This window comes from Toxorhynchites rutilus, chromosome 2, assembly GCF_029784135.1.
Source record: "Toxorhynchites rutilus septentrionalis strain SRP chromosome 2, ASM2978413v1, whole genome shotgun sequence".
Taxonomy (NCBI): domain Eukaryota; kingdom Metazoa; phylum Arthropoda; class Insecta; order Diptera; family Culicidae; genus Toxorhynchites; species Toxorhynchites rutilus.
In genome coordinates, this window is record NC_073745.1 from 104,954,087 (window position 1) to 105,021,983 (window position 67,897).

Genomic DNA, 67,897 nt, shown 5'->3' on the forward strand with positions numbered 1-67,897 from the left:
AATTATATAGAAAATAAGTTATATTTTAAGGTGAGCTTTGACTCTGTAAACGTTAGATAATAAGTAATTGAGTCTGATTAATAAACGTTTTTGGAAAAAAAAACCGATTAATAGAATTAGCATAGAAATAATCTATCAGAACCTGTTCTTATTCTAAGCACATGGTTTCATCCCAATTTAATGTCCCTTTTTCATTCGTTACCATTTATCCAGCATGTTACATTTCAATTCGTTAGAAGCGTTGCATTTTTATGTGTGCTCAAGAATGTGTTATAATAAGGGTATTTATGTAGCGCAATGCAATTGCGCCTTAATGAAGCATTGTGTTTTTACTACAATGTATATGTTTACTGGCGCTCCGTGGATACTTTCAACATCGTATAACAACTATGCCAAACAATGATAAATATTATACTTATAAATTCAATACAGATATCCATACAGTTTTTCTGAAAAAGAACCATGATACTAAGATACAAAGATTTTTTCAGGTAGAAAACATAGAATCTATTATGACAAACCTGCAAATACAGCACCGCTAAAACCTCGTCGAAAGCATCGCAAAATTAATGTTATATTTATCGAGGCCAGAGAAGGTTACATTGACTACTAAATATTTGTTTTGATTGGTTTTTGTTTATTTTTTGACGTAGGATTACGTCTTTCGGGAATATATTAGGGTACAAATTGAAAATCGAAAATCGAGCACATCGTGAAAATTCTCCAATTTCAAACGCTTATTGCTCAGTCATTTCAAGATGGATTGATGAAATTTTTGCGTCAATCGATTTCAGTACTTCATAACCATTTTTTATATGGAAGAAAATAATATATGTCATGAAATTAACTACCGAACAATTGAAAAATCTCAACCCCTATCCTAACGGAAATATCCACTTCTGATTGGTCGACCTGGCCAAGCCTGGAGGAAATCGGCATTGCAAATATATGAAAGTAGGGGTAGTTTTGTGTTCTCACCGAAGTGTGTTCCCTAACAGAGACATCAGAACCAAGCTGCCTGTGGGAAATCGACATTGCAAATACATGAAAGTAGGGGGAACTTTTGTTCCTACCGAAATGTGTCCCCTAACAGAAACATCGGAACCAAGCTGCCTGGGGGAGATCGGCATTGCAAATATTGTAAGTCGGGGGCATTTTTATATTGCAAGTAAGGTGAGTGATACGATTAATTGCACCAAATAACATTTAAATTTGAAACTTTAATGTTGGTTGTTTTGTGAACTTTCATATCAATGACCGATCGTGTATTGTGAAATATTTAGCACAAGTGTAAGTGTAAAATTGTATATTGTAGCAGTTGTGTTAAAAATAACTATATATGAGACGATTTATTTCGATTTTCATAAATAAAAACCAAGGTTTGTTCCCGCTCGAGAACGGATCGTTTGGTTTAAGCTGTCTGTTTTGTTGTGGTCATTTTCACCTAAAGAAACCTCACACGGCGAGAAAAAATGAAAAAGTGAAGAAATATTCGAAAAAGTTATTTCCCATATAGTTTCAGGTGTTTGTTGGTTCAATTAAAATTTGCAGTGGGTTCAAAAAAACACTCAAAAAGTAAAAATTATAAAAGAAAATTAACTTTTCCATTTCCATTTCCATTTCCTCTATATTAAAGTAACATGTTTTTACTGATGAGAAAAAATGATAATTGTGTTCGGTATTGATAATTGTCTTATATTACATTGATGAGCTTTTTTTTCTTTATTTCATCTATACATAACGCAAGAGGTATTTAGTCTAGGGTCACAGGGGGGGGGGGGTTTCATCATATCATATCTGATATGCACCATCCAACGACTGTTTACTATCTTTCTGTCAACATCATCCGGTAAACACTGGTGAAGAGAACAAAGAATACCCAACAACCATACGCTCTTGATTTGGCTCTACCCTAAAGTATTCCGGTTCTCCGAGGGAAAACAACTCATTGATAATTAATCGAGTTCGGAGTGCAATAAAACAGGTGTGACTTGTTTGGGAGTCGAAGTCGGAAAGAAAAACTTTATTCCATCTAATTACTTTGTCAGCAGTTTGTTTATCCCGAATGTTGAATATACGAATAAATGAAGTTATCTGAAATGCCTATACAATATACTCATTTGATAGATGTTCGAAAACACTCTAAAATTCAACTAATCTTAATTATAATGCAATATACATTAGCTCTTCCCCTTACGAAAATTCATAAATATGAACAATAATTCTGAAATATTAATATTCACTATCTTTTCTATTCTTGGCTTCTTCTCTCTCTCTTCGAATGCCTTGGTAGACCAGTTAGCACTACCGATTCAGGCGGATACTTCCTCTTTTTGTTTCCATTTACTGTTGATTGATTCTCGTTTCGAACCGGCGTTTGCCGAACATCATTTCTTTCCTCCACGGTTGGCATCTCGGTTTAGGAGGTAGTCGGTATTGGCCGACCAGTTTCGACCAATCGCAATGACGGCCTTGGCTGACCCGATGTTCCTTGTCCATGAACAATGACTCTGACCTGCGTTGAACGGTAGTCGTCGCCTCGTTTCCAACTGTGATCTGTAATATTTTATGAGAATCGTTTTGACGTCTTTCGGGAACATATTGAGGTACAAATCGAAAATTGAAAATCAAGCACATCGTGAAAATTGCCCAATTTCAAACGCTTATTGCTCAGTCATTTCATGATGGATTGATGAAATTTTTGCGTCAATCGATTTCGGTACTTTTTATATTTTTTATATTGAAGAAAATAATATATGTCATTAAACTAACTATCAAACAATTCAAAAATCTCAACCCATATCCTAACGGAAATACCCTGATTGGTCGAAATTGACGACACATGCGGCGGGTCCCTAACAGAGACATCAAAACCGAGCTGCCAGGGGGAAATTGGCATTGCAAATACATGAAAGTCGGAAGCATTTTTATATTGCAAGTAAGGTGAGTGATACGATTCATTCTAGCAAATTAAATTTGAATTTGGAACTTTAATGTTGGTTGCCTCGTAAAATTTCATATCAATGACCGATCGTATATTGTGAAAAATTTAGCACAAGTGTAAGCGATAAATTATATATGGTAGCAGTTGTGTTAAAAATGACTTCATATATGAAACGATTTATTTCAATTTTCATGAATAAATACCAAGCGCTCGAGAACGGGTCGTTTGGTTTAAGCTGTCTGTTTTGTTGTGTTCATTTTCACTCAAGAAAAGTTTTTACGTCGAGAAAAATTAGAAAAGTGAAGAAACATTAGAAAAAGTGATTTTCCATATACTCTACATATAGTATTAGTTGTTGTTAGTCCAATTGAAATTCGCATTGGGAATAAACACTTAGAAAGTAAAAAATTATAAAAGAAAATTACCTTTTCCATTTCAGATGTGTTTTCTCTATATTAAAGTAACATGTTTTTACTAATGAGAAAAATTGATAATTGTGTTCGGTATTGGTAATTATCTTATATTAAATTGGTGAGTTTTTTTTTATTTATTTCATCCATACATAACACAGGAGGCATCTCGTCTAGGATCACAGAGGGCGATTTTCATCATATCTCGTTTCCCTTCGGTATCTTTTATCTGATACGCACTATTCAACGCTTGTTTACCATCCTTCTGTCATCATCACTCGGTAAACACTGGTGGAGTGAACAAACAATACCCAACAACTAGACAAAACGGCCCTTTTCAGAGCGACCAAATCATTATCAAAGAGTTTGACGATGTAATTCTTCAAACATATCCAAAATCAACAGATAGTCTAACGGAATCCTACGTCAACTATGCGGTCGTGTCTCGGACACAACCCTCCTGTGACTTTTATAAATGATGCTTTAATGCATTTTTCACGTAAATGCGGAATGTTATGCTTGTACCACAGGATATCCCCAGACATCTGCGTGTCTAAAGGATCATGATGATGGTTCTTATTAGATTTAGAAGCATCATCTAGCGAATGTGGTACCAGTGTTTGCTTATAATTCTTCTCTGAGTTGATCAAATCGATCAACATCTTATATAGCTGAATATTCTTTCAGAAGGGAAACTACCCTCTAATGTCATGTTATTATTTCTATAATTAAATAGGAAGGGGTCAATTGAACATCTGAGCTTAAATCCAGCATACCAGGCTCTAGCAAAAACCTCAAACTACTGAAATGTGTATTTATTCTACTGAATGGTCTCGTGATAGGGATCCACTTTGAAGTAGTGCTTTGCTTCGGAACAATTGCCATACTTGCACAAACACCACAAGCAGCAACAAGATTTTTAATGTCATGCAAAACCTGGTCTATTACTTGCTGGAAGATAGATACACTAGAGGAAGCGGCCTGTAGCAGTCTATCATATGTAAAAAGTCCTTTAGTCGTATTAACTACCATAAACTTAGTGATCAATGATAGCTATGTGTGCGCTCCATCTAAATCCAACGCACGGAAAACGCTACATCTAGCTAATCTAGTAAAAATACACTGAGCAATTGGTAATGGATGGGTATTCGGTATAACTACCTTGTTAATAGAAACTCAATTAAAAAGCTTATATCATTGTTTTTCTTCGTAACTACAACCACAGGTGATGCCCACTCACTAGTTTGAATATGAATTATAACGTTATCTTTCTTTAATTTATCTAAACTATTTAAAACCTTCTTTCCTAAACGATAGGGATCGTCATTTGCCTTCTTTAAAATTGGATTGTCCCTTTTTAAAACCAAATCAGCTCCAAAATGTCTTACAGGAGTAGAAAAATTATTGACGAAAACGCCAGAAAACTTTAATTTTATTTCAGCAGTTAGTGCGTTATTTTGTTCTTCTGTAATATTATTCATTAGCATTGAATCACCAAAAACATTTCTCCAGTTGGGAAAAAAATCATCCAACCATGGTCTACCCAGCAAAGGAACGAACTGGTAATCACATTCAATAACCAGAAGATTTATTTTTACCTTCTTCCTATTGTATTCAACCATAACTCCAATTTCTCCAGAAACATTCAACCTGGAACCGTTAATTACAACTAATTTTTTTGAATTCTTCACTAAGGGATGGTTGAATTTTGAAACAAACAAATTTTTACCCATCACTGCATATCTACATCTGTACAGGATTATTTTCAATAGAAACTGTCGGTTACCTGGCCTTCTCCGATAGCCAGTCTTTAGGAACCAACATCACAAATTCCAAATCTGAACGAACAATTCCATGGGCAAGTCTGTGGCCCGAAATGCACTTCGCAATCAATGAATTAGATCCGACGGTAAACTACGCAATTTCCATTCAATATATTCCCGTTTTGCAATGCACTGCAAGCAAGCGCCGAAAGAAATTAACAAAACACTGTTTGGTAGCTATCAGTTTATTGTAATCACATAACATCATTTAACAAGACGGATATTTTTGGTTCACAATATTCAATTTGCATTACAACACAGTATTTATGGCACATTAAATTTAACATTTATAAACATTTAATACAAATTTCAACAGTTTTATTTTACTCCTCACAAGATAATCTGGCACAATCTTCACATTTCTTCCAATGTATCCTGCGGTGGTCTAAGTTGGAATGATCTGCTCCGCAGATCAGCATTTTTCCCATCCGCAGCTCTTAACCGAATTATCTTCGGCTGTGGTGAATTTCGCCCTCTGCTTTGATGTCTGTTCCGAAATCCTGCAGCGGGAGCGAGATGTCCTGTTTCACGTACAAGTCCCTTAATTACTTACAAAGCACTTACTATAGTGCTTTGCAGCTTTGTTTGATGTTGCTGTCTGGTCGAATATTATTGTTGCGCACGGGTTATTGTCCGCACCAGACAGCAGCTGATTGACTCCAGGGTTGTAGTGAAGAGTGTTCATTCAAGACGCAAACAGAAACATTTGACACTCCTATACACGCGCATTGGTCTGTCAGACCGAGAAATCAATAATCCGTTCATTTCTCAGAAAGTATCAACACTACGACTTTGCGATTCTCTCTAGCTTCGTTATTCGTCGTTCGTCAACGTTTAGCGTATCGCATGTGTTGGTACAAAGGGGACGTGTGTCACTTTTTTAACACTTTCGGTCTGACACACCGACGCGAGTATATGAGTATCTTTTTCGGACAAGTGCCTTTTTTCATATTCCAGAATATTGTTGAATGAAATGTATAAATTAATGTTAGTGGCGTGGAATATTTATTAAATACAATGCATAAGATCATTACCGGACTATTCTCAATTGATTTCAGTCCCTTTTGTAACTGGATTGAACGGACCCATATATTAACTATTCGTCGATATATTCGTCGTTAGATTCATACGTTCAAAAGCAAAACATAAATGTTTGACTTTCGCATAGCTATTCGCTCAATATAATGATCATACATATAAACCCTTGTGAAAGAATTTCACTTGTGGAAGAATTGGAAACAGTAAACTATAAACTAATCGTTAACTTATGGTAATTTTTAACAGTTACAGTTTCGGGGATATTTTTTTTTATAATGGACAATATCGACAAGAAAACAAGAATAAGAAAATGAAGTTCCTAGAAATCCTTTTATGTCGTCTTTTTATGCCCCATCTAAAAAAAGCATTAATTATTAGTTTAGCAAGAAAAAAGAGACAAAGAATCTTAGAAATCTTCAAATTTTATATTCCAGAACCTTTATCATTTATTAATTATCTAGAAGGTCGTTATACATTCTTCTCTTCGATGAAAGACCCGTAAACCACGCAACAACTGCATGAAATGTAAAAAATATGTTTCGAGCATGCAGTTATGCTATGTTCTGATTCTTACTCCAATGAAACCACGATCGATTAATACGTTTTTGTGTTATATCATAGTTCTTTTTTACTTCCATGAATTATATTCAGTTGCTTACTTATAATTAATAACAATGAAAAATTCGAATTTCGTTATTTGTGTTGGAGTATCAAAATTACTCAATTTTGAGGAGGCTGAATTAGATCACTATTAAAACATAATAAAGACGAAGAAGATATATGTTTTGGAGTTTTTTCATTCAATCATACACTCTTCTTCAAATAAATGCCAATAAAGCCTGAAAAATACACAATGGCAACATTACAGAGAAGTTCAATTTTCGGTCTGTGACACCGTGCGCGAGTATACTTGTTATGATGTTGCACGCGAGTGCAGGAGGGTTGACAAGCAGTGATCACTAATCTTATCTATAGAATGAACATGCATACACTCTAAGTCACCTCAACTTGTCCAGTCGATCAGCCAAACAAATAGCATTAATGGTAGCTTCCTGAGTGCCAACATGGTTTACTTATCCATTTCTGTCGTTCCTTAGTTTGTAACACTTCCTTTTCGCGTGTCCTCCACGACCACAGTACTCACAAAAACGTTGATTTACTGGCCACTGTCTGTTGTCCGATCTGTAACGACGTGGACTGAGAGTAGGAGCAGGATTGTGTTTCTTGCTGGGGACTATACCAATACTTTCATCGAACCGAACGCCCAATCTGCTCTTCGCCGAATCGCGTAAACCTTGATAGGCATCTTTCATTCTCTGTATAACTGCTCCCCTACCTCCAGTCAACGGATGTCTGGTTTCTAGTGAAGCTACCAGGTGTATGGCACGATTCTCGCTATCTCACTCTACCTGCCGTCACCGCCTATCTCATCATCACTCTGCTGCAGAAGTTCATCATCGACATCACGATATGTCAGATGGTGGTAAATTGGTAATTCGCGATGACAGTGGCATGGTGTCGACGTCTGGTGGCGACTTCAAGTTAGGGCCATAATTTGGGTCCCAAACTCGTTAGTGTAATCTCTATCGGATTAGAAGACACGAAGCTGGTTTTTAAATTTTCAAATTTGAATGAAAATTTTCACATCATGTTATTTAATTACTTGAAACACGTGTTTCTGACTTTAGTTCAGAATACTTATTTGATATGGAAAAGCTAATTTTCATTCATAATTTTAATTTTGAAAACGTTCATTCCGACTGAAAATCAGCTATACTTTGACGCTCCCTAAACTAGTAAACGAAGCACAATGCCATCAACGCGGATCGCTATTTTGAAGAAAACAAATACTTTTGACGTTTGAGATGTTGGCACCAAAAACATGGCGGGTGCCATACAGCTGGAAGCTACCAAACCAGCATCTTCTTTGTTCGCAAGATCCTTTGTGTGTGTCGTTGCCGTTTCCCATGTTGCAATTGTTTTCTCGGCCTTCTCAAGTGTCGATTTAGACTTCAGTAAATAAACGATGCTTCAGTGAGCCATCTGACAAACCAACAAGAATGCGATCAAGGATGAGACGATCCTTCTGATCTCCAAATTCATAGTGCTCTGCCTGAAGCTTAAGTGAAAAAATGAAATCGCCGAACTAAAATTATATCTCTGGAGCAAAACGGAATCCGCCCCGTCAAGCTATTCTTTAAGCTTCTGGACTAGAGTCTCATAGCTCACTCCAGCCATCAATGTCTTTGTGGGAAAAAGCTTGTCGACCATACTGAACAGAAAATCTCCACCCAAAATGAACACCTGATCCTTCCTTTCTTCGTCCTTGACCTTGTTCACACGAAAATGGACCGAAAGACGTCTGATCCAGGTAGTAAAAGACTCACCGGACCAGCTGCCACTCTAACCCGATTCAGCAGACAGAATATCCTCTGCGATGTCAATGGCATACACCAACACCAGCCGATAATTTTTTTTCAGTTGTCGAATGAGCGATTCTATATATATATATAGAATCGCTGTCCTTTGTTATCCGTTTATTTATTTATTTATTCACACACAACAGTCTTTAGAATTTGTTATTAGGGGAAAACAGGGTAAAATTGACACCCTAGGGATTTCAACAGATTCCCAAGGTATACCATGAGTCTTCGACTTCAAATCGTTACAGAACCTCTCTTCAACTGTCCATTAACCATTCTACAGTTTCTGTTGATCCATTTTTGAATAGAACTAAAATTTTAATAGAGTACGAAAATCGATGTTTTTCAGGTGAAATAAATGGGAGTGCGGGTGAGATCGACATCCTGTCGGGTAGAACACTTTTGAATAAAAATAAAGAGGTTATCTATATACTATGTGGACACTTTAAGATTCCAACTTTGGTGAACATCCACGTGAAATATACCAATGAACGTTGAACGAAGGGATACCATGAGCTCTGCCAGGATTTTTTTGTTGACATGCCCGATTCAACGATGGTTTTAGCTGTTTTATCAGTTCAGCTCAGCCGTTTTGTTTGTCGAATATAAACACGAGGCGTCTACAAAAAGGAAGAACGCATCTTCCTGTCTGTGACACACAAACCAGGGGTGACATTGCGCATTTAAAACTCTTTTTAACTTTTTAACGATAGTGATAGTGAAGAACGCTTATTCCACCGAAGCGGGAGTTGAGGGATAAAAATGGCTCTTTTTCACTAAGTGAAAATCAGTGAGTTTGTCTTATAAACGTTTCCGATATAAATGATAATAAGTATTCTTTTGTTTCAAGGTTTCGGCAGCATATCACACTTAGTCGAGAAGCATTTAAAAATATTTCAGATACAACTTTCAGAAGCACTACTACTTCTGCAGTTTTGAAATTAGCGGCCGTTTTAATCTTCTGGTCGTACCAAATTAATGTAATGAAGGAGAAAACTTTTTACTTGGTATGGCTCAACCAACAGTTTCATCAGTATTCAATGAAATGATGCCACTTCTGGAAAGAAGCTTATGCGAAAAATGGATCGAATCGGATACGACATCCTATAGTGAAACAAAGCAATATTACTTCGACAAATTCAAAATACCCGGTGTATTGATGATACTCATATACCCATTCTAAGGCCTAATGAAAATGAACAAAAGTACTGCAAATATTATGCTTATTGTATTTTTTTTTGTGATTCCATAGTGCTGAAATAAAAGTATTGTATTTAAACTCACATACAAATAGACGTCGAAACCAAAGGAAATGCAATTGAAATTTTCTTTGATGTAAGGTTTAATATTAAAATCAATGTTTCACTAGCATTTTCCTATACGAAGATCAACCATTTCTTGTCGAGACATTTGTTCTCGTTTCGAGTTAAAAAATGCCCGAACACAATGTTACGTAATGACGGCGCCAGTGGTTGTGTGTTTAGCGTAACAGCCTCACAATCCGATCGGCCTGGGTTCAATCCCAGCTGGCGTCGTTGGGATTTTCTGTGGCGAAAAATCTCTGGTTACGTCTTCCTTCGAAGGGGGGGGGGGGTATTCTTTAAAAGAAGTTGGCCCGGCTCATGAGTTGTTGAATCTGATAGGTAGGAACAGGTGGTCCCTAATGTCGGTAATTGGCACTGAAGTTGCGGAAATAGGCCGACGAAAAATAAGCGAAGATAAAAAAAAATGTTACGTAATGTCATACTTTACTCGAAACTCTACTACTGCCTTATTCATTTCGCTCGCTTCGAGATTCATAATGTTAAAAGTGGTCGAAACGAACAAAAATCACTCAGTTCAAAATGCGAAATGCCACCCCAGGTGTCGGTGTAACCCCAATATGGTACATGTGAGGTGGATCAGTAGGCAGAGTACATAGTACAAAATTGGTGTTTTCATAATTTGCATTCAATATGGAATGTATATGGAATGTATATGGATGAGATGAAGCAATATTTAAATAACTCACAATTTGATGATGTCATGAGCCAAAATGCTCATGAAATCTTGTAACTGATTGTTTTTCAATAGATGATAGTTGCATTGTGGCTTACTTCCATCATTTAAGGAGTAAAAACGTCCAGAGAACAGTCTTATTTGTAGTCCTCGAAAATAGCAGAATTTTCAATGAAAAGTTATTTAATTGTAAATTATTTTTCTCAAATCATATACACCGGTACTGGGAGCCTTCAAAATATCATCATATCATCGCCAAAATAACGAAAATTTGTTTGTTGCTATCATGCACACTACGCTCGCAAAATCTACCATCTGTTCCACCTAATAATCCTTCTCATGAGTGTTACCCCGAATGGGCTCGAAATTTAAAACCAATATTTTCGAGCATTGATAAGCAACAACACCATCTATCGTCTCACAAACTACACTGAATAATGATCTACGATGAATTAAGCTCATAAAAGTATCGAATTTTCCAAAATTTTCCGACTTAAACATTTAAATTCCACGAGCGAAATTTTACATCAGGGATGTCCAAACGGTAGACCGCGGTCTACCGGTCGCCCGCGTAGGTATTCTAAGGTGCCCGCTAGCTGGTCTATGATAGTGTCACCTCCAGAATTAATTGTAAGAATAAGGTTTAATGAAGTATTGTTATTTTTATTTGAGAAATTAGATGAGTAATGTAAATTAATTGTGCGAATTTCCTTTAAGAAACATAGTCATGAATAGAACAACATGAGAAACTAAGAATTTCTTAAATTACGTATTGGGCCCTATTATAGAGTCTAGTTGAACAGAATTTTGCTCGTAAGCTCTATTTTGGTGTTATAGATACAGTCGGGTGAAAGCTGTCGGCATAATTGTGCTTGTTACATTCTTAATATTTTGTTTTGGAAAACATTTCGACAACATTTCGAAATATGCTTTTGGAGAACTCGATTCGATTAGATTCTATCGATTTATAAAATACGAAAATTAGCTTGGTTTGATAGTTATAGGGATCGAATTGACCGTTCGATTCAATTCACATAATGACGGTCAATATTTCTGATAGATAGTTCTTATTAGTAATGAAACGAATAGTCGTTTGACCGGATACCGGATACCCGACAAGCTTCGAGGCCGGATTTTTATTTGCAAATACGAAACTTGAAAAACCTGCATGTGAGCATGAAGCAAATAAAGATTTGTATTGCAGAAAGTAATAAACGCATTTTTACATAAAAATGAGGAACTATGATTGAATTTTCCGTATAGAATGAATACTTCCTAATAGAGTATCATGTTTTCAAACAAGTGTGAAAAACCTATTTTACGAAAAAGTACTACGAATTACCAGAACCGAATTCCATCATGAGACATATTGAACGACGCAAAGACGCATAATTTGATCAACTTCACCTCGATGCTACATTTTGAAATTATCCTCTAAAAAATTTCCAAATTAACGCTTAAGGATTTTTTTGAACAAAACTTTCCATATAATTTTGTGGTTTTAGCACCAGTACTAATTTTAAAAATAATTGGGTATAAATCTAACAAAGTAATTTGAAACTATACACATTTTTCGGAAAATAGTGATCAATTTGTCCCCGGTTTACGGTACGGTCAATTCGCAAGGCTCGCTACAGTTTATCTTTCAGTCCCTTGCAGTAGTGTTTACAGTGAAAGACTGTTCTCTGAACGCACAGAGCAAAGCATAATCGATCATTGTAAAAACATTATAGTAAATGTAAGAGCGTTGATGAATTAATGTTATGAGTTAATATTAACCCAATTGAAAAAATATATTTAAAAAAAAGATTGTGTTAATGAAAAATCATTGATTTTTTTGACGTAGGATTACGTCTTTCGGGAACATATTAGGGCACAAATTGAAAATCTAAAATCGAGTACATCGTAAAAATTGTCCAATTTCAATCGCTTATTGCTTAGTCATTTCATGATAGATTGATGAAATTTTTGCGTCAATCGATTTCGGCACTCCATAACAATTTTTCATATTGAAGAAAATACTATGTGTGATGAAACTAACTGTCGAACAACTGAAAAACCTCAACCTCTTTACTAAAGGAAATACCCACTTCTGATTGGTAGAAATTGACGACACATGCGGCGGGTTCCTAACAGAGACAACAGGCTGCCTGAGGGAAATCGGCATGGCAAATACATAAAAGTAGGGGGAGCTTTTGTTCCTACCGAAATGTGTTCCCTAACAGAGATATCAAAACCAAGCTGCCTGGGGGAAATCGGCATTGCAAATATTTGCAAGTCGGGGGCATTTTTGTTTTGCAAGTAAGGTGGGTGATACGATTAATTCCAGCAATTTAAATTTATAAATTTGAAACTTTAATGTTAGGTGCTTCGTGAAATCTCATACAGTGTTAGACATTCGTTTAGCCGCACCCTATTTTATTTCAATATTTTAAAAAAATAAGTCAATTATTTGTACAGTTTTGTTCATAAGAGACTATTATTGTTTATTTTCATCGAATTCATTCTGAAAAAAGTATAAATTATAAGTTTTCTAAGTAATTGAAATCTGTGGAATCAGGGTGGACATTCGTTTAGCCGCATCCTAAAATTTCAATAAATGAAAATTTGTGCGTCAAATTTCGAGTCCAATCGGTAGCTAATATTTAGTATGTCCACCTCCATTTCGGATCACTTTGAAAACTCGTTTTGGCATCGAGTCAGACAGCTTTTCAAGTGTTGCCATATTGATTATAGCCCAACACTCCTGAATTACTGCCTTGAGGCTGGAAATGTTGTCAAATTGTCATCCGTTTGTATAGACCATCCAAGATTCTCCATAGATTCTCTATGAGATTGCAATCGACTGCAAGCAGATCATTCAAGAAGCGGCATGTCCTTCTCAACAAACCATGCCTTCGATTGCTTGGAAACGTGGATCTATGCATTATCCTGCTGAAGAAAACGATATCCTCGGTAGCGTTATTCTCAATATGGCCAATCAAAACGTCCTCCAGTAATTGAAGATACTTTTCGGAGTTCATTCGGGTGAAAATGAAACAAATGGGAAGTTTGCTGTGATAAGAAACGGCTTCCCACACTGTCAAACCCCAAAGTTTCGCTTCGATTTCACGACATTCAGTTGACTTAAATTGTACCAATAGCAACTGTAACAGACCGGACCATCCAAATTGAATTTTTTTCGCCAGAAAATACAACATTCCTCCATTCCATGTATTGCCGGGCGAAAATGAGATGGTTCTGCTTATGGGTGGCGGTCAGCTTCGGCTTCCCTTGAGGTTTCTTCCACATGATGATTGGTGATTCATTCAAGATGCGCGCAATATGCCTCTTCGTTACTGGAACAACCGATTCTGCCTTAATGTATGAGTAGGACATCGTTTCTTGGTTGCTTCGTGACTTATTCGACCTTCAAGATGCAAAGTAACTTTGGTGTTCCCATTTGTTGGTCGTTATATCCCATATTTCAGGCACTATTTGAAGAAATTCCGTACCACTTTCTCAGATCGACCAATTTTTATTACGATCGAGCGATTAGAAAATTTTTGCTCACTGAATATCTTTATTATTTTCTGTCCCTCTTCCGTCAAAAAATTTTGCACAAGTGTAAGTGTAAAATTGTATATGGTAGCAGTTGTGTTAAAAATGACTTGATTCAATTTTCATAAATAAAAACCAAGGGCTGTTCCCGCTCGAGAACTGGTCGTTTGGTTTAAGATGTCTGTTTTGTTGGGCTTCAATTTCACCCAAGGGAAGTTTATACGGCGAGAAAAATTGGAAAAGTGGGGGAATATTTGAAAAAGTGATTTCCCATATTCTCTACATATAGTACTAGGTGTTGTTAGTCCAATTAAAATTCACATTGGGATGGGTCAGAAAGTATAAATTATAAAATAAAATTACCCTTTTCCATTTCAAATATCTTTTCTCTATATTAAAGTAACATGTTTTTACTGTTGAGAAAAATTAATAATTGTGTTTGGTATTGGTAATTATCTTATATTACATTGGTGCTTTTTTTTCTTATTTCATCCATATATATCACAGGAGGCATCTCGTCTAGAATCACAGGGCGGTTTTTATCATATCTCGTTCCACTTCGGTATCTTTTATCTGATACGCACCATCCAACGAATGTTTACCATCCTTCTGTCATCATCACTCGGTAAACATTGGTGGAGTGAACAAACAATGTCCAACAAACAAAAAAAAACGGCCCTTTTCAGGGCCACCAAATCATTATCAAGGAGTTTAACGATGTAATTCTTCAAACATATACAAAATCAACAGATAGCCTAACGGAATCCTACGTCAACTATGCGGTCGTGTCTTGGACTCAACCCTTCTGTGACTTTTTTTTTCTAATATCCGGTATCCGGCCAGATAGCGAATATTGGTCGGATAGTTACAGGATATCCGTTTCATCTGTATTTCTTAAACCTCTTGGTAATTGAGGAATATAATAATCATCTTGGGTGTATTATTATGAAAAATAAATGCATGTTGCAAATGCAGATTGTATGTCATAAATGACAATTTTCTTGAAATAAACACTACATTAATTGATTAGACTTTACAGAAAATAAAGTATAACTTATCAATTATTCAGTAACCAATAATTATTTTTATTTTATAAAATAATTTATCATTGAATATTCATTGATAATTGATTATGATTTTCATTTAATTAACCCTCCTATACTCGAGCATACGGTCTCACAGTCCGAGAATCAATAATTTTGTTTTGAGGAGGCTGAGTTAAATAATTATTGAAACTGGAAATATTTTATATCTTTTGTACCTCAAATAAATACCAATAACGCCTAAAAATACACAGTAGCAAAATTACAAGACACGCACGAATTATACGAGTTATGATTTTGCGCGTGAGTACAGGAGGGTTGAAACTTTATTCTATCTTCTAGTACTAAATACATTTTCTAATGACTTTTTGATACAGTCAACGTTGGTAGACCGCAGCCTAACATTTGGACAATTAATCGCCCGCAATGCCTAAAAGTTTGGCCACCTCTGTTTTACATGGACTGTCTCCTGTTTGCAAACCGGTTCTGTTTCGTTGTTTGTTATAACGGCCAAGCGACTTCCGCAGCTGTGGGTCGATTAGAAACGTAAGAAATAACAAGTGTGTACAGGGGACATCGGAAAATTTTCAAAAAAATGCTTTTAAACTGAAAAAGTCAGAGGGTGTCGGTTTTCCCTGATTTCCCCTATATAGTTTGAAACACAATACTTTGAAGTACATCATTGTTAATATTATCTTGAAAATAATCTTAGCTTGGAAAACATTTTCGAGCAACACTCTTTTCCATTCAGGACATTGAAATGACTTAAATTGATTTCCAACCCCGATTACCGCTATTCTGCTCAAATTTACATTTGATCTCAATTCAAAATCTTGCATCATTGCGATGGAATATTCCCGTTTAGTGCACAGATCAAAACAATCCATGTTCAAGGAGTAAAATATTCCATAGGTTCTTTGCTTGTACCGATGTGCGAATCGGTGTAACGGTGCATAGGACATCCCCGCGCATCTCACATATGACACCCAAAGAATAGACCTAGCAACGAAGAGTTGAAAAAATGGAATCACGCACCATTCATCTTCCCGCGTAAACAAAGGAGGTTCATTCACATGTGTGTATGTATGTCATTCGGCTGTTGTTGATGAGCATTTGTTATCTCCCCTATGGGCATGATAAAAAAAAGTGTTGCCTTCCACTCAATCTCTCTGCCCTAAGGATGGTGATGATGAAATGCAATCAACAATGAGATTGACTACTTGTAAACAGATACACACACTCGAGCCGGCTACCAGAAGGTTCGCTCCAGATTTTGTCATTTTGTCGTCTATAAATAAGGCACCCAGGACGTATTCCGCATTCAGTCATCTCGGTCGGTTTGATTAGACGGTGTATTGCACTCATTGGAGCCCCTGGGCCAACCAACAACAGCATCATTCTCCGCGGTCTATTGTTGTTCAGTGTTTTCCCGCAAGTCGCAACCGCTCTGTGTGAGATCGAAGGATCTCGTGCGTGATTAAGTCCTAGGCGAAACTCCGTTCACCCCTCGAATATCGAAGAACGCGATCGGTGAGAATGAGTGCAACATAAATTGTGGTGCGTTTGGCGATTAGTTTAGGACTGGTAGTGAATCTCTCGGAGCCTAAGGGCAAGTTCAACCTGGAAGTAGTTCAGTGCGGACCGAAAGTTATGAGAAAAGCTCCAAGTCAGCCTCTGTATATGGTCCACTCGTACAAAAAGCGCAGAATCAAGTCGAACAGTGATAACAGTAACGGGAACAGTAGCAACCGTCGGGATAAAAGTTATCTGGTGCGTCGTATAGAAAGTATTAGGAGTCAAATTTGAAATTTGGCGTGGTATTGTTGTAGTGTAAGGTAAGTAAATAGTGAAGTTATGTTATAATGGAAAAATGAAATAAACTAAAATTAGAAGTAATTGCTATGCATCAAAACCAACGCTCGCTATCACTTCCGCTCGGATGCTTTTGTTTTCAATTTAACATCATGCATATTCATATGAACAGATATCATTTGTATCCTGCTATATATAGAGAATCATATTCCCGGCCAAGAAAAAGCAATCGCACAATTTCCGCTGTGAATTGTTGGTCCATTTGCATGTTCTCCAGTGGCGTTCTGCAACCTACAATAATATCGCAACCTTTTTAGATATGATTTGGTTTTAATCTGCTCGTACCATTCACGATGTAAAAGGCGAGGAATTTAATTACTTACTCACTCACTCGCCACTTCCTCCACCTCCCCTAACCGGTCCCGACAGGCAGTTTATGTTGATACGAAGCAGTTAAGGTCGGCAGCGATAGATGAGATTGGTGTTTGTTTTGGAATCGCACAGCTGCATCCGATGAGCATGTTAATGCTCGGATGTTTGGTATAATTTTATTCGCATAGTAGTGAATAGTAAACGAACAATCTCGCCGGCTCTTTTTCGAAATTAGGCTGGTTTTTTGATGTACTGATCCAAATATGCCATCCAACCAAATCAATTGCAGTTGATTTAAACCAATTCTAATTTCAATTTCACATGAGTGTATTGTCTGATATTATTTCTAGTTCATGAAATTTCTTTATCGTTGCCATCTATTAATGCTGCTAGTTCACCATTTGTCAGCATATATTTAACGAGGGCTAATGTTCAACCACCCAATCTTTTTCTTACTAATTGCTTTATTCTGATCTTGGAAAAGGTCCTCGAATGTATTAATCGATGTATATTGTGAAGATCAAGAATAAACGCCTTGCAGGTAACTTGCAAGTAACTTGAGCTCAAGCTGAACAACTTCATTTTATTCAAGTTCATTTTATACAAACTTTCCCATATTTCCATTTCAACGGCGGAAGATTTTGTTCCTTCAGAAGAACCAGCTTTCCTACAGGGTTGCCATATCTACAGAATAATCTGTATTTCTATAGACGTTTCAGCTTCTTCAAAACCAAGAATTTGTAGTTACAGATAACACATTTTCTGTATTTTATACAGAATTTACAGATTTTTCAATACAACGAAAGCGTAAAGTAACCTAGAGATGTTCACCAAACTAAAATTGTTCTGCGATATCCGAGTCAACTACGACCGAAACCAAACAGCGAAACAAAACATGAATCATTTGAACAACTCGATTACATACCTATACTATCCATGATTGCATAGGAGACGTTATCGACAACACCATCAGTGTTGGGAAAACGCATTCTTGTTGTTTTTTGGCCTACAAGCATAACCATGCAAATTTCCGATGAAATGATCTGTCCAGATGAAGGATATTATAGACAAAATGTGGGCCTAGGAGATACTGCGGATTAAAACATAGTCAAAACGGCTCTGTCGGTAGTTTCAGTTGTTATCGAATAAAATCAAAAAGGTTTGGAAGAAATTTAGTGAAATTGCTGGAAAAGGTGCTCTTTTTTTATTGCGAGTCTATGATAGTACTTTTTTCCTGAAGAACAGCAGGTTCGTGTTTTTTGAATTAATTTTATTTGTAAAGGCAATCTGCAATGTTGGTAATTTTAGCAACATGATTTACCGATATCACGATCAATCACATAAAGATGGTGGAGTGACTTACTCCAACGGTATGAGTAGATGCTGAGTATGTGGAATAATTCAATGTTGAATCCGAGGAGTTATAGTGCTAAGAACCAATATTATATTAATTTTACTACTGATCTGATCGTTTCATTATCTACTTGAAGATTCAAATGCAGAAATTTAGGTAATTATAACATTAAAAACACAATCATCGTGTACAGAAAATAGTAATTATATGAGCAGCGTTTCAATGGTTTCTCATATTCATCTATTAGGAAACACTAAGTAATAAGACACTATCGTGACAGACATGATTGGACTCTACAAAGAATGTGATTCAAATGTAGATTTAGCTTATAGCACATAACACTGACAATTGTTGATTTTCGAATGATGTATAAAAGCTGTATGGAACTACGTCTGTTATGCGGACAAACAGTGATTATTCGGAAACGTTTTTTCAAAATTGCTCAACTGTTTTCGAACAAAAAATGTTTGTTTGCATGTTGAGCAAACGTTACACTGTGAAGAACGCGAAACTGAGAAAAAGTCGATATTGTTCATTTTGTCGTTTACGTCTCCTATACAAACATGGGCAGTACACTACAGCTTTTTTTAATATTTTATACCATTGATCAATAATTGATTGAATAAAATTTTCCTTACTGAAACATGTGAATTCACTCAGATTTATTCGGAAATCAAACTATTCTTCGGATCATCCTCGTGCATGTTTTGTGTGTAACTTGTTGAGCAAATCGAAAAGCGGTTCAGACGATATTCTGGGAACTGCTGTACCGCTGGACGTTGCAAGGATTAAAGGGTTTTTGTCTTTGCATGAAATTTTATAGAAGTTCCCATTATTTAAATAAACATTGCCGAAGCAGGAGATGCAAAAGGAGTTCCGATTTCTAGCGGAGACATTGACATATTTGCCACACTGAAAACATAATAAATTTGGGTGAAGCTTCTTAATATAACAAGACCAAACGCTTTCCTTGTTTTGAAGACTTTCATCAATTTCTTCATTAACTCACATTTTTCGGAAACTGTGGAAAGATATTTTTTTCCACATGAACATGAATGTGAACGAGACAAAAGTGCGGAAAAGACTAGCTTCGCAAACTATTGCTTCAATCCTGAAAACAATTTGTACATTGTAATACAGTGATAGACATTCGTTTAGCCGCACTTGAAAAAAAAACTTGAAACACTTACAAAACAAGTAGAAATGTTCTTTTTATCGGGATACTTATTTACTGTAGTGTTAGTATATTTAAGTCACTTTTATTGAAAGGACGTGCGACACAATCACACACACACACACATACACAAGGCGGGATCGGTAGATATAAACATTCAAACATCATTTTTTCCCGAGACATACGTTTAGCCACAGGGCATAAAAATCGAGTTTTCGCATAATCACCAAGCCTTTATCTGTGTTTTTTGAAAAAATACTGGGGAATGTTCAATTTACAAGATAAATATTAGATGTGCAACGTAAGAAGTTGGTCAGATTAGTGATTTACGTAGAATTTAAAGGAATGGCGAAAGGTATTCTATTGACGGAAGAGGGGCGAAAAATAATAAAGATATTCAGTGAATTAAAGTTTTCTAATCGCTCGATCGTAACAAAAATTGGTATATCTGAGAAAGTAGTATGAAATTTCTCTAAATAGTGCCAGAAATATGGGATATAACGACCAACAAATGGTAACACCAAAGTTATTTTGCGTCTTAAAGGTCGAATAAGACACGAAGCAACCAGGAAACGATGTCCGGTTTCCGGTTGTTCTAGTAACGAAGAGGCATATTGCGCGCATCTTGAATAAGTCACCAAACATCATGTGGAAGAAACCTCAGGGGAAGCCGAAACTGACCGCCATTTATAAGCAGAACCATCTCATGGAGGGGAGTCGTTTCCTATCACAGCAAGCTTCTGATTTGTTTCATTTTCACCCGAATGAACTCCAAAAAGTATTTTCAATTACTGGAGGACGTTTTGATTGGCCATATTGAGAATAACGCTACCGAGGATGTCGTTTTTTCAGCAGGATTATGCATAGATCCACGTTTCCAAGCAATCGAAGGCATGGGTGGCCGAGAAGGACATTCCGCTTCTTGAATGACCTGCTGGCAGTCGATTGCGATCCCATAGAGAACCTATGGAGAATCTTGGCCGAGATGGTCTATGCAAACGTATGACGATTTGACAAACATTTCCAGTCTCAAGGCAGTAATTCAGGAATGTTGGGCTATAATCAATATAGCAACACTTTAAAAGCTGTCTGACTCGATGCCAAATCGAGTTTTCAAAGTGATTCGAAATGGAGGTGGACATACTAAATATTAGCTACCGATTGGACTCGAAATTTGTCGCACAAATTTTCTTTTATTGAAATTTTATGTTGCGGCTAAACGAATGTCCACCCTGATTCCACATATTTGAATTACTTAGAAAACAAAAAGTGAACTTATACTTTTTTTTTAGAATGAATTCGATGAAAATAAACAATAATCGTCTTTTATGAGCAAAACTGTACAAAGAATTGACTTATTTTTAAAAAATATTGAGGAAAAATAGGGTGCGGCTAAACGAGTGTCTACCACTGTATGTGGCGGATTTTAAAAAAACTGTTCAAACTGGTTGAGAACAAGTTTTCTTACACCATTTTTCGACGGTAACCGGATCCTGACATCCCGGAATGTCGAGCGGTGGACCGGTAGTGGCCGTCCGGCGAAGAACACGACGAAAAAGAAGAAGGAATCTCTGAAAAAGCTGTTCGACAATGTAACGATATTGCTCACTTGAACGGTAAACTGCGTATCCGACAGTGGTGTTGGTTTGTGACAAGCAGAGGAACGTTTCATATAAGTATTGGTGTAGGATGGTAGGTTCATGCATGCCTTCCCGATCGAGGTAAGTCAGTTGCGATCGAGCCAGCGATACGTTTGAACGCGAGTATAGTCGATGTGATCGATAGCGGTAGTGACTTGAAACGCGGAGTTTACAGACAACAAGGACAGTACGAGTTTGCGTGACGCCGGCCGAAAATTTCGCTGCTCCCATTCCTACATCCTACATCCTCATTATCCCGGGACGTCGTTCGTGTTGAACGACGAGAGTTATTTTCCGTTGTCATAGTCCCACATTCCCGGCAATGACCGGTACTATACCAGCGACAAGGCGTCCACACATCCCGGAGTGAAGTACAAATACAAGCATAAGTTTGCGACGAATGTTATGCTGTACATCTCCAGCAAAGGAGATGGTTTAACAAGCCAAGCGAACTGACCTTCAACAAGAAGGTGTACCAGGAGGAGTGCCTGGAGAAGATTCTGGTTCCGTTCGTAGAGAAGCAGCATTCTGATGGAAAGTACGTCTTATGGCCGGATGAGGCGTCTTCCCATTACGTCAAGAAGACGTTGGTGTTGGAAAAACAGATACCGTACGTACCCAAGGAACGGAACCCGACCAACTTGCCCCAGTGCCGTTCGATTGATGATTTTTACGGTTCCTCAGTGCCCTGATGTACAAGAATAATTGGCAGGCCACGGACACCAAGCAACTGATCACGAGGATCAGGAATCGCATCCGGAAGATGAATGTCAGTGCCGTCCAGCGCTCTTGTGAGACCATCTCCACCAAGTTGCGCCGTACGGCTGAGCACGGTCCTTTTGCCAGCATTCATTCCCTTTTTTTGAAGAACAGACGTTATGTTTTTAATAAAAAATATTGAGTTGCTTGGAATGATATTATTTTTTTTACTATATCACTGAATAAATTCTCATTTTTTATTGAACACCCGTTTGACGGTGCCACCTCGTTTCATCCTATTTACAATGGTTGTTGTGTCCGATGTATCGTAGCTACTCAGCATCGTGACTGTCCTCTCATCTTTCATCGCTCATTTCTCCACACCTAATTACAAATCACTCTTTATCTGCTCGGAATAATCATGGCGAAAAGAATGCAGCAAGCAATCGTGAGATTGCACGATGAATCATTTTACACTCCCCGACCATCTTCATTCGGGACTGATAGTGAACATAACAATTTTGATGCGATTTTGCCCATACCTGCTCAGGAGTGTGGTAATGGATCCACATTTCATCCATTGTCACAAAACGTCGATTACGCTTCAACAGCGCCGAACCAACTTTTGAATCATCAATGCGCCACTGTTTTTGGTCAACGGTCAGCAAACGCGGCATCCATCGCGCGGATAGCTTTTTCATGTCCAAAGTGTTGTGCAAAATGTATCCCACTCGTTCTTTTGAAATGCCTACGGTCTCAGCTAACTCGCGTAACTTCAATTACGAGCGTTCAAAACGAGTCGATGCACTTGTTTTACGATTTCGGGATTCGTTGCCTTATTTGACCTTCCAGAGCGTGGTGCATCTGCGGTGCTTGTACGACCCATTTTGAATAAACCACTGTTGTTCTCGAAGAAGCAGAAGAAGAATAACATTCAGTCAACCACTACAGTAATCGTTTGCTAACTGGTCCTGGTTTAACTGGTCCTTGGACCAATTAAAAAGCAGAATTTCGTAAACAATCGACGCCACATTCAAATGGCAGATTTGCTGTGAGGGGCTTTCGAATGTAATTTGAAATGTTATGAAAACTGACATTATTTTCACATGACAAAAACAAATTATAGAAAAATAATTTCCCCAAATTATATTTCATACCTGTTGTCGCACTCAATGCGAAATTCCATTGGAAACCTTTTGTTTATCCAATTTCATGATCAACGCGTATCAAACAATTCATTGAGGTTCCCCTCGATTTTATTTCACGTTTTACACGCCGGACCAGTGAAAACGCGAATGTCGATAACTGGTCTTCCCTTTTCGTCTAGTTAGCGAATGTTTACTGTACATTGAGTGTTCAGGAGTTTTTCCCATCAAAAAACAATGTTTGATCAAAATGCGATGTATTATAATGTTATAGCCAGGTGATGTATATCGAGTATCCTATGGCCATGAGTGCCCTCTTGGGAAGTTCGTGTAGCTGCTGGTGTGAACTGATCTCATTGGGTGCTAAGTTCTGCTTATGTAAATAAAAAGGAAAGGAGAATGGCCAAGTACATTCGAGGATGAGTGAATTGACCCCGTTTTGATTGAACTTTGGGGATAAAAGAATAAAGTCATCTTACAAGATCATCCCCCATGATTCTGCCAACATAATTCCTGTTTTCCCGAAAAATGGAATATAACTCGTGAGTCGCAACGACTCACATTGTGAACTAACGCCGAATTGTAGGCAATAAGATTGCTTGTCCAGGGAGGAAAGCGAGTGTTGCGTGCATTCGAAAAAAACCAAAAATTAATGAATGGCTACATTTTTCGTAGAGTGACCCCCCTATATAGAAATCAAAGAAATAGTCCTATGTCAAAACAAGGCTAGGAGAAAACGTGTTTTAATTCAACTTCTACTGCGATGCGTTTTTTTTTTTAATTCGTTTATTTTTACAGGCTCAGTTACTTAAGTTTAAAGGAGCCGAATTCTTAAATATATTTTAAAACTATATATATATAGAAACAATTTTCTTACATCTATGGTTAGTAAGGTGGAAAACCGATTACTCGCGGTGTACTCGAGTTTAGAAGGGTGACATATTTTTAGGAGAAGGATGGGATATAAGGAAATTGTAACAATGTTGATGAGCACTCAATTCTTAAATCTATTCGTATATCTATAGTTTATTTACATTTCAACTTATTCTACTATTTATAGCAAGGGGACGAATTACCCGCAAAGGAAGGAAAGGAGGGTATAAGGATGTAGGGGCAATCACACACGAAGATCTATAGCTTTAAGGAAAACATATATATGGGACATGTAATTAAGGTCTAACCGAGCCAACACATCTCTCACCGGCACATTGGGCTGTCTTCCTCGGGCCCGAAGGGAGTTTTCTAAATTCGATCTGGCGACCAGATACACCTCGCACGACCAAACAATGTGCTCGATGTCATGATAACCTTGGCCACAAACGCAGAGATTGCTGCTGGCAAGATTGAAACGAAAGAGTAGTGCATCTAACGAACAGTGATTGGACATGAGTCGGGAGAAGGTGCGGATAAAGTCCCGACTCAAGTCTAGACTTTTGAACCACGGTTTGAGGCTAACCTTAGGGATAATCGAGTGAAACCACCGGCCCAATTCATCTTCATTCCACTTGCGTTGCCAGTTAGCGATGGTATTTTTGCGAACTAAAGAATAAAATTCATTGAAGGCGATTTGACGCTGATAAATATCGCCTTCAATTGCACCTACCTTTGCCAATGAGTCAGCCCTCTCATTACCCGGAATTGAGCAATGTGAAGGGACCCAGACAAAGGTAATGACATAACAGCGTCTGGATAAAGCACTCAAAATTTCTCGTATTCTCTCAAGGAAGTACGGCGAGTGCTTTTCCGGCCTCACTGAACGGATAGCTTCGACAGAGCTAAGACTATCCGTTACAATGTAATAGTGTTCAACAGGTCGTGAGGCGACGCTGTCCAGCGCCCAGTATATCGCTGCCAATTCAGCAATATATACCGAGCAAGGATTCTGAAGACTGTGTGAGGTGCTAAAAAATACGTTGAACACTCCAAATCCTGTGGACTCATTCATAGAGGACCCATCAGTAAAGTATATATTATCACAATTGATACATAATACATAATGGATTCATAACCTTACACCGGATGAGGAACCGAAGAGATAATAAATTGAAGCGATCTTTTAGTGGGAGTACGCCTGCCAAAACCTCGAAGCTCATGGTATGCGTTGAGGGCATACATCCCAACGCAATACGGAGACAAAGATACTGAATTCGCTCGAGTTTAATGAGGTGTGTTTTGGCAGCTGATTGAAAACAGAAACTGCCATACTCCATCACTGAGAGAATAGTTGTTCGATACAACATTATAAGATCTTCGGGATGGGCTCCCCACCAGGTGCCGGTAATTGTACGGAGAAAGTTTATTCTTTGTTGGCATTTTTTACTCAGATACCTAATATGGGCCCCCCAAGTACATTTGGAGTCGAACCAGACCCCAAGATACTTGAATGACATAGCATGAGTGATCGGTTTACCCAAAAGTTGAAGCTTTGGTTTTGCTGGTCTATGCTTCCTAGAAAAAACCACCATCTCTGTTTTCTCCGTGGAGAATTCGATCCCTAGCCCAATGGCCCAGGTTGAAAAATTGTTCAAAGTATCTTGTAAGGGTCCTTGCAGGTCGGCATCGTTTGATCCTACGACAGACACCACTCCATCATCTGCAAGTTGTCTTAGGCTGCAATTTTGTGTAAGGCAATTGTCGATGTCGCTTACATAGAAGTTGTACAAAAGGGGGACATGAGCCCTGGGGGAGGCCCATGTAAGAGACCCGACTTACTGCCGAATCTCCGTGAGAAAAGTTCAAATGTTTCTCACAAAGCAAGTTATATAACATATTATTCAACAGAGGCGGCAGACCCCGAGAGTGTAATTTGTCTGACAAAACCTCTATTGAAACAGAATCAAAGGCCCCCTTTATGTCCAAGAATACTGAAGCCATTTGTTTTTTTTCGGCGTAAGCCATTTGAATTTCTGAAGAAAGCAACGCAAGACAATCATTCGTCCCCTTGCCCCTGCGGAACCCATATTGTGTATCTGAGAGTAGGCCATTCGTTTCAACCCATCGATCAAGGCGAAACAAGACCATTTTCTCCAACAATTTCCGTATACAAGACAGCATTGCTATTGGGCGGTACGAATTGAAGTCGGACGCGGGTTTTCCGGGTTTTTGAATAGCTATAACTCGTACTTGTCTCCAATCATCTGGAACAATATTATGCTCCAGAAACCGATTGAATAAGTTCAACAAGCGATGTTTCGCCACATCAGGGAGATTTTTCAGCAAGTTGAACTTAATTCTATCCGATCCCGGAGCAGAATTGTTACATGAAAGGAGAGCTAGAGAGAATTCTACCATCGAAAACTCGGAATCAAGATCGCACCTATCTTGTGGTATATCTCGAACAATTTTTTGCACAGGAGCGGAATCAGGACAAACCTTCCGTGCAAAATTAAAAATCCATCGATGTGAATATTCTTCGCTTTCATTCGTTGAAGAGCGATTTCTCATGTTTCGAGCCACTTTCCATATTTTTTTCATTGACGTTTCTCGTGACAAACCTCCCACGAAATTTCGCCAATAAGCACGTTTTTTCCCTTTGATCAAGTTTTTAAATTGATTTTCAAGGTCCAAATACGTCTGAAAATTTTCAGGGGTTCCACGTTTCCGAAAAGCTTTAAATGCATTCGATTTTTCTACATAAAGCTTGGAACATATGCTATCCCACCATAGATTGGGAGGCCTTCGACGAATAGTGGAACCTGGGATGGGTTTCGTTTGAGCGCGAACCGCGCTGTCATAGATCAAACGAGAAAGGAAGTTATACTCCTCCAATGGAGGTAAACCATCTCTGGAATTGATGGCTAGAGCAATCGCGTCCGTATATTTTTTCCAGTCAATGTGTCTTGTGAGGTCATATGCCATGTTTATAGATTCAGAAGAATTCGAACCAATGGTGATGGAAATTTTTATTGGCAAGTGATCACTACCGTTGGGGTCCTGGATTACATTCCACTTGCAATCTAACGATAGTGAATTCGAGCAAAGCGAGAGGTCAAGAGCACTTGGTTTAGCAGGAGGTTTAGGAACACGTGTTGTTTCCCCAGTATTCAAAACGGTCATATTGAAGCTGTTACAAAGGTCATATATCAACGATGAACGATTGTCGTCGTACTGTTCCCCCCAGGCAGTTCCATGAGAGTTGAAGTCTCCCAAGATCAATCGTGGCTCAGGAAGGAGTGAGCACATGTCATCAAGTTGTTTGCGGCTAACCGCAGCTCTCGGAGGCCAATACAAGCTGACAATACAAAGGTCTTTGCCTCTGATGTTTGCATGACAAGCAACAGCTTCGATCCCTCCAATAGGTGGAAGGTCAATTCGAAAAAATGAGTGGCACTTATTGATCCCCAATAGTACCCCTCCGTATCTGTCATCACGGTCCAAGCGTATAATATTGAAATCATGGAAAGAGAGATCATCTCGCGAAGAAAGCCAAGTTTCGGACAGAGCAAAAACTTCACAATTGAACTTATGAATTAAAAATTTGAATGTATGGGTGCAAGGTGGGGCCATGTTTGCATCAATTGTTGCAAAATTGTCTTTAATACTGGAAGCATTGAGATGACAATGGTTCTGATGGAGTCGGAAACATTAAAACACTTGAAGATTTGATCCAAAAGGTCAGACAACTTTATAAATCCCGATTGGGAAGTTGAGCTGGACGGAAAAACAGGGACAGTTGGGGTTTTTGATGTCCCCTCGAGTGCTGGGTCGTTCGAAGGTGAACTATTCCCACGGAAGCCAGGAGGAACCTGATTTTGCTTGTCCGCTGCACTCGATTTTTTAGGCAAGCTAACTGGGGGTTTCACCGGGGGGACTTGTTCTTGAACTTTGGGAGTGGTCACATTTTTGCGCCTGGGATTCCCTTTGAAAATAAACGGTGTGCCCCCGCTAGCTGTGTCCGCTTCCATTTCATCAACTGGCAACGTGGAAAAGCTATTGTGTGTTGAGATTGGTTGTTGTTGTTGTTGTTGGGCCAGTGGAGAAGCGCCCTTTAAAATTTCCGCAAAAGTGCGCTTCGAGCGTTCCTTTAAAGAGCGCTTCTGTTTCTCCCAGCGACTCTTGTAAGTTTCACAAGCTGAGAGCGCGTGTGGGGATCCCCCGCAATATGGACACTTATGCTCAGTCGCACTGCAGGATTTCCCCTCATGTTGCTCTCCGCAAGTGGCACAGCGCTCCTTGTTGGCACAATAATCTGAAGTGTGACCAACTGACTTGCATTTGTTGCAAGTCATGGGCTTTGGCACGAAGAGTCGCACAGGTAGTCTCAATTTGTCCACCATAACGTAGTCAGGGAGGGCGGCACCAGCAAAGGTGACTCGAAACGAGTCTGACGACGTAAATTTAGTTTGGTCCCCATCATGGGAGAGTTTCCCGAGTTGGCGACAGTCCAAGATCTTTACTTCCAGTGAGGGAAGCTTCTTGAACTTGCCTTTTCCTTCTTTTTTTATTTGTTCGCTCGTCAGACCCGTTTCAGTTATCACCCCCTCAATTTCTACGTTATGGGAGGGTATAAATGTTCTATATTCGAGAGTGAAGTGTTGGTCAGCCACAATCTCGTTTGCGTGTTTCCGTTCATTCACGACAACCCGCAATTTGTTCGGTCTAACCCTGCGAATTTCAGATACAGAAGTGTATCTGGCCAGATCTTTCATGATCTGAATCACGTTAAGGCTTTTTCCTTTTGGTTTTGGCCGGAGGAAAACAACCCACGGGCCAGTTCCAGGTGCATCTTCTGGATAAACTCTGACACGTGGAGCGGAGACAACAGAGGGAGAGGACGAGGACGAGGACGAGGACGAGGACGAGGATTGGGTTGGATCGGAAACATCAGAAGGGGGAAGCGAAATCGATGATGGGAGAGGGGGAGTGGAAGTAACAGTGGGTTCAGAAGGGAGGCTTGTTATTTTCTTAGAGGGGGGCTTGGAAGGATGAGCAGATTCGTCCCCAGAAGAATTATCTTCTTTTTGAGGGACTCGTTTATGTTTTTTCCCAGATCTTGAATGGGTTTCATTATCGGAGATCTCCATCTCTGGAGATCCTCCACTATTCTCCATTTTACAAAATTTTTTGTCTTATTTCTAATCTATTATTGATTTTAACAATAATCTCAAAAAAAAAATATAACAAAACAAACAAACAAAAAATTATGATGATAATATTAAGCAATGAACATATGAGTTGAACAATAATATTAATATTAAATATGTGTACCTTAATATAAAAGTTGTTCCGATACTGCGCTCTACTGCCCTAACCAGGGAGAGACAGAGGCTACGCGCTATGGATCAACACAATAGCGCAAGAATAGCTCACACGGTCACGTGATGATAATTCCCGTTAACGACAGCCACACGATGGCGATCCCGTTATGCCAATGTTCAACAGCCGCCAAGGGCTGCAAGCTGCAAGAGCGCTGCTTCCTTTGTTCCACTTCACAAAAGGTCAATTCGAAAGCGGACAGCAATGACCTTCACTCGTACACTATACCAATCGCACAATAGTAAAAGTGGCAACGCACAATAACGACACTGAACTTTACTCGTCAAGAGTTGGATAGCGAATGACTGCGATGCGTTATAATGAATGATTCCATATTTTACACTGTAACTTTCACTGTTTGTCGCGAATTCGAGCATTGTTTTCGGGTTTGAAGAGAAAAGATGTAAAAAAGGTACTACGCCTACGGAGTGTTCTTCGGTTGAAAACTAATGGTGAAAATTAGAATGCTATGATGTGAAAAACGAGAAATTTGGGAAACCATCAAAAGTGTTGAAAGACGCCGAATTTCAAACATTATTAAACGCAAACGATGAAAAGCTCAACAATAACTCGCAGAAAAATTGAATGTTGATCATTCAAACATGTTTAGATGTTAGAAAGCCACATGCTTCATATGATTCAACTGACAGACGACAAAAAATCCGTGGACGCATTTGCGAAATTATGGTCGCCAGGTACAAAAGAAAGTTGTTTCAGTATCATGATAAACAATATATTCGAAGAACTCCAATCGCAAAAGATTATATGTTGACCCAGGCCGACCAGCAATATTGACCGCATGACCAGATCGCGTAGAGAAGAAAACAATGTTCTTTGTTTTCTTGGATCATGTGTAATCTTATACGACCTTTTGAAAACCGGTGAAACTGTTACGTTACCGAAAAAAATTGATCGAATTAAACCGCGCACTGCTTTAAAAACGATCGCAATCCGGCCCGGAAAATGGTAGAGGTACTAAATTGCAATCTTATTCATCAGATTTGGCTCTTTCCGATTGCCATTTGAGATTTTTCCATCGATGGATACGCACTCGCTGAACAGCGCTTAACACGTTCATCGCCCAACGCGACGTTTCTGAGTTTTTTGTGGGGTCCAACTTGCGGATAAATTACTAAACTTAATTTGTAAACAATTTTTTCATGATCTAGCAATATTTTTTTTTTCAACTTGAAGATGAATTAGCAACAATAGCATATGTCAATATCATACAATATGGGTTTTGCAAGAAACTGCAGTACAAACCATCCATACTACAAATTTATTAAAAGTGTAGAGGAATGGGGGGTATGCCCGACACCCTAAGGAAAAGTATTGTTTTGTGAGATCTGCGGGCACATATTGATATGTTTCCTCCACAGAATCATTGTCTAGTTTATTTGCCATGAGATATAAGGAATATCAGTACATTTAAACGATAATTTTCTCAAGTAATAGTCAATTTAAAAAACTGCCATAAAAATGAAGCTCATCAACCAGTGCGGGTGAAACCGGCACCCCATGGGGGTAACACCGGTACCCTATGGGGTAAGACCGTCATCTCAATTTCTCAATATATATACTTGGCAACAGATGAACCCGTTTGAATGTGACAGTCGGCACATAGAAGGTATTCTAATTCTAAATGTCGCTGTCGAGTATGGTTCGAATCGTTCAACCGATTTCGGAGATATGATCGGAACAAGTTCCGATGAACATGGAATATGGAGAAGAAATCACCAAACCACATCACAATTCAATTACAAGTTTAATGGAATCTAGGACCACATTGGTCAGCCGGTGGTCAGTTTTTCTTCTTACTTGAATCAATATCCGTCATACGACGCTTTCAATCACACTAGGATTCGACTTGAAATCACAGAGAAGATTGAGTTCATGACTGTAGGTAATTTTTTTCAGGTTTTTGTGATTATGATGGCAATAAAACTCATTAAATTATGTTTAGTTTGTAATTAGTTGTAATTAGTTTATTATTTTCGTTAAGACCATATAGCCATTATTTTCGTTCAATGATGAAGTTCATTTAATTTTATCGAACAGCTTAAATCCAACATTAAATTTACATCAGTAGTTCAATTCATAAAAAACAACTTAAGAACAAAAGATGCACGTCATATCGAAATCCGTGTTGCATGTCTCATGAATCCATTTCCATTTCTTTCAGCAAGCTCGAAAGCTAGCTTCCGTACGTCAATATCGTGATGCCATAAAATCGGTTTTCTAGGTCAAGTAGGTGCTGCATGATCTCCGCTCCCTGCTCCACCGTAAACACGGTCTCTCTTGGTCCTAGTTTCAAGCTTATCACCTTCTGAAAAACGTGATCATGTAATGTAGACCTGGGTATTCCAAAAGTCGTGGAACCACGTTTGACAGAAACTCCACTAGCAATAGCCTCTTTTGCAAGGGTGAGGTTCTCCTGGGACCAACTTCCTCGATTCGTTTACCTCTGAAATTGATGGAAAATATGTCTTAGAAACCTTCAACTAAACGCAAACCATGCCGGGATCCCCCACTCAAAGGGTGACGGACTTACCCCGACAGCACACATTTTTCAAGAAGACTATTTCTATTAACTTATTGCTTTAACTTACCTCAACTCGAATCCCAGTGATTGCTAACAATCCAGGGGACAAACTGTAGAGCAACGGAAAAGAATTTGAAACTGCGTTCAACAATAAAAGTTTAAACTTCACTGACGGAAAATTACATCCGGCTACATATCATCGGCACTCGCGTTTGTTCTGATTTATATTTTGACAATTGACGGATCACGGTGGGTTCGATGTGATTGAAAACGTCTTAAATAATAAATACTAACATGTAGAGTATTCAAAAACGTAGTTAATCAGAGTTTTCTAGTAAAACTCAGGGGGTGCCGGTCTTATCCTCAGTGGCGGGCTTACCCTCCCTTCCCCTACTATAAACATTAGATGATTATAGGTATGGTTTTATGATTTTTCCACATATCTTATAGTTACAATTAGTACCCTGTTCATTTTGAACGAAGAAAGTGGGTATCGGGGCGATGAACGTGTTAAACTTTTATGTAAATCTGAAAAAATGGCTCAATAATTGTATGGCTCAAAAAACAAAGATTTTTTTTTACAAATGAAAGAACAGGTGCAGCTTAGTTCTCGCGTTGGTCTCACCGACCGTTTATAGTAAAAAAGTGACATATGTCATTTGTACCAAAATTTGCGATACACTAAACAATGACGAATTAACGAATGAGGAAGCTACAGAGAATCTTAAAGCCATAGTGTTGATATTTTCACCCAATTATTGATTTTTCGGTCTGTGAGACCGGTGCGCGAGTATAGGAGGGTTAATGGGACGCTCATCGGGCTGCCTGCGATTAATGTAATCGAGTCCGTGCAGGGATGCAACTTGTGTAGTGTTTACTTATCAATATAAGCCAACTATCGAGAAGCTGCTTCTTCCGTGAATACAATTGGCCATCTAAAAAAAGACAATTGCTTCCTCTTCATAAGCTTGTTGTTTATAAACATTTGTTAGAAGATCCGATTATATAGTATCTCTTCAAAAAAAATAAATAAATACTACGGTTTCACGCGTCTTGCTCTCGGAATTTCAAACCTCACTATCCCCCATCTGATTCTAATATGTGCCTTTCAATCGCCATGAGAGCACTCAAATAGAAGGTCTGCATAGGAGTGCGCACAGCAAAAAATCTTCAAGAGATTATACAACAATTGGTCATCGCTGGGGGCCCATCCCGTGACCACTTGAAACAGTATCCGCCAAGGGAAGTCATCTAATTGAACCCTTTATGTTCGCATGTTAGTATTAATCGAGCTTCCCCATTGATTGGACACATTGGATTGAACCGACACCGGGCGCGGGTTCTGTAAAAAGTTGACATTTAAACGATTCACCTAGTATTAGCAGCTTATTCTGGGAAAAAATATCATTATGGCGGCCCAAAAGTGCATTACTTCATCCATACGATATGGGAACAAGTGTAAACTCCTTCGCACTCAGTGAGGTGCCATTCGCCTAAAAGTGCCACAATCGTAAGGATGTGTGAACAGTCTGTGACCGTGAAATTATTTGTAATCAAAATAGTTCGATAACCGGAAATAGGTGTGAAACATTCAATTTATTATCATCAAAATAAAAACACTCGATGCCGGGAGAGAAAAGTACACGCAAAAACGCCGCAGTTCATTCAATATTGCAAGCCAGACAACAACATAGGTCAGGAAACAAGTTCAACGCGATTATTGGACAGACTAAACCAGTATACACAAAAATCAGCTGATTTTGAAGTGCCGCTGCTAGACTGGAACGGGGAGAATCGTTGCCATTTTTTTTTTGTTTTTTGTTGTGATTTGAGGGTTCGTTGAAATCGGGTTATCGCGAATGTCTGGTTATTCTACACTATATCAAGTAAACATTATATAAGCCAGCAATCAAAGTTAAAGTTGAATTTGGCGTAAGGGTTTAACTCATGGAATCATGGAGGCTCATGGAATCATACAGGGTTTTCCAACTTTAAATTCCAAATGTAAATTAAAATAAAGCACACTTAGAATTCGAATTTCGATGAAACTTTTATTTCAAATAAAAGTTTGGTTTATGCCATTATGTGTGAAATACAACATCATTCAAATGTCCACCTAGGGCTTCCTTGCACACCTTGATCCAGAACAGGTAATTTTCGATGACTTTTCGACACATATGGGGCGGTATCTCGGTCATAACTTCACGAATGTTGTCTTTCAAATGATCAAGAGTTTGCGGAGAGTTGGCATAGACACGGCCTTTCGCATAAACCCACAAAACAAAGTCTAGCGGGTTCAAATCGCATGGTCTGGACGGCCAATTGGCATCACCAAAACGCGAAATTAGGCGTCCCTCAAATTTCGTTCGCATTATGGCCATGTTCGGTCGTGTTGTGTGGCACGTGGTGCCGTTCTGCTGAAACCACATGTCATCCGTATCCATATCTTCAATTTGTGGCAAAAAAAATCGGCTAACATGCGACCATAGCGCTCACCATTCACAGTTACCGTCTCGCCGTCCTCATTTTCAAAGAAATACGGCCCGATGACTCCACCAGACCATAATGCGCACCAAACAGTGACTTTTGGCGGATGCAATGGCCTCTCAACAATCACGTGTGGATTTTCCGAGCCCCATATATGGAAATTTTGGGTGTTCACATAGCCACCGAGCTCGAAATGTGCCTCATCGCTGAAGAAAATTTGATGCGAAAAACCACGCTCTAATTTTTGTACCAGTTGGACTTTATATGGATGTAGGTGCAAGTCCATAGTAAAATTCGCCACAATGATGTGTTTTACAAGCCCAATTGCTGAGCACGCCGTGGAATCGAAACATTCGGGTCATCCTCCACACTACAGCAGTAACAGCAGCAATATTTTCGGCCGAACGCACATTACGATGATGCACAGGTTTCACAATATCCCCTACGGAAAACTCGAAAAACATTTGCCGGGTTTTCATCATTTTTATAGTATAATTTAACAAAATTAACAAGTTGTGCGATGCTAAAACGATCCATATTGTAAAATGGCAGACATTCAACTAACGATATGACGCTTTGGTTGACAGCTATGTCAAACGGTTGTCAGCGCAGGGCTGTATACTTTCGGAGGCCCGAAATGGAAAACCCTGTACTTTGCTATTTTTTGAACGACTGTGGAGAAATAATCCTGCTTAGTTAATGTGCACGAACTATTTCCTACTATTTCTATAATGATTCAAACAAATTTCGGCAAAAAACAACGCCTGAATCTATCCCATAATATCTGCAAAAGTCCATTTTGCCCACATATATTTTTTCAATGTATTATTTTTCTAGTAAACATCGTTTGCTATTCTATACAACAATAAGCTGAGCTACAATATTCAGAGAAAAATTGGGATTGAGGATTACCAGGAAATTAAATATATTGAGTTATGCCTCAAATCGCCTAATTTTAGGTGAAGATTTGAAAAATAGTTTTATTTTCAATGATTCTGCTACATTATTTTCGAGAAGCTAAGAATTTTACGAATACACTTTTTTCAAATTTTGTCATTTTTAATCCGCCTTACTCGTTTCGGTTTTTTTGCAGAAAATTAAGGATATTTGAAAGAACATTCTAGGGAAAGCTGCAAACAGTGCATCAAAGGTGTGCTCTACGTCGAAAAAATTGATATTTTTTTTTTGTTTTTATGGTTTACTAGCTGACCCTGCACACTTCGTCCCGCCCAACATTTGTTTTTTGTTATCAATATTCATAGAAAAATTGGGATTGAGGATTACCAGGAAATTAAAAACATTGGGTTATGCCTTAAATCGCCTAATTTTAGGTGAAGTTTTGAAAAATAGTTTTTTAAATGATTCTACAACATTATTTTCGGAAAGCTGAGACTTTTACAAATACACTTTTTTCAAAATTTTGTCATTTTTAATCCGCCTGACCGGTTTTGGGTTTTTTGCAGAAAATTAAAGATATTTGAAATAACTTTCTAGGGAAAGTTGCAAATATTAGATCAGTACAGTGCATTTATATTAATCTTGATTGTTTCCATCAAATAAATTGAAGACTAACCGCTCTACAAGTTGTTATTTGACACCCTACTTCTATACATCTTAGTTCGGCTGCAATATCGATATAAACAATTCCTGTGAAAATTCAAGCAAAGTCTTCAAACATCACGATTTTTACCCCACTGAACATGTAATAGCCACTCAAAGTTTACCTTAACGTTGAAATGTTGCATTTTTTCTTGAAATAAGTCATATTAGAAGTAAAAAAAATATTATTTTCTAGACTGTATATAACCGAGTCCAAAATTGTATATAATCGAATCACATATAATCGAGTCTGTATATAATCGAGTCCGTCCTATATTGGAATTAAAGTGTTGGGTGTTCGGACATATGGTGGTACGTTTTTCTCAAAATCTAGTGGAATTGTCTGGCTGGAATTTGTTTTCAGCATGCAAAAATGAATTATCTAAATTGTTACGTAGCAGTTTTTGTAAATTCGAAAAATTGCCAAAACGGTGACCATTTGAATGAAAATTAGCTTTTTTTCCGCTATTTATTTATTGCTAACCAAGCAGCAAATGCAATTTACCTCATCAACCAGCTTTCATTTGGTTCCTAGAATGTTCATGTAGGACCTCCCCATACAGAGATATTTCAGTTTGAATAAAAAATTGATGATGAATTATTCAATAAACAACCATCGCACCGCAAATCGAAGTTTTGAAAACTCCGACAAATTCTGCATAAGGATAATTTATTACTTTGACGAAAAAAAAATGTATTTAAATTTTTTGCATTCATTTCGAAAATGTGCCAAAAACAGGATTTTTGAAGTGCTTTACACAATCCACTGTAATTCTGCAAATAACGCAGTAAGTTCTAATGTTTCCAGGCAAATTTGTATGTATATTTTCTAAACATTTGTGAATGTTTTATATTGATACGTTCAGTCGTTTTTTCTGGCCGATTTTTCAAAGTTTGGTGTAAATCAGAGGAGCATTTAATCGCAAATCGTACCAGAAGTACAAAATCCTATCCTCTATGTCAAAAATCACTTAAAATTTCCGACCTCGCACTCTGTTCCTCAAATTTTTTTGTCGAGTGTAGATCACTGGGATCAAACGTACTACTGAGAACAAACATGAATATTTAGAGGGTTTAGGTAATCAAGTTTAAAACTTTTTTTTATGACATGATTATTGACGATTATCTGATGTTCATTTTCGTCAATGGTTCTCGACGAATCGCATATTTTAAAAAAATATTATTTTTCTGAATAGCTTTTTCGTTTCCATTTTTAAAAAGAAACATATTTTCAACACATCAAAATATTTTTTTTCTCGATACTTTACGAGTTGAAATAGGTATGAAATAGCAGTAATTACTATTGAAACAAATGAGAACAATCAATTTTACTAAAAAAAGAAAACCCGGATGGTCTCTCGAGTTTTTCGTATCCTTAAACTCTTGAATTATCATTTCAATGACCGTAGGTGAAAAAATAAATGGATTTCTTTCCGTTTTTGTGTATATCACAAACAATGTGATAGAAAATCATAAAAAATAGATGAATAAATTTCATGCCGATGATATGTTTTGAAAGTTTCCGCTCATAATTTTCCAATCAAACGTTTGAGGAAAATTTTCACCAAAATTGTTCATAATGTATTGTGACCTTACCATCAGTACTGGTTTTTAAAATGATTGACTATAAATTCAACAACAACAAAATCGGAAATATTCACGTTTTTCTGAAAATCGTGATCAATTTGCCCCTGATTTACGGTACCTGCTTTGTTCCCTACTATGAAGGAATATTCAAATGCTGAAGACACTTTGCGGAGAACATTATGATTTTTGCAAAATTTATCATAAAATTTGTCACGTTCCAGAATAAAATTGACAAACATAACAAGGAATGCGACTTTCAAACCGTTTATGGTTTAAACATCGAATCGTGACCTCAATATTGATCATCGTACAGAAATCTGTTGAACTGAGGCGGTACCGCCAGATAAATACTATGTATAGTATGTAAGTCTGTAAGCTTCACGAATTCCTTATATTCTAGAAATTTGTTTTCCATTCCTGAAAATATTTGTGCACAACGATCTGACGGAGCACTCTTTTTTTAATCAATAAAATGTTTTTTTCACAAACTTTACACTTCTGTGTCGAAAAAGGCTGTCCACCCAAGCCATTTCTTCGATGATATTCTCCTGGAAAATATTATTGAAAACTGTCCAACAAATTCGAAAATTACATGTCTAAAGTTATCGACGAAAACAAGAACAAATCCTGTTTGCGTTAACAGCTGGGAACAGCTCTATTTCGGTTTCGCATAGCAGTTTGTGCTCCCTTGGCCGAGTTGTTAGCGTCTTAACTAACATGCCGGGTGTTCGGGTTCGATTCCCGTTCTGGTCGGGGGAATTTTTCGTCAAAGAAATTTCCTCCGACTTGCACTGTGATCACGCGTATTCTAGAGCTTGCCACTCAGAATGCATTCAAGGCGTGTTATTTGGCATAGAAATCTCAACTAAGTACAAATAAAAATGACGCAAGTAATACTACGTTGAGACGGCGAAGTTCCTCTAGGAACGTTAGTGCCATTGAAGAAGAAGAAGAAGAATCGCAGTTACACGACAAGAAGACCAAAAAATGTTTGAAGGTCACTAACTTATTTCAACTATAGCAACCATAGTTTGTGGCATGATTTTTCAAATGAATCGAGGTACAAATGGACAATATTGCAAGTATGGTTTCTTTATACTCAAAACACGGTACAAATTGGTGAAAAGACGGGACGATGAAGATGAAGTACCCATCTTCCGATGTATGGGTGACTTATTGGAAATTGTATGGGCTATTCATATATATTTAATTAGAATTTTAAAAAACATGTTTTTGAGAAAAATAAATTTCAATTTTCAAAATATTTTTTTTTAATATTTTTAAAAATGTTACCAATTGAAAATTAATAGCATTTTTTCAAAGAAAAATATGAAAAAGTTGTTCGAAAAACTTTTTCCATGTAAATGTTCCCATCGTCCGATGTATGGAAAACTTGTTGGAGATTTTAAGGGCTATTCATATTTATTTCTTTCAGAATTTTGAAGGCATAAAATTTCAAGAAAAATTAATTTTAATTTTCAAAATATTTTTTTCAATGAAATTTTTTTCCAAAAAATTTTTTGATAATTTTTAATGAAAAACAAAATAATTTCCTACATTCCATTCTTTGACTAAAGTTCTAAAGGTCTGATATTTTTTTGTAGGTTTTTTTATAAATTTTGAGTTTTTTCAACTTTTCTTCGAAAAATCTTAGTTTAAAAACTGTAACACCTACAAAAAAATGGTCAGAGAATGAAATGTAGAAACATGAATATCAAATGGTTTTCATTAAAAATTATAAAACAATTTTTTGGAAAAAAAATTTTATTGAAAAAAAATATATTTTGAAAATTAAAATTAATTTTTCTCGAAATTTTTTTTTGCTTTCAAAATTCTGAAAAAAATATATAAAAATAGTCCTTAGAATTTACAACAAGTTTTCCATACATCGGACGATGGGAACATTTACATGGAAAAAGTTTTTCGAACAACAACTTTTTAATTTTTTTCTTTGAAAAAATACTATTAATGTTTAATTCGTAACCTTTTTATGTATAAATTATCGCAATTTACATGCTCTGCTAACTTTTCTCTATTTGGAAACATGTCAAGAACATGTCAAACGTGAGAATTTACACACATAAATGTTACGAGCAAAACATATTTTTTTCAGGAGTGACTTATATTCCAAAAACTTTAACAGATAGAAAGTTGACGTCTTCGACAAAAGTTTACATTTTAATAAGATCTAAAACTTTATCGAATACACTATATCGCTATCGTGACTTTAAACAAAATTAAGATTAGTTGCATTTTTTTCAAAGAAAATATGAAAAAGTTGTTAGAAAAACTTTTTCCCTGTAAAAGTGCCCATCTTCCGATATATGGACGACTTGTTGGAAATTTTGAGGGGTATTCATACATATATTTTTGGGAATTTAAAAAAAAACGTTTTTGAGAAAAATTAATTTTGATTTTTAAAATAACTTTTTTGTCAGCGAAATTTTATTCCAAAAAATGTTTGATATTTTTTCGTAAAAATTTAAACAATTTTCTACATTTCACCCTTTGACATGAATTTGGTAGGTATCATCGTTTTTAAGCTATAAATTTTTGTAAAAATTTAAGAACAAAAATTTTTTTTTTCCAAAAAGTAATCTAATTGTGTTTCGAATATTTCAAGAATACAAAATTGCTTAAATGACCCATGTCTTTACACCCACAACGTTTCACTACTATCTGAGATGGTACTGCCAACGGCCAGTCGAGTTGGCATGAAATTCGTCATGTTTCTTATTTTCAATACGAAAAATAATATTTTTCGTTTCTTTCAGTAAAACTGTTTTTATTCTCAATATTTCTTATATGAAACTTTAGAGAAATCAATGAGAAGATTGAATTAACAAGATTACAATGAGTTTACTTTACTTTGAATCAAATAATTGAATAAAAATAATCATGGGATGATGTGGTGGGTGCTTTAACAGTTTAAGGCCACTTTGATCTAAACACCGCAAAAACAAAAAAAAAAGGTTTTCTTTAAATTTTTCGCTTGAAAAATACACTTGGCATGTAGTTCAACAGATTCCTGGTGATCATTAAAATACTTTTCGTTTGCCCGCAAAAGATCGATAATCGGTCCAACGGTTATAAATTTACATTTTTGTTTTAAATTAGTACATAAAGAAAAATCGTCAGAAAACTTAGTGAAATAATTATATCTGAAATACGAAAAAAATTATCTTCCAGAATTTTCAATACATTGTGTAAAAAATGGCGAGCTTTCTACAAAAAAAAACTACTTATAACGTAAGAAAAACTTTTTACAGGTTTCGCCTGAAAATAGTATATTTCTCAGAGGGGGGAATTATATACACTCGGCGAAAAAAAATTGAGAAGCAGAGTGCTAAGTCGAAATTTTTGAGTGATTCTTGAAATGCTGTAACATCATGAAAAATCAACACATAAAGATGGGATGTACATCATTTTAAAGTTTCAACGTTATAATATATAAGAACACATTTTTATCTTGGTGTGTGTAGATCTAGTGAACTAAAATATCGAAAAGAAATAAAATCGATTACTTTCTGTTTTTTTGGCGTTCCACAAGGAACAATACATATTTTTTACTAAGTCAACAGCAAACCCAATTAACCTTATAAACAGCTTTCATTTGATTCCTAAAACGTTCCTGTAGGACCTTTCAATACAGAGATTTTTTGTTTGAATGTATAATTACAGCACTCACAATAAGGAAATTTCAACAATAAATTTATAAACATCGTTCATCGATTTCAAAATATGTTTGATATCAAGAATCGTTTAAAAATGTTGCATAATCAGAAGAAACGTGTAAAGTGCAGAAATACGATTTTTTTAATAAGTCTTAACATCCAACATGCGAAACATTTAAAACATTACCTCGTCATCTAAAGCTAACATCAACTCATGAACCATAGGAAATATCTTTGTGATTAACCATCCCCTGAGCGACTAAAGCTGTACACAAAACTATAGATTTTTCAGTTTAACTCTCATTAACCGATGCATAGAGAAATTTGCCTATCGATGCAAAAAAAAAATAATGTGACGATGCATCCGCTTCATCATCGCATTCGGTAATAAACCAGAATTTAATCTTATCTGTCGATTGTCGACTTCTGTTCATTCGCATCTCGCCTCTATCTTGTAGCTATTTTCTCGTTTTTGCTGATTTAAATCTATTGCGCCATAAATCTTTTTTGTATCTTATCTTTCTCCGATTGAAAATATATCGTCAAAATGATTCGAGCTCTAAAATGTAAACTCAATTCACTTACAGTAGGCATCTTAGAGAGTAGCGAAATCTGGAGGTATCCTAACCGCAAACAGGAACCAACAGCAATAGGTGGCTCTGCGGCAGCATCAGTAGCAATAAACGACGACAATTTCGGGTTTGGTGGCAGCGTTGGCGGGGAACACTCGAACTCAGACACAATGGTGGCGGGAGCGGTGGGAAATTTTCATTCCGGGATGCGGAACGACCCGTTGGTGCGGGAGATGCGCCGGGTACGGGAGTTGAACGCGAAGCGCTACAAGCAGGACTATTCGCATGTGTTTCGGTGAGTTTCAGCGAGATTAATTAACGCATGGTTTTTTGAAATAACTTTCTTCTTCCAGGAACAAAACCCGTTGGGATCTACTACGAATCTCGTTCGTCATCATGGGGATAGAGTTTGTGTACTCAGCCGAGACGGCCTTCGTCTCACCGATTCTGCTGGGAATCGGAGTGGAGCACAAACTGATGACGCTTGTCTGGGCAATCTCGCCGTTGATTGGGTTCTTTCTTGCACCCATTCTGGGCACCATTAGCGACGGCTGCCAGTCGAAATTTGGTCGACGAAGACCGGTTTTGCTGGGACTGTCCGCCAGTATGGTCATGGGTGAGTTGAAAATAGATATGTCACGTGAGCTCCTATACTGACTTCGAAGCGTTTAATCTCAGGCTGCATTCTCGTTCCGTACGGTGAGAACGTAGGAACATGGTTCGGCGATTTAGGTGAAGTCATACCGGAAGTGGTCAACAATACGAATGACGTTTTGAACTTCGATTTGGGGGCCTTTTCCCCCAATGAATTCTACCAAGTCGACTCGACTGTTGTCGAACACGAAATGCACTACAAGTGGGCTATTTTTTTCACTATACTGGGAACACTGCTGTTGGATTTCAGTGCTGATACAAGTCAGACACCGGCCAGAGCCTATCTGCTGGATATTTGCTTACCAGGTAAGAAGACATGCGTGTGTCGATGGAAGTCTCGATTCTAACCATTCATTTGCAGAGGATCACGGTCGCGCCTGCAGCACATTCTCCATCATGGCAGGTGTGGGCGGCAGTTTGGGCTATGCACTTGGTGGCGTCAACTGGGACAACACGGCGTTCGGTGAACTGCTTGGCGGCAGCATCAAAACTGTTTTCACATTGGTCTCCATCATTTTTGTGATATGCCTCGTGGTAACGATAACCAGTTTCCGTGAGATTCCGCTCCCACTGCTAGAAAAAGATGAGCTGCTCCGGCCGCTGACCGAGTCCGCTATCAAGAAGGAACGGACCAAGATGAATGATAAAATTTTCTTCATAAAGGACGTTAGCAAAACGTTTGCTTTGCAGCTGCAAACGATCACCTCAACGGAGCAGCAACCTGCTCCGCAAATGATCAACAACGCACTGACGGAAATCGAGAAGGGCCCAGCTCACATGGAAGCGGAGGACTCCGATTCGGAGGAAGAGGAAGACAGTCCAATGACCCTGAAGGACTTCCTGAAGAGCATTTTCATGATGCCGAAATCGATTGCGGTTCTCTGCCTAACCAATCTACTCTGCTGGATGGGCCACTTGAGCTTCTGTTTGTACTTCACCGATTTCGTGGGTGAGGAAGTGTTCAAGGGTGATCCGGCGGCGCACTCGAGTTCACTGGAGTACGATCTGTACTTACAGGGGGTCCGATGGGGTTGCTTTGGGTTGGCAATTTACTCGCTAGCCTGTTCGTTCTATTCGTTCACAATTGAGAAATTAATCAAGGTTCTTAGAGCCCGTATCGTCTACTGCGGTGGACTGCTTATAGATGCCACGGGAATGATCATAATGGCCATTTTCCCAAACAAGATAACCGTGTTCGTGTTCAGCGCAACGGGTGGCATTGTCTACGCACTGATGTTTACGATGCCGTTCCTTCTTTTGGGCCAATATCACGCCAAGGGGCAGGTTCGTGCCACATATACCACTAACATTGAAGTCCGATGGTCCTAATTGTTTTTCTCTCCTACGACAGTTCAAGTCCAACAAGGCGTCTGACGGTGAGGCACCCCCCGAGCGTAAACGAGGCCTCGCCACCGATATTGCCGTTGTCGGAGGAATGATCTTCGTTGCGCAGATTATTATTTCACTAGGCCTCGGTTCAGTCATTACGGCGGTGGGTTCAACGACAGCGGTTATATATTGCGCTGGTTTGTGCAGTTTTCTAGCTGCCATCATGTCAACGCAACTTGTCTATATGGATCTGTAGTGTTTTCGGAAGGAGATGTTAGATAAGTGTTGCTCAATAATATTGAATAACGAATTCCAATATTAATCATATTGATCATAGATTTTTTTAGTTGTAATGATGTATTTATGACGACATACATAGTCTGAGATATGCAACTTAATCTTCAAATAAAAATAGTTTTGTATACAGATATATTATAAATATTTAAATTTATGATGCTTATATACTTTCACTCGATTCGATAAATAACATATACTGCAAAATCCAAAATTACCTATGCTATGAATATAACGGCGCTCATGAACACAGAAACTAATATCACCAGACCGCTACATTCTCTAGTATTAGGTGTGAGCTTTACCGATTTCTTGATAAAAGAATCGCTTGAAACATAAAACTTACTGCTACTCTTTTCAAAGAATGCTGAATCCAACCTTGACCCATCTTCAAGTCAATACGCGAATGAACATATACCCGAATGCGACATTCGCTCGAATGCGACAAATACCCGAATGCAATATAAGTATATGTAGAGTAATGCGGGGTAAAGGTGCGCACCTAATTGTTTGCGTGCAATAACTCCGTTTGCTTACCAAATAGTAACTATATATATTACCTTCGAAACGTAGTACAAGCATTTCTCGGGTTGTGTTTGTAATTGGACAAATACCTATTTTTATACAAAAAAGACAAATGCGCACATTTGCCCCATAGTGGGAGCAAAAGTGCACACTTATTGAATTGAACTTCTGACATAACTTATACCAAAACTAGATGCTTTATCATCAGAAGCGGCAGAAACATCATTACAGGAGTAGGCAGGAGGGGGATGTTCTATGGTTTTTTATGGGTGGAGAAGAGTGGGTGTTATGGTTGAACATACCACGAGGAAGTTTTTGGGGGGAGGAGACTGACAATATAAGATATCCGAAAATGTTCAACATTAGAAACAGAATTCGTTTTTATTAACAAACTAGCTGACCAGGTTAAATTAGTCCCACTCACAATTAATATATTGATATAAATCATTTCGAGCACTTAAGTGAAGCGCCCCTGATCATCAAACATTATGTTATGGTGCTTGGAAGTTACATTCCTTACATTTTTATATTTTCTGAAGCGCCAGCCAATTTCGAGCCCGCGAGTACATCCATCTCTTCGATTTATCTCATATTACAGTCTTGTTCGTCAGCCAGTGTCGCTGACCAGGTTTAACTTTATTTCCAACACGAACTCCAGTATCGCGAGTATAAAAAAATAAGCTCGGGTTTCTATGTGGCTCGTGGCGACAGTTCAGTATTCACGCGACGAAAATTCCGCGTAAACAAATTACTGTTTACGATTATATATAGCCAATTCCATTGCAATTGGTTAATTGTATTTTCTCTCTCGAAAAACGACTCCAAGCACCTCCCATAGGAATTTGTACGAATAATTAGTGGTTTCCAGAGAATTCGGTTCCAAGAATCGAGGAGTGTTCCCGTTTGTGTTAGCGGTTTCTAGAACAGTAACCTGAACCGGAAGCCGTGTTTGATCCGGCAAAAGTGAAGTTGGAGTGCGGTGAATGGGAGTGTGTGAAGTTCAGTAATCTGGACCTCTCGAAGAAAGGGACGACACTTTCTATTTACTATTTCCATACTCACGGTATATAATTTCTTTTTTGACATTTAAACCTGATGCAGACTGAGATGCATCAATCCTGATACTGACTGTTTAAATCCGTTGCTCCGTTCTTGAGTTAAATCGCGAGGAACGGACATAATGAAATGAAGAAATTAGATCAAAACATTACAAAACTCTTTTTACCTCATAACTTTTTGCCACTTTCATGAAATGTATCTTGTATATATGTGTGAGCTGCTGGTGTAATAATGTATCAAACGAATACACTGTTGAATTTTTATGCTTGTTTGCTTCAAAAAGGCCAATGCGCACTTTTGCCCCGTGCGCACCTTTGCCCCACACTACTCTATATCGCGTGGATAGATATATAGTTCCACTTTTATACTAGCAAAATTATTAATTTTGTATAAAATATGAACTTTCAAATTCGATACCCGACATATACCCGAGGGCGAAATTTACCCGTATGCAATATTTACCCGAAATTAACATTTACAGCTATATTTAATTAGGAGCTTATTCATATTTAATCCTGATAAGTGTTATTAAAATGATAATATTTATACATTGACTGGTAACCAAAAACTCGTATATCGCGTGGATATACAGGGCGGACCATTTAAAGTGGAAGCATCTGGCAACCCCATAACTTTTGACAGAGATGTCAGATTAACAAATGTCATACCGCGTTGGAAGCGTCATTTCAGTACAATTTTAACCATGGAACAATACACACCTAAACAACGCGCTGAAATTGTTCAGCTGTACATTCAAAATAACTTCTCAATTGTGTTAACTAAACGTGCGTGGAAAAATAAAAATAAAGTTAAAACATTGCCTGGAGACAACACTATACGTCGATTATATGCCAAATTTATATCGTCTGGTAGTGTTGGTAATGCCAGTCATCTGTCCCGACAACGACCAAGACGTTTCGACGAGAATATTGATGCCGTTCGAGCCAGTGTTGCAGAGACTCCATCGACATCAGGTCGCCATCGTTCGCAAGAGTTAGGCATCGCTCGAACCACTCTCCGACGCATAATTCGTGTTGATTTGAAAATGTTTCCGTATAAAATTCAAATGGCTAAACAACTTAACCCATCTGACTTGCCACGACCAAATTATTGCGCGAAATGTTCCCCGGAAGATTAATATCGAAAAACGGCGATTATGACTGGCCACCGAGATCACCTGATTTGACGCCTCCTGACTTTTTTTTTATGGGGATATTTAAAATCCAAGGTATACACTGGTAAACCAAGGACCCTGGCTGCGCTGAAAGACAATATCCGACAAGAAATTGCTGCCATATCGGCCGAAACATTGGGCAAAGTGATGGAAAATGCCGAAAAAAGGGCACATTTTGCGGTCAAGGCCAGAGGCGGTCATTTACGAGATATCATAATCAAAAAGTAGTTAGAACAAATCTCCTTGGACCAAAATAAATGAATTTCAAAAAAAAATTTAAAATTCCACTTCTTTACTTTGCTATTGCAAAAACAAATCCTTCCACTTTAAATGGCCCACCCTGTATATATAGTTCCACTTTTCTACTAATAAAATTATTAATTTTGCATGAAATATGGACTTTTAAAGTCGATTATAAACATTATTCAGCCATTTGGATCACGTAGGCCGTACACGTAGAAAAAAGTGGTCAGTTTCAAGAAAGTTTACCCGAATGGTAGATAATACCGAATGAGCAAGAAAGAAATATTAAAAAAATAAAATTTTGTTAATAATATTAATAATAAAAAAACAGACACAATCCGACAGAGAAGTTCAATGTCAAAGTAGGAATGATTTTCATAATTATTGAATTAAGATGTTTACGATTGTTACATCCAATTCAAACACGAAAACACACGTTTAGAATTAAGATTAAAAAATTGTATACTTTTTTTTCTGTACTTACGTATCAACGCCACCGTAGCGCAATTATTATTATAAGGTTATTGATTCGTATTGAAATTTATTCTAGAGGCAAATGTAATGGGGATGAAGTCTCCATCTAGCTTGGATAAGGAGATGAGGTGGCCCCAATCCGCCGAGATGGCGCAATCTCAGTCGGACACGTAAAAGTTTGCATTGAAATATGAAAGATATATCTCAAAACTAAAATTAACCGGGCAAACGTAATGCACCAGGCAATCGCATGCCGCCCGACGGATCCGACGGATACCTAAAGGATCGTCTCCTATGTTTCAAATTAACCGGGCAATCGGTGAAACACGTCGGTTCCTTATCCTCGTTCAATGGGGACTTCGCCCTCATTGACTTGAAAATAAATTGAAATAATAAATTAAGAATAATAAATTTACGATATAAATTGTGCTGTGGTGGCATAAATACGAAAGTATATATTTTCTTATCAATTCTTTCAATTCTGAATCATTTCTTAGCCTTAAAAAGTAATACGGAAAGGAAAGAAGACGGTATATTAATTGTGCCTATACTAATTTTTTAAAATGACACAGCGAAGTCTGCGACATTATTTTCGAATTTCCTGATTACAATTTCTCATTTTACTTCGTTGTTCTGTTGCTCCTTCATGTTGTTTTGATTTAATCTTGTTTATCAACAGAACATTCCATAAAACTCATAATATTAGGCTGTCAAAAAAGTCCTGCGGTATTTCCGCGAGGTGTCGTTGTAAGCGCGTAGTTCTAGTTGTATTCATTTTATCGAGTCATACTATAGCTTGTTGGAAAGGTATTTTTGCGCGCTATAATATAGTCCTTGACAGTGTTTTGTTTGGTTAAGTCGTTCGTGAGTTATAGTGTCGCAAATATGGAGCAAAAAAAAAGAGAAAATCCGACATATTTTACAGTACTACTATGACAAAGGCAAAAATGCATCTCAAGCTGCCAATAAAATTTGTGCAGTTTATGGACCCGATACATTTTCCATTTCCACCGCACAACGATGGTTTCAACGTTTTCGTTCTGGTGTAGAGGAAAACGTCGAAGATGCGCCACGCTTCGGAAGGCCTGTCGTCGAAAATTGCGACAAAATCGCTGAATTAGCCGTTTACCGTTTACGTTATTAACCATTTGTAGAAGCTTGGATTCACAAAGAAGCTCGATGTATGGGTGCCACACACGTTGACGCAAAAAAACACCTTTGACCATATCGACGCATGTGAATCGCTGCTGAATCGCAACAAAATCGACCCGTTTCTGTAGCGGATGAAGCGGTGACTGGCGATGAAAAGTGGGTCACTTACGACAACGTGAAGCGCAAACGGTCGTGGTCGAAGCCCGCTGAAGCGGCCAGGAAGGTTCTGCTGTGTGTTTGGTGGGATTGTCAAGGAATAATCTATTATGAGCTGCTTCCCTATGGCCAAACGCTCAATTCGGACCTGTACTGCCAACAACTGGACCGCTTGAAGGTAGCACTCATGAAGAAGAGGCCATCTTTGATAAACAGAGGCCGCATTGTCTTCCATCAGGACAACGCCAGGCCTCACACTTCTTTGGTGACGCGCCAGAAGCTCCGGGAGCTCGGATGGGAGGTTCTTTTGCATCCGCCGTATAGTCCGGACCTTGCACCATGTGACTACCACCTGTTTTTGTCCATGGCGAACGAGCTAGGTAGTCAGAAGTTAGCCACAAAAGAGGCCTGTGAAAATTGGCTATCCGAGTTTTTTGCCAATAAGGAAGCGAGCTTCTATAACAGGGGTATTATGAAGTTGGCATCTCGTTGGGAACAAGTCATCGATAAAAAGGGCGCATATTTGACTTAAAACAGATGATTGTAACTAATTTTATGAACAAATGAAGTTAAAAAAAAAACCGCAGGACTTTTTTGACAGCCTAATATGATTTGTCGGAATTTGCTTTTCTTCATTCAGCTAAACGCTGCATTCGGGTGAATATCGCATTCGGGCATTTGTTACATTCTAGGGATGTTGCATTCGGGCAAATGTCGCATTTGGGTATTTGTTGCATTCAGGTAAATGTCCATTCGAGTATTTGTTACATTCGGGTAAATCTGCTTCTGGTGAACATGTTTAGAGTGAATGGTATCCGGGTGAATGTGACACAATCCTTGAAACAGCTTGGGAATAAATAAATCAGGAATGTCTACACAATGATAAAAACATGCCACGATGACTGGAAGCCATGAGTTAGGCGAAAAGGGGTTACAACAAGTATAAAGCCTCTCTAGTTATAATTAAATAAAATGAAATTAAACAAAACACATAATTTTAAGACAAACCATAACACTAATCATCTATATCCATTCTGAAATCGACTTAAAATACTACATCCGTCCCATATAGGCATCTTTTGCATGTTGAATAAACCTGTGCACATCAATGTAAATTGTGAAAACACGCCCCGCTGCATTGAGAACGTGGAGACCCCGGTCTGGAAGGTCGAAAAATCGAATTTCTTTTTCTGAATTTTTGGGAGCTTATGCTTATGCTTATGCTTATCCTAAAAGGATTTTCCGATATTTGATTTCGTTGGAAAGTTACAACCAAAACTATGAGGCCACCTCAAGGGCTGTTACGGCCCGGACAGGTAGAAATAAAACAAAACAACACATATTTCATTTTATAGAAAACACTTTATTCACTTTTGTGTTGTGAATAAAGTGTTTTCTATAAACATATAAACACTCAAAAAACACACTGTTCCACCTGAAAAATAGGACCAATAAGTGCATTTATATATGTAACGGGTATTTCAATAGGGACGCTACAAAAGTAGACCGATAGGGACAGCAATCGACACCATATTTTTTCCCACACTCTTGATATTTCTCTTCAGTAAGGTTTGCCATTTCATAATGAAACGATATACGATCCAACAACGAGATTATTAAAATTTACTACCGAAATTCGGAGTCAATGGCCTCAAGAGCTACGAGCGCTACGTACAATTTACGGTCGTCATAATTGTCCTGCCAGATCAACAATTGGGAGTCTAGTGGAAAAATTCGAATCCACAGGCACAGCACAAAATGTTCCCGTGCCAGTAAGATAAAAAAGGGCCCGTAGTGTCGAGAATGTTGCTGCCACTAGCCACTCAAATGAGGATGACCCAAATCAGTCTCTCACAAGTCGCTCTCATGCATTGGGCATCTCTGTGAGGTCGTTGTGGCGAATTTTGCGAAAAGATCTTGGACTACATCCTTACAAGATCAAATTGACGCAAGAACTGAAGCTGCTTGACCACCAGAAGCGTCGTATGTTCGTGAATTGGGCTGAGCAACAACTTGAAAATGATCCGAATTTTCATCGAAAAATCATCTTCAGCGATGAGGCTCATTTCTGGCTGAATGGCTTCGTCAATAAGCAAAATATGCGTTATTGGCCAGACAGCAATCCACACGTACTGCATGAGTCACCATTGCATCCCGAAAAAATTACGGTTTGGTGCGGTTTATGGCCCGGCGGCGTCATTCTTACTTCTTTCGTGATGATCAAGACGGGCACGTTACTGTTACTGTTATGAGAATCGCTACCGCTCAATGATAACCGAATATTTTTGGCCCAAATCGGATGGTATGGACTTGGACGATATGTGGTTTCAACAGGACGGCGCCACAAGCCACACAGTGAATTTAACAATCGATTTATTGAAAAACAAGTTTGGTGAGCATGTTATCTCACGAAATGGCCGCCTCGGTCATGCGATTTGACGCCGTTGGACTATTTCTTGTGGGGCTACGTCAAGTCTATGGTCTATGCCAACAAGCCAGCGACGATTAATGAGCTTCGTACGAATAACGAACGTGAAATTGCAATAGTGTCGGCCGATTTATGCTTGAAAACCGTCGAATTGGACGTCTGGACTTCTGCAAGCGTGCCCGTGCAGAAGACTTTCTCGAACAGTGCCATGATTTTATGGAACAAGTGCATTGAAATTCGTGAATTCGCATAAATTTCACAAAATTTCGGTAGCTTTTTAAACTGATTCCATTCTATAATGACAACATGTTGCCACTAGAGTTGACAATTTAAGCTTCTATACCGATGGTCGGATATGAAAGTTTAAATCTGTAGCAAATTTCAATGGATTGGGTTTTCTAGACTTGTAGTGTTTGAGGAAAAGATGAAGGGCGGTGTCAATTGAGACAGGAAGGTCGTCAACTTTGTTAATAGTTATCATTTTATCATCGCTTAATCGAAAAATACATAGTACAGTATGTTGCCTCTAATTCGACATCTGCCCAATTGGACAGACCTGTAATGGGATATAAATAATTGGACATTTTCGACTCTTATTGTACATTTTGGTAAACATCGAGTTCGGGACCCAAAGTATTGCCTCAGATTGAAGGTCGCCACCAGACGTCGACACTGTACCACTGTCATCGCGAATGTCCAATTAAGGGTTACAATCCCCTCTAATGCGACTCTGAGTGGTGCCTCGGTATGTCGAATTAGAGATAACTTACTGTATATTCCCTATGTGATTTTTAAGCAATTCATTTAAGGTGAAGGTGGAAGCTAGTCACAAATGACTGCCACAATGGTGCTCATTTCTGTCATCTCCCTCCTCACCCCTCGACCGAAAATCAATAATTTTGCGAAACACCGTGAAGAAAATGATCGTTTTCGCACACTTCCCATCAAGTAATATCAACCAAACTCTAATCGATAACTCACAAGATATTAAATTTTTCTCTGCTGTCGCACTGTATAGTGAAAAACGACGGAAAACTCGAGCTAGTGCTCTGAAAGTTAAATTTTCATTTTTCAATTTTCGGCAATGCTTTTGTTTGTATTGGTGAGAGCATCGTTATTTTTTCAACACTGATGCCAACCAACATTATCGAAACAGCTATAAAAACCACTCAATAAAATGTTATTCCTGAGTCATAGCGTTTCATGTCATGAAAATCAATAGAATAAAATTGTGTTGATATCAACACAATTATTATTTTTACGTTTAATGTGTCTATAATTTAAGTTTTAGAAACTTTAACATTGATTAAGCAAATTGTATTGCAGAGCTCGGAACACTGTCACGACTGCCTATGCTTTCAAAAATAGCAAACGGAAGAGTATTATATTCAATCAAAATGCCTCGGCCAACGAAGTGAAGGGTTAATGCTCTTCAACGTGAATATGTGAAAACAATACTATCAACTAAGGAAAATATTAAGGAATTATCAACATCGAGTTACTATGCGGAAGAATTTGTTAATATCAAAAGAGCTCCAATTCGTATGTGTTATAAATTTGCTCATGTTACGCTCACGTATAATCAGAATTTTACTTCATATGCAAATGCACCTTCTATATATATTTATATTTGCAATTGTTCATCGGAAAATATCGTTCATACATTTTATTTTAGTATTGAATTGTTATTTTTTTTTCAAATGTATTCAAAGACTCGTGTCAATGAAGCGCTACACAGTCTGATGAGTGAATTGATCTATTTACACGTGCTTTGCTCTTCTCTCACGAACACCATTACCCCATTTTACACGTGGGTTTAGCTATACTACTACAATGACTAGCTTCTACCTTCACCTTAATATTAGAATTCATTACGTCAAGCAGATTAGAGCTGGATTGAGTATTGGATAATAGCGGGAGATTCACATATCTTTTAGAAAAGTGTTCGAACGCGTTTTTCTCGAAACTTTTTTTCAAGCTGGTGTACACAATATCTCAAGTTCTATTGATCCGACTTATTTCAAATGTAATGTGAATGAGTCTTTATACACCTCTTATCGCATGAACAATAATAAAAAATATGATTGTTTAACTAGCTGACCTGACAAACGCTGCCTTGAAAATCATTACTAGTGAATATGTTGGTTGTTAAATAAAAAATAACTTCGTGACTCTTGTGTTCATACTGGTGTTTGACATACCGTGGGAAATAACGCCATGTCGATGACCACTGATAAAAAATTTAAAAAAAAAACACAAACCATCCCTCGTATTTTATTCCCGAAGTATTTCATTAACGAATCTTACATGTTTGTTCTCCTAGACGTTAGATGTAAAGTGAAAAATGGAATACATTTTTGTCGTAAAGTAGACAAATTATAAATTTTGTTGTTGCAAATATGTTGTTCTTCATCGAATCATTAACATTAACATGAGCATTGAAATTAACATTAATATGAGCATTGAATGTTTTGCTCAGCTGAGACGAATATGGCACTGCCGAACGATTTACCATGTCAAAGTCTGCGTTGTTAATTTTTATGAATGATTGTCCGTCATTATCAGTATTCCTTCGTTGATATATTGGACATCCACATAGGCTTGCGGTCGTGTCGTTGGTGAAATCTTTAAGAAAATTCAGTGTACATCCTTCCTTCTGCCATGCCAAACTATAAAATTTTAGATCATCGCAAGGCCATGAAACATGTATGTGATAACAACATCGAACAATAACCCATATTTCGTCATAAGCAGACCCGAAAGCAAATTTAAGCTGTTGAAATTTGAATGAAAAATTTCATTCGATGTTGTTTAAATACTTATAAGACATAGTCCTGACCCTAACTTAACTATATTTATGTATAAATATCCATGTATTTCAGCTAAAATATTATCCATAATATAAAATAATTAACAGATATTATCAAAGCCGAACGATGACAGAATGCGATATTGCATCCGATTCGGATTATTTTAACTCGATCGGATTTCAGAACACGAGTGAGTAGTTGATCAATAGGCGCATCCAGAATTTTTGAGGAAATTACACTATCGATTTCCTCAGCGCGTATTTTGTCGATTATCCAAATTAAAAATGTGCATATGAGATAATCCTCGCTCTTACCATCCAACTATATATATCCAGTAAGGTGTGTAAGTAAGGTTGTTTTTTTTTTTTTATATCTGTATTATAGTGACTTTCAACACTTTTGGCTGGTTCGTCACTTTTTACTTCCAATTTTGGAAGAATGTTGGGAGTGAGAATTGAACTCGTGATCTTCAGCGTGAGAGGTATGGATGTTACCACTACGCCAGATCGGCTCCTAAGTAAGATTGTAAGGAAGCTCATTCTACATTTCGTTAATTTTTTTGTTTGAACACTCGTGCTGTAATATCATGACAATGTATGCGTGTAGGCCTGGTAATAGCAAAGGCTGCGTTGGCTTTGCTCATGATAGCGTCTCGCAAGTGAGTGTATTTTTCCTCATACCGCTTCTGATTGTCAAGAATCGCAGTTGTTTACTCTCTAGCTCTCTATCGTTCGCAAGTCATTCTACGTTGAGATGGTGAACGTTAGGAACATTAGTACCATTGAAGAAAAAGATGGAGAGCGTCGTTTGAACGGTAGACGTCAACGATGTACTTCAGATTATTGTTTCTTCTTCGAATCACAATTTCTTGCGTCGCTTTGCAGTCGCCTAACATGACTCCAGCAATGCCTTCAACAGCATACGCATTGGATATACACACGTGATCGAAAGTCGGTGTTTTATTAGGATTGATAACAATAACGTGATTGTCACCTTGTCAACCGAGCTCATACATGAAGAATTTCAATAATTTATTATGTGTATTCAAAAAGTCTTCCAGCACACCGGCAATACGCATGGCTTCAGCCGAATTGAGATTATTGGCGCCACCTTTGAGATTATATGTACTTTTATGCCAAATTTAAGAAAAACATAGAAATAAAAATTGCTTGGATTTTTTTTCTGCATAGGGTCACCCTAATCGGTATTAAACATACGGTAATCGCCACCCTAGCGGTATCATATATAGTTTTAGTCCTATTCTCATGCCTACACCCAAACTAGCGTTGGCAGAAAACATGTCATCTTTGGCAGAAAAGATGCCATTTCCTGTTCATGAGAGTCAAATGCGCAAAAAATGAGCTATTTTGAAAGCTTCAAAATGGTGTGTATGTATGCGTGCAGACATCTCTTTCTGTTTTCTTTTAATTTGGGATTGTGCAAAAAAAAAGTCCATACGACGTCAATGGGGATTGAAACAAGGCCGGCTGGAATCCAAAGTTACTTTACACGACCACGCTATCCATTTAGCTGCCAGCGCTACTATGAAGGAGCGTGATAATATTACACCTCATCATAAAATGAAGTTGGGAGGTGTTTTCTAAGACGATAAAGAAGAACATGAACGAGAGTATATCTTTCTCTGTCTGGGCCGTGTATTTGGCAAACTATACGAAAAGCTTTTATATAGTTTCATTTAAATGGGTCTACTATACGAAAAGCTTTTATATGGTTTCATTTAAATGGCTCTCTCATATTGGCTCTAGCATATATATTATACAAATGATATACATGTATTGGGGAGTAGAACATTTTATGTTATCTTTCAGCTCATTTAAAGTAATAAATCGGGATGCCAGAACATGTGCTCAAAATTAACTTTGGGTAGGGGGTCTCCGTAGCCACATTAGTTGCGCGTTCGCTTAGTAAGCGATCGATCGTGAGTTCAAAACTCAGGGCCCTCATTTGACCATCTTTTTTGTGTTATTACAGAATAACTACGTCCACGCAATAATCATCAGCGATGGAGATCGATTCACGGTCGAAATAAGATCGATTCATCCATACAACTGCTCTGCTCTACAAGACACATCGAGTTGCTGTTCTGTAAATAACTCAACAATGATCAATCAACTGTCTCCGCAGTCCTGTCTAACTGGATAATGGAAGAACAGAAAGAAACCTCTTACGCCTAAATGGCTACTGTGTTAATGTGCTAATTATAGATATGATAAACATGTGACATGTACACGATTAAAATTCGGCTCTGTTACAGCTAAAAATGCTAATGAGCCTAAAATAAACAAAAGGGACAGAAGAAAAACTTTGGGTGTGCTAAGTTTTTTGTGCATAATTTCATGAAAATCGGTCGAGTCATTTCAGAGGAGTTCGACCACGAATACAGTGACACGAGATTTATATATATATATATATATATATATATATATATAGAGATTTTATTAAACTCGACAATAAAAATTAGAGAACAGAGTCCAAAGTCGAAAATGTTTAGAGATTTTTGACATGCAGTAACATGCAGTGATTAGTTGAAAATCAACGCATACACATGGAACTCAAATATTCTACGCACATATCATTTTATCTTGCTGTAGGTGGCAACAGTATCGGTAACAATTAAAAAATCGATTTCTTTCTGTTTTTTTCAAAGAATTTTGGACTAATATATATTTTTTCTAACCAACTCGATAGCAAATACAACGACTTTCATTAGGTTTTCAGAGCGTTCCTTTAGGACATTTCTATATTTATTTAAATGAAAAATTACCCATTCGTCTTTGATGATGAATGATTCAATAAATAATTATCGCACCGCAAATCGAAAGGCAGTTTTGAGAGCTCCAATAAATTCTATATAAGGTATTGCTTTCACGAAAACATTTCATTTGTATTTTATGCATCGAAAAAGTGCCAAATACTGTTTTTTGTAGTGTTTTGAGAAATCATCGTAAGTTCTTATATTAAGAGGCAATTTTCTAGCTTAGTGTATCCCCAAAACACCTGTGAACGTTCCATATTTATGCGTTATGCGTATAGGCAAAGAACCTTTTAGTGTATTCTCGAGTCTTGCGATTCTCGGAATTGGATGAGAATACTTTTAGAGTATACTAGCGAAATTCTATCCTGCTGAGTGTGGTTAGGAAGCTGCTAGCATAGCGCACCCGAAATCCATTCTACATTATACATTTGGTAAAATCGTTAATTAACACACGGATCATCCTGAGCCCTGAGTCACAAGCAGCACTAAACATGGCACGTTTGGAGCGAATATTTTGACATTTTGCATAATCGTATTCGAAGCCAGACTGCCCATTCGTAGCTGTTTCGTGTCTTCAATAAAAAATTTCCTCACTGCATAAATAATTCATTTTTGACTGTTCCAATATGAACTGAAATATATTCCACACCATTCAAGTTGAACACTGCAATAAAGATGTGGATAAATGAACACAGGAAGTCTCAGTTACAGCCCAGCCACATACTAAATCTGTTTTTTTTTTTTGGTTTGCCAATTATCAGTTTTCCGCTCAATTATTCACAGTAATTATTCGCAATATATGAATCAGTAGAAATTTGAGCAACACCAACATGAACACAACTCATCATGACATGAAAATGCATAAAACAAACAGAAGCATAAACAAAGCTAGATGCTCAACCAGCACCGATAACAGTATTGAAACCAACCTAAGTGTTTCAGATTGTGTGAACACCGGTAATAACTACGATAGTGTAAACGAAACACAAGTGCAATCACACAGCAAATCACCAAACAACTAGTTACACGTGATACGAATGATTTAACACCGTGGATACAAGGCATTTATCTCTCAAGATTAGCTTTACGCTATCTAGTTATATGATCCATTAGTGGTGTAAATTGTATCTAATGTTCCAGCTCCCGTACATTTCGTACCTCTTGGTACTCCTGATTTGCGTCATCATGGTGGATAGAGAATTAGAATAAATAATGACTAGCATCATTTGTTGGCATCATTAACATTAATGTGATACAGAAAATTCTCGCCAAATTCGACCAAATAGTGATCGATTCAATCCTGACACTGTGCTATTTTTCAGAAACTTTCTTCATATATTGATGGAGGCTCATCATAATACCTCTGTCGTTTTTCATGTTCATATGATCAACACTATTATTTTTTATAAGAGTAAGCTACAGAATTAGGAACCTTTTATTTGAAATTTCACTGAGAGCTAATGCAATTAATGTAACGTAGTTTTCGATAAAATTATGGGAATATTATAACGAATAACGATTAACGATTATGACTTTGAGTGTCAACAATGTTTCAATTTTTCCAATCTTTCCTATCAGTAACGGGTGTTCAATAAAAAATGAGATTGTTTTCAATACCTTTCAGTAACTCAAATAAAGAGCGTAAAATTTTCTTTCTCCAAGAAAATTGCTCTTTGGGCTCTCTAGAAACAGTAGGCGTGTTTGGTTTTGCTAGTTTGAATTTAGTCAAAGCAAAGATGGCGTCGAAACAGCACGTGCTCCGCGAACGCATTGTACGGTTCTACGAAACGCATTCCCAGCAAGGAAAAAAGTTCACGGTGGCACATTTTAAGGAAGAAAATGTACCTGTCAGTACGGTATATCGTATCCCGGGTTCCCTGAACGTAGAGCGGAAGGTCGGAAGTGGTCGTCCGGTGACGATAATGACGAAGCAGAGGAAGACATTGTTAAAGAAGCTGTTTGACAACAAGGACGCAATCAGCCTGCGTGACGCCGGTCGGAAATATGGTTGCTCCCACGTATTGATCCATCGGACCCTCAAGATGGAAGGAATCGTCTGCAGGAAGAAGACGAGGTCGCCGGAGTACACGGAGGAGCAGATTGAGACGGTTAAATCACAGTGTCGGTGGATGACCAAAAAATACCGCGGGACGTCTTTCGTTCTGGACGACGAAAGCTATTTTTCGCTGTCCAAAACGCATATTCCAGGAAATGATAATTACTACTCCAGCGACAAGTCATCCACACCGCCTGAAGTGAAATACAAGTTCAAGCACAAGTCTGAAAAAAAGGTTATGTTGTACATCGCCATTTCCGACCGGGGCATTTCAAAGCCTTGGTTTAAGCCGAGCGGTCTGGCAATCAACCAACAAATCTATCGAGAAGAGTGCCTCGATAAAATCCTGCTGCCGTTCCTGAACGAGCATCACGCAGATGGGAAGTACGTCTTCTGGCCGGACAAGAACAATTCCTAGAACAATTTTCTTACGAGCTCATCCGACAACGTCAGCAACGGCATCACCATACGACTGAACTGTCGTTTGCCATAAATTACTGGAACACAATATAAGTCGCTGTGTAAACATGAAACGATTTCTCATATCGAATATCGGAGTCGGCACGAGTATGCGGTTTGATGTGTCAGCAACCATGTAACGAGAAACAATAACCATATAAAAACAAACCCAGGATATTAACCTGTTAGCTCATTTTGAATACGCGAATTTTATTGAATACGTTATGTATTGCTGTTCAGTCTCACTTTTTTGTGGCGTTTCTCCTCAATAATGAATGATCCACCGATAAGTGGCGTAGAGCCAAGGTAGCGGTTAATTTATAAGCGATGAATGAATCAATTTCCAACGTATGCTCGAGGGAGAGACGTTCATTTATTCTTTCATTATATCAAATAAATACGCCCAAATATCTCTACAAATGGAAGCAGTGACGAGCGATAATCTGAAGCCTGGTAGAGTAGTGCGGGGCACAGATGCGCACCTATCTGCGCAATAACTCTTGAAATAAAAGCAAATAAAATCCAGTTTGCCTTCTAAATTGTAACTATATAGATATTACCTTCGAAACGTAGTACGAGAATTTCTCGAGTTTTGTTTGTAATTAGACAAATATATTTTAATACAAAATGGTAAATGCGCACTTTTGCCCCGTAGTGGCAAGAGTGTGTAGGCACAATCCAGTGGGGAGGAGGGGGGTGCTGTATGATGTTTTATGGGTGGAGATGAGTGGGTGTTATGGTCGAACACATCACGTGCAAATTTTTGGGAGAGAGGAGACTGACAATATAAGATATCCGAAAATGTCCAACATTTGAAACAGATTTCTTTCTTATTAACAAACTAGCTGACCCGGCGAACTTCGTCCCACCCACAATTGATATATTGATATGAATACACTTCTAACACTCAAGTTCCCACAGAAATAATAATACATAATCTATACTCGCGGTATATAATTTCTTTTTTGACATATAAACCTGATGTAGACTAAGACGCATCAATCCTGATATTGACCGTTTAAATCCGTTGTTCCGTTCTTGAGAAAAATCGTGAAGAACGGATACCAAATTATTTTTATTAATATAAATCAAGTTTATAAATACATAGTTACCTTCACTTGATTGATTTGAAAGTCATTGTTGAAAAAGATGAAAAAGACAATATGTATTTGAAGCTCATTGTGAAAACATAAACATAGTCGAAGCATAACCGTTACTGAATTGAATGCATGGTGACAATGAAAACATTTTTCATTTGAATTTCATTTTGAATTATTTCAAAGCAATTTTTTTCTTCATCTTGGATTCGGCTCTGAGGATTCCGATGCTTTGCTTTGGAGCGCTGTTGCTTCGTTGCGCAGTTGTGGGGTTCGAAGAGATAGACGATGGTTCCTCATGAAGCTAGAATCGCAATCTCTTCCTGCCAGTTTTGCAACTTGGTTGAATTCGTGCTAGAGGTTGTTGGCTTCCGCAAAATCACACGCAAGACGACGTAAATCATTGAGAGTCATATCATAGAAAGCTTTGTTCAGTGATCTGCAGGGGTCCGCCTGATCCTCAAACTGTTCACTCGTAAATACTTGTCTGAACCACCCTAGATGCTCGCTGGCACATCTCAGGAGAAGTAGAAATGTCAATAAAAGAGGATTCGAATCATAAATCACTTACTGATATGAGCCTCTTCCTCAGAGCTGATTCAGAAATATCGAGGGCTGCCGCAATCCGAGGATTCGAGACTCCTTTCCGAAGCCTCTGTCGGGCCATTTCGAGCATTTCTGAAGTGTATTTCTTCAAATCAGTTTTCTTCTTGTGGTCCCGTTAGAAATTTGGTTGGAAACATTTCATAATTTTTTTTCAGACGAATACGCACTATCATCGAGAAATTTTTGTAAATTAATTTTTTTATGTTTATTAATTATTGAAATTTAAAAAAAAATCACAGGTATCTCAAACTGCCATGTTCGTACTGATGATGATGATGTTTTTTTATTGTATTGTAGATTAGGGTCTGAAGTGGAAACTGGAATTGGGATAGCTCATTCAGAATTGTCGTAAACTATCTTTCACCAGATGGTGGTATCGATTATTTCTGATTGTAGCAGATCTCTTTTATGTTCTAAGTTGAAACTTTTGGATATTGGGTTCAATTCCCAATCAGTCAAGGATCTTCCCGGGTTGGAAATTTTCTTGACATGCCTTGGAAGAAACTTTGGGCCTGAAGTCGAGACTATGACTATGTCAATGTCAATATGGATAGGAACATTGTTTGTTTTTTCGCAGTTTATGTCTATTTTTAATGTTCTATTGATATATATTTATGCCTGCAACAGAGCCAGTTCGCTTTGTTTTTGTTTTTATAATACTGGCTTCTTGATATGTTTGAAAATAAATATTATCTATAAGATAAATCGTCCTGCTCAAACCTTTGTAGGGTATGAGGCGAGCCATCATCATCTTCTTCATCTTCATAGAAATCTCAACTAAGTACTAATAAAAATTACGCAAGTAATACTACGTTGAGACGGCGAAGTTCCTCTAGGAACGTTAGTGCCATTGAAGAAGAAGAAGAAGAAGAAGAAGAAGATATGTGTGAGCTGCTGGTGTAATAATGTATCAAACTAATACACTGTTGTCGAAGTTTTATGCTTGTTTGCTTCAAAAAGGCCAATGCGCACTGTAGCATCTTAAGAGAAACTCTGAGACTGACTGTCAATTAAGATTTGCAAAAACCGGCTCTACCACCCCGGCCGGACCCAGCTGAGCAGCCTTCAAGCCGGTGAGACCCAGAGTTTCTTTTAGATGTTACATGGCGACCGTGACAGCGAGTCACGAGTGAACCGACAGATCCGACGCTGTTATCGCGTGTTAAAGTGAATTTAAACGCAGAGTTTAGAGCCTACAGTTGTGTTGTGTTGTGTGTGTTAGGTCCCAACCAACCGGGTACGGTGTGAATATGAATCATTTAAGCAAAGAAAAATTCGCTAAATGAACTTTTGAACCGACCGGACGCAGTGCGAGTGTGAATAAATTGAGTAACGAAACATTCAGTGAAAAGATGGTGAAAGTGGAAATCACCAAGATGGGGAAGAAATTGGACCCCAGCGGAAACTATTGAAGCCGTTTACGTAAAATTAGAATCGCAGCAAAAATGATCATCGATTTGGACCCAACTGGATACTCCTAGATGGATCCGGAAGCAGCAAATTCCTGTAAATCAAGAATTGCAAAAACCGGCTCTACCAGCCCGGCCGGACCCAGCTGAGAAGCCTTCAAGCCGGTGAGACCCAGAGTTTCTTTTAGATGTTACAGCACCTTTGCCCCGCACTACTCTACATACCATCGGTTCTGATGACACCATTATGTATTAGGTGTACCGGTAACTTTCTTCGTTTTTACTACTTGATTATTATTCCAGTGAATGAAATTTCTAAACATTCGTTGGAAAGTTATTGTCATTGCGCGTCTTTTTCAGTATATGTCAAAAAGTTGAAGCGGATCCAACGGCAAAAAAGAAAGGGTTTGTTGCATCGAATCGTTACTGGCGATGAAAAGTGGATCCATTACGACAATCCTAAACGTCGGGCAACGTATGGATACCCCGGCCATGCATCAACATCGACGGCAGCGCGGAATATTCCCGACCAGAAGGTTATGCTGTTTATTTGATGGGACCAGCGGGGTTTGGTATGTTATCAGCTGCTAAAACCGAATAACACCATTACGGGGGACCTCTACTGAAACCATTTTTGCAGAATAAAGCATTAATTTCTGAAAAAAACGAAGAAACTTACCGGTACTCCTGCACCCATACCTTTCTTTACGGCCTAGATACGTTCCACGAAATTATGTCGCAAAGCGAAAAGCCATATAAGGAATCAATTATTCTAATACAAATTTATACAAATTCAATCGGGTCAGCTCCAAATTTGTTAAATATGTAACATGGTTTATCATTCAAAATGCATTTTATCCTTTTATTTTTATTTCATTTAAATCAAAATTACATACATATCATAAACATAAAACATACAATATATACAACATACATACATAAAAACCAACAATAATCTATAAACAAAAATGAAAAAACTTCATGTTACATGGATACCTAATTTGTATGTTGCTTAAATTATTGTCTCGCAAATATTTTTTTCCACTTCTGTACAAAAGTGATTTTTGAACCAAACCTCTTTTTTTTTGCCGTTATAACGAAACATTTTAGGCCGTAAATCGAAAACGTGCCTGAATTGAAGAAGGCCGTTATAGCGAAATGCCGTATAAAGAGCGATCGTATAGCGAGGTATGGGTGTATTACATTTTGTATGATTGTAAATTCATATAGATTTGTTTTTCTTGTTTCGTTCGCTCACTAAGGTTGCAAAAATAAAATCTGTGTTTTTGGTTTAACAAATCATTTCATCCTTCTTTTCTACTCCAAAAAATTGGTTTTTTTTCTATTGCAAATCTATAGAGCAATTCCACGCCAAATCAGCCGAAAAACAGCAAATTTTGACGCGATTCTGTTAAATTTTTTTGAACCCTGTTATTTTGAGCTAAAACAGTTTTTAATATTAAAAACAAAACGACTCAGCGCTGATGGTAATCGCATAGCTCTAATAAAAATTATTTAAGTGACAAAAAAGCACACAATAATGAAAAAAATGAGTTGTTTAGTGGCATATAATTAAAAACACGGATAACTTTCAACGTATAAAATGGATAAAAAATATAGCGATGATATCATGTGTGTTAAGTTAGGTTAGTTAGGTTAAGACTGGAATGAAAAAAAATGTATTGGGTTCACGAGAACATCAGTCTGTCAAACTGAATTGTTTATAACTGCGATGACAAATATACAGTGTTGGCATCTGGCGGCGACATACGAGCTGCCTGCTAAGCTACTTCTAATTATTCTCTATCTGATTAGAAGATCTGAAGCAGTTTTAAATTATTGAAGTTTGAATGAAATTTTTTATCTGATTACTTAAGTCTTGAGGATTTGTCTACGTTTCGTGATATTTATTCCCGCAAAAACTTGCGATTATGACATAAAACCTTTATCAGAAACAGTTTTTGTTCATGATATTTATTCACGATCTGCGAAAAACCGTGTTACTTTAGTACTCAGAATATCAACTATATAAAAGAAAGTTTTGATAACTTTGGGCTTAGACCTGAAAATCTCTAATCATTTTTGTCTCCCAGAACACGAAGCTTAAATCCGTCAACGCAAATATCAATTCAAAATTAGAATCGGAATCGGTACAATCACATCTACAACATTTTCCATTTTTGAAGCTGTTACTTTAAGATTTTCCAATACAATAACACGTATCTTGACAGAATATAGAATTTGTTGGTGACTGAAACTTGATGTGTCAGATTTGAACATAAAGATTGGCCTCTGAGTCTGAGTTTTTGCTCAAGAATGAAGCGAACTTACGACGAGTCACGGAACAAGGAACTAATAGATTATAAGTATGCGGTATTTTTTTTTGAATTTTCATTTGTTCATAAAATTAGTTACAATCATCTGTTTTAAGTCAAATATGCGCCGTTTTGTTCGATGACTTGTTCCCAACGAGATGCCAACTTCATAATACCCCTGTTATAGAAGCTCGCTTCCTTATTGGCAAAAAACTCGGATAGCCAATTTTCACAGGCCTCTTTTGTGGCTAACTTCTGACTACCTAGCTCGTTCGCCATGGACAAAAACAGGTGGTAGTCACTTGGTGCAAGGTCCGGACTATACGGCGGATGCAAAAGAACCTCCCATCCGAGCTCCCGGAGCTTTTGGCGCGTCACCAAAGAAGTGTGTGGCCTGGCGTTGTCCTGATGGAAGACAATGCGGCCTCTGTTTATCAAAAATGGCCTCTTCTTCGTGAGTGCTACCTTCAAGCGGTCCAGTTGTTGGCAGTACAGGTCCGAATTGAGTGTTTGGCCATAGGGAAGCAGCTCATAATAGATTATTCCTAGACAATCCCACCAAACACACAGCAGAACCTTCCTGGCCGTTTATGAGGGCTGGGCCACCGTCTGAGCCGCTTCAGCGGGCTTCGACCACGACCGTTTGCGCTTCACGTTGTCGTAAGTGACCCACTTTTCATCGCCAGTCACCATCCGCTTCAGAAACGGGTCGATTTTGTTGCGATTAAGCAGCGATTCACATGCGTCGATACGGTCAAAACGTTTTTTTTGCGTCAACGTGTGTGGCACCCATACATCGAGCTTCTTTGTGAATCCAAGCTTCTTCAAATGGTTAATAACGGTTTGATGACTTATCCCCAGCTCTTGGCCGATGCTACGGCTGCTACTATGCCGGTCTTTCTCGGCTAATTCAGCGATTTTGTCGCAATTTTCGACGACAGGCCTTCCGGAGCGTGGCGCATCTTCGACGACCTCTACACCAGAACGAAAACGTTGAAATCATCGTTGTGCGGTGGAAATGGAGACTGTATCGGGTCCATAAACTGCACAAATTTTATTGGCAGCTTGAGATGCATTTTTGCCTATGTCATAGTAGTACTGTAAAATATGTCGGATTTTCTCTTTATTTTGCTCCATATTTGCGACACTATAACTCACGAACGACTTAACCAAACAAAACACTGTCAAGAACTATATTATAGCGCGCAAAAATACCTTTCCAACAAGAAGAAAATCTACTTAATTGTTTGAAGCTAATTTTTTTTTATTTTTCAACATACCACCTTGAACCTTGTACTTTTTATTACTTGAATAAATTCCGGGATTCAGGAAATGAAAAATACAAAATTATACATCAATTTCGAAATTATCCTTTTCAAAGTACTCTCCATCGACTGCAATGCACTTATGCCAGTGTTTGATCCAATCCTCGAAACATTTATAATATTCAATTTACGGTATGGCCATCAGCGCCATCTTAGATTTTTCCATTATCTCATCTCGGGTGCTGAAACGTTGTTTTTTGAGTCGTTCGAATAGGAAAAAGTCGCAGTGAGCAGGGAATTCGGTGATTGCTGAATGGTATACGTTTCGTTTTTAGCAATGCAAATTGTACGAAATCGAGGCACCCACAATAGCAGATATACTCAATACAGCGTAACTTTATGTCAATGACAGATATGCCAACCTACAAAAAAAAAAGAAAAATAAAAACGGGTGACTGAGAGCGCCACATCCGTAGTAGTCTCCTTTCAGGCTTATACATCACGTCAATGCCCTAATTTGTTAACCCGTTCGAATAATAGTGTCTGTCCAAGTCGGAGAAACAACCATTCGTTTCTGCAATCATCTTTCCGTTTATTTATTCATCTATTCATTGATTTATTTATTTATTTATTTATTTATTCATTTATTTATTTATTTATTTATACATTTATTCATCTATTTATTTATTTATTTATTTATAATTTCATAACACCGTCTCCGATTACTCGCACAGACTGAACTAATTCACTTACAATCTATTTATAATCAATCATCCTATTTTTGGACATATTTCTGCTCAAATTGAAGTCAAATTCATCACATACACAATTGAAAAGACAAATACATGAATCGAAGGGATTGTTGTAGCCGAAGTTTGTTCTATGAATTTTGAACTGCCACAAGTGACGAGCTCCGTTAACGGCTAGGGGGGTATGTATGAAGGAACCTGTGCGAGAGGTTTTGAATACAGAGGAAGATAAAATGGATACCGACTTTTAGAGAGCACATGCACAGCTTGTACCGCCGTAATAAACAGTATTTTCAGTTCCAACGTTTTTGTCATACATGTTCAAACAACCCTAAACACGCCGCAAGTGATTCGTACACTTGGCTAAATCTCAAATGGTATAATAAATCATAAAAAAAACTCATGTTTTTGATTCTCCAAGACGCAGTCCCCGATTGACACATGGTGTCGCCTGTCCAGAGTGGAACTACGTATCTACGTAATCTAATGTAATATAGCAGTCATTCCATGTCAAACCGATTTAGTGCCACTATATCGGTTTGGCATGGAATGGCTGATAGAAGATAATAAATTTTTAATGAGCCTTTTCGGTTATATTTTCACAAACCGTAAAATAGCAAACGTGTTAACGTAGGACTACTTCAAACCTTTCAATATACAGCCATTCCATACCAAATCGATATAGTGGTTGTCATATTTTCATTTCAGAAGCGGTAGTTTTGTTCCCTATCGCAAA

At 37.9% G+C, this 67,897-nt stretch overlaps 1 protein-coding gene across 4 annotated transcripts; it reads left to right on the forward strand.

The window, feature by feature from the left end:
• Window positions 1-16,541: 16,541 nt before the first annotated feature.
• LOC129770358 (proton-associated sugar transporter A-like) lies at window positions 16,542-44,544 on the forward strand. 4 transcript variants are annotated; one of them, XM_055773137.1, is made up of 6 exons: window positions 16,542-17,054; window positions 42,147-42,426; window positions 42,485-42,747; window positions 42,810-43,091; window positions 43,147-44,069; window positions 44,137-44,544. In XM_055773137.1, the coding sequence occupies exons 2-6, from the start codon at window positions 42,302-42,304 to the stop codon at window positions 44,368-44,370; spliced, it is 1,827 nt and encodes a 608-aa protein (XP_055629112.1). In that variant the 5' UTR covers window positions 16,542-17,054; window positions 42,147-42,301; the 3' UTR covers window positions 44,371-44,544. The 4 variants fall into 4 exon arrangements, with proteins under 4 accessions (XP_055629112.1, XP_055629114.1, XP_055629113.1 ...); XM_055773139.1 differs by lacking the exon at window positions 16,542-17,054 and adding an exon at window positions 33,509-33,906; XM_055773138.1 differs by lacking the exon at window positions 16,542-17,054 and adding an exon at window positions 33,509-33,792.
• The last annotated feature ends 23,353 nt before the right edge of the window (window positions 44,545-67,897 follow it).

Bases quoted from the DNA above. Each gene is read 5' to 3' on its own strand.
- LOC129770358 (XM_055773137.1), top strand. From the start codon at position 42,302: ATGGTGGCGGGAGCGGTGGGAAATTTTCATTCCGGGATGCGGAACGAC. The intron at 42,748-42,809 runs GTGAGTTGAAAA...GTTTAATCTCAG, and splicing joins GTCCGCCAGTATGGTCATGG to GCTGCATTCTCGTTCCGTAC. The intron at 44,070-44,136 runs GTTCGTGCCACA...CTCCTACGACAG, and splicing joins AATATCACGCCAAGGGGCAG to TTCAAGTCCAACAAGGCGTC.